Source organism: Bidens hawaiensis, unplaced genomic scaffold, assembly GCF_021521415.1.
Source record: "Bidens hawaiensis isolate Kalapana, Puna unplaced genomic scaffold, B.hawaiensis_p1.1 tig00000820_1, whole genome shotgun sequence".
NCBI classification, from domain to species: Eukaryota; Viridiplantae; Streptophyta; class Magnoliopsida; order Asterales; family Asteraceae; genus Bidens; species Bidens hawaiensis.
In genome coordinates this window covers 3197044-3267478 of record NW_027491048.1, presented here as the reverse complement: position 1 = coordinate 3267478, position 70435 = coordinate 3197044, and the positions used below count along the sequence as shown (strand labels likewise).

At 37.2% G+C, this 70435-nt stretch overlaps 9 protein-coding genes across 10 annotated transcripts; 5 read left to right on the top strand and 4 right to left on the bottom strand.

Annotated features, from left to right (window-relative positions):
- The first annotated feature begins 15401 nt into the window (after nt 1-15401).
- LOC143542674 (F-box protein SKIP14-like) lies at nt 15402-17970 on the top strand. Its single transcript, XM_077035216.1, has 2 exons — nt 15402-17050; nt 17138-17970. The coding sequence occupies exons 1-2, from the start codon at nt 16310-16312 to the stop codon at nt 17555-17557; spliced, it is 1161 nt and encodes a 386-aa protein (XP_076891331.1). The 5' UTR covers nt 15402-16309; the 3' UTR covers nt 17558-17970.
- A 1932-nt stretch (nt 17971-19902) lies between these two features.
- Nucleotides 19903-22888, top strand: LOC143542659 (trihelix transcription factor GT-4-like). Of its 2 annotated transcripts, none has more exons than XM_077035207.1 (5): nt 19903-20447; nt 21915-21953; nt 22064-22195; nt 22288-22512; nt 22706-22888. In XM_077035207.1, exons 1-5 carry the CDS (start codon nt 19931-19933, stop codon nt 22720-22722), a joined length of 930 nt encoding a protein of 309 aa, XP_076891322.1. In that variant the 5' UTR covers nt 19903-19930; the 3' UTR covers nt 22723-22888. The 2 variants fall into 2 exon arrangements, with proteins under 2 accessions (XP_076891322.1, XP_076891317.1); XM_077035202.1 differs by having other exon boundaries at nt 22597-22888.
- Nucleotides 22889-23174: 286 nt separating this feature from the next.
- LOC143540260 (mitotic spindle checkpoint protein MAD2-like) lies at nt 23175-24701 on the bottom strand. Its single transcript, XM_077033370.1, has 7 exons — nt 24605-24701; nt 24499-24514; nt 24297-24427; nt 23842-23962; nt 23657-23760; nt 23451-23572; nt 23175-23348 (listed from the first exon to the last, which is right to left on the bottom strand). Exons 1-7 carry the CDS (start codon nt 24675-24677, stop codon nt 23292-23294), a joined length of 624 nt encoding a protein of 207 aa, XP_076889485.1. The 5' UTR covers nt 24678-24701; the 3' UTR covers nt 23175-23291.
- Nucleotides 24702-28745: 4044 nt separating this feature from the next.
- On the top strand, nt 28746-33544 carry LOC143540253 (lysine histidine transporter 1-like). The gene is made up of 7 exons (XM_077033362.1): nt 28746-29098; nt 30416-30799; nt 31921-32314; nt 32401-32506; nt 33048-33139; nt 33222-33290; nt 33366-33544. The coding sequence occupies exons 1-7, from the start codon at nt 28917-28919 to the stop codon at nt 33462-33464; spliced, it is 1326 nt and encodes a 441-aa protein (XP_076889477.1). The 5' UTR covers nt 28746-28916; the 3' UTR covers nt 33465-33544.
- Nucleotides 33545-34425: 881 nt separating this feature from the next.
- Nucleotides 34426-39440, top strand: LOC143540243 (uncharacterized). Its single transcript, XM_077033356.1, has 16 exons — nt 34426-34563; nt 34644-34719; nt 36142-36264; nt 36404-36761; nt 36849-36944; nt 37054-37133; nt 37222-37297; nt 37380-37571; nt 37650-37754; nt 37835-37930; nt 38036-38128; nt 38237-38275; nt 38367-38408; nt 38591-38706; nt 38832-38958; nt 39067-39440. Exons 1-16 carry the CDS (start codon nt 34488-34490, stop codon nt 39211-39213), a joined length of 1842 nt encoding a protein of 613 aa, XP_076889471.1. The 5' UTR covers nt 34426-34487; the 3' UTR covers nt 39214-39440.
- A 3167-nt stretch (nt 39441-42607) lies between these two features.
- Nucleotides 42608-45292, top strand: LOC143540231 (uncharacterized). The gene is made up of 5 exons (XM_077033349.1): nt 42608-42735; nt 44540-44696; nt 44810-44860; nt 44945-45037; nt 45114-45292. The coding sequence occupies exons 1-5, from the start codon at nt 42608-42610 to the stop codon at nt 45189-45191; spliced, it is 507 nt and encodes a 168-aa protein (XP_076889464.1). The 3' UTR covers nt 45192-45292.
- A 131-nt stretch (nt 45293-45423) lies between these two features.
- Nucleotides 45424-46633, bottom strand: LOC143540221 (uncharacterized). The gene is made up of 3 exons (XM_077033343.1): nt 46214-46633; nt 45872-46133; nt 45424-45744 (listed from the first exon to the last, which is right to left on the bottom strand). The coding sequence occupies exons 1-3, from the start codon at nt 46274-46276 to the stop codon at nt 45593-45595; spliced, it is 477 nt and encodes a 158-aa protein (XP_076889458.1). The 5' UTR covers nt 46277-46633; the 3' UTR covers nt 45424-45592.
- A 7005-nt stretch (nt 46634-53638) lies between these two features.
- On the bottom strand, nt 53639-57217 carry LOC143540315 (adenylate kinase 4-like). Its single transcript, XM_077033416.1, has 6 exons — nt 57056-57217; nt 56212-56378; nt 56020-56139; nt 55776-55943; nt 55390-55479; nt 53639-53889 (listed from the first exon to the last, which is right to left on the bottom strand). The coding sequence occupies exons 1-6, from the start codon at nt 57138-57140 to the stop codon at nt 53788-53790; spliced, it is 732 nt and encodes a 243-aa protein (XP_076889531.1). The 5' UTR covers nt 57141-57217; the 3' UTR covers nt 53639-53787.
- Nucleotides 57218-61290: 4073 nt separating this feature from the next.
- Nucleotides 61291-61596, bottom strand: LOC143541388 (uncharacterized). The gene has a single exon (XM_077034232.1). The coding sequence runs from the start codon at nt 61594-61596 to the stop codon at nt 61291-61293; it is 306 nt and encodes a 101-aa protein (XP_076890347.1).
- Nucleotides 61597-70435: the final 8839 nt, after the last annotated feature.

The window sequence follows — 70435 nt, the reverse complement described above, 5'->3', positions numbered from 1 at the left end:
GGCAGCTTGAGCTTTGGTATGGGCGCGTTCGGCTTCGCTCTTGTTAAGGTTGGCAAGTAAAACTTCCTTAGCGGCAGCCTCTTCGACGCCCTTAAGCTTCCGCTCGGTTTGGTCAAGCACCCCCCTCTGGTCCAGGATTTCCTGGAGTTTCTTGGCATCTTCCATTGCCAAGGCATCATGAGCGCGTTGGAGAGCCTCTAATTTGCCTTTCAGCTCCTCATTCTCCAAACGCAGAGGCTCAGCAACGGCTTCAGCCTGGGCAGCCCTCTCGGTTGCGTTTCGCGCAGTTTCCCTGGCCAGCCGAAGCTGTTCATTCACAGCTTGGGCAGCCTTGGAACGGGCCTCGAGTCGCGCCTGAACTTCAACCTCGAGGGCCTTGAAGGCCTTCTCCTTGGCGGCGGCAGCTGCCGCCAGCTGTTGGTTCTCCTCCCGGAGAGCACGCGCTTCAGATACGTCTTTGGCGCGAGCTGCTTTCAACTTGTCGTTTTCACGACAAAGCAGCTCGATGCGCGGCTGCATCCGGGCCTGGAGAACCCGAAGCTCATTGGTTAGCCTACTCTCCTGGTAGCTAGCCATGGCTTCCCCCAACGCACCATGAGGAGCAGCGTGGCGAGCCCAGTCCACGCACTCCATGTAACACCCCGACCAAAGGCGGATTATACATCGGGGCGCCACATATTGCTTCATTACTCGCGACACTATTGGTGTCAATATTTATTAATACACATTTTATCGCGCACGCGCAGCGGGGAAAATATAGAACATAAATCAAACATAAATCAATATATTTTAAATTATAACATTCAAACAACATTAACTTGTCTTGATACATTTTAATCTAGGTCCAAAAGTAAAAACGTCCTATGTGTCCACAAGCTCCAAAACAGCTACTGCAAACCTGAACATGTGTTAAAATAAACGTCAAACACTTGCGTGTTGGTGAGAAATCAAGTTTAATACAATACATAGATAATCATAAATCTGCGCGCAACATGTGTATGTCTGGTTTTCAACAAGGGTGTAATCTGATCGGGACCAACTCTAAGAGACAAGACTGCCAGTGCTCACAATTGAGCTCACAAACAAGACTAACTGTGCAAGTGTAACAAAAGAGAAAATCATAAACGATAGTTCTCCCGTGTTCATCTAATGGTACCATGAAAACTGCGGAATAGACCGTCCATACGGTTAATGATCCACACATACAGATAAACAGCCAAGTCTACGTCCTCAACACATGGGATACTGCGCGACTAAAGTTCATAAACAGTTCAAGACTCAAGTTTTGTATTAACACATGAACATCCCAAAACATTAAAAGCAAAAAGGGATTAGATACGAGATTACTCACTTGATAAACGATGCGGTGTAAGATAAAGCAAGAACCAACTTTAAACAAGCACAAGTTAACCTATAAATAAGATTATTGTTTTAATGATCTGTTTTAAGTCTTGATTATAAGTTAGCATAATTAATAAGTAAATTATTATATATAATATATATATATTACCGGAAAAGCAGGGAAGAACAAGGAGGAAGACGGAGGCAAGAGAGGAGACGGCAGGAGGACAACGGCAGAGAGCAAAAAGGGAGGAAGAGATAATAAGAGAGATTAAGTGTTTTGTGTGTGAAGTGTTAGGAAAATATTATTATTACTTATAGAGAAACCCTAGGAGACATAAACCCTAGAAAAAGGGGAAAAGATCTCAAAAAGTAAAAGAAAAGATATCAACGGTAAAAAGTTCTGAAAAGTAAAGATATCAAAAGATATGGCAGCTGCAGGGGGCAAGATAAAGCTGACAGGGAACAGTAAAAAGCATGGGCGGATCAGATAAAGGTACTGGTCAAGCATGGCAAAAGCAGATCTCAAAAGATTATGTCAGTCACTTTATCTGTCAACCAATGGGGTTGGTGCGCATGCTGCGCCGAAAGTAACTATTCAGACATTAGATGGGTTAGGTCAACGGCTCAAAAGATAAGACAACACAAAAGCAAACGGCTAGACTTAAACAGAAGATACAAGGGTTAAGCGCGGGAAGGCTGAGTGCGCGAGCGCGAAGGCTGGCACAACAATCCTTAGCGCACTGCGGGAAGAATCACATCCTTAGCGTGCTGCGTGAACTAGAATTCTAAGCGCATCGCGGGAAGAACATACATTCTTAGCGTATTGCGAGAAGAGTCCTCTTCACGCATCGCAGGAACAAGATGTCTTCACGCAGGCTTCCATGTAAGGAGTCTGGCGCGTGGAGCTGCAGACATCCTTAGGCGGGAAGAACCAAAGGACAAGCAAAGAGTTGAGGGAAACAAGGCTTAAGGGCGGGACGGCGACAAGAGGGAAAAGAAGGCGGAATGAGAGAAGGAAGAGGGAGGGGACGGCGGAAAGAAAGAGAGAGAAAGAGGCGGGAAGGAAAAGTATATTATTATTATTAGAAGTAAAATATAAGTATAAATAAATACTAAATCATAAAAGAAAGAGATCGGGTCAGAGAAACGGGTACCTGGGTCGGGTCGGATCAGGGCAGATGTCACAGTCTCCCCTACTTTAAGAAATTTCGTCCCGAAATTTATCTCGAAGTAGGTTGCGCAGAGAACAGGTGCGGGTACTTGATCTTCATTTGATCTTCCCTTTCCCATGTAAACTCGGCTCCGCGCTTGGACTCCCAACGAACTTTCACGATAGGGATACGACTGCGCTTGGTTTGCTTAACCTCGCGATCCATAATCTCAACAGGCTTCTCAACGAAATGCATAGATTCATCAACTTGAACTTCATCGAGTGAAATGTGAAGGTTCTCGTCAGCTAAACACTTCTTGAGATTGGATACATGGAACGTTGGATGCACATTACTGAGCGCGAGCGGCAGGTCAAGTCTGTAGGCAACTTTTCCCACACGCGCGAGAATCTTGAATGGACCAACATAACGAGGAGCAAGCTTACCCTTCTTCCCAAAGCGGACAACACCTTTCCAAGGCGACACTTTGAGGAGAACAAGATCACCAACTTGAAATTCGAGAGGCTTTCGCCTACGATCTGCGTAACTCTTCTGTCGGCTTCTGGCAGTCAGCAAATGATCACGGATCTTAGCGATTTTATCGGTTGTCTCTTGAACAAGTTCGGGTCCTGTGATTTGAGTTTCACCCACTTCGCTCCAACAAATCGGGGAGCGGCACTTACGACCGTAAAGTGCTTCAAATGGGGCCATACCGATACTGGAATGATAGCTGTTATTATAAGAGAACTCGATCAAAGGCAGGTGCGAATCCCAATTACCTCCAAAATCAAGAACACAAGATCGGAGCATATCCTCAAGAGTTTGAATAGTTCGCTCAGACTGACCGTCAGTCTGAGGATGATATGCCGTACTCATGTCCAAGCGAGTTCCTAGCGCAGATTGGAGAGATTTCCAAAAGCGGGATATAAAACGGCCATCGCGATCAGATATGATGCTCAAAGGAGTACCATGGCGGCAGACAATTTCCTTGACATAAAGCTGCGCGAGTTGCTCAACACGGTAGTTTTCACGAATGGGCAGGAAGTGAGCAGACTTAGTCAATCGATCCACTATTACCCAAATGCTATCATGCTTGCTTGCCGTCAAAGGTAACTTGGTAATAAAGTCCATTGCTACACATTCCCATTTCCACGTAGGAATTTCTGGTTGTTCGAGCAAACCAGATGGGCGTTGGTGTTCAGCTTTTACTTTAGAACAAGTCAGGCATTTAGCTACGAACACAGCAATATCCTTTTTCATACCGGGCCACCAATAAGTAATGCGCAAATCCTTGTACATCTTATCAGCGCCAGGATGAATAGAATACCGAGATTTGTGCGCTTCACTCAGGATATCAGCGCGAAGATTCTCATCACAAGGGATCCAGATGCGACTAAGATAGCAGAGAATTCCACTCAGATTAGGGACAAAGAGTGCTTCCGCGCCACACGCTAACTCGGCGCGAAGGTTACCATTACTGATGGATGCGCGCTGCGCGTCACGAATACGCGATTCAAGGTTGCTTTGAATCGGCGCAAAGTGAAGATGCGTGCGCGGCAAAATACAGTTAAGTTGGCAGGGTTTTCGGCTGAGCGCATCGGCTACCACATTAGCCTTACCAGGATGATACCGGATCTCACAATCGTAATCGCTGATGAGTTCGTTCCATCGGCGTTGCCTCATGTTAAGTTCCTTTTGATCAAAGATATGCTGAAGGCTTTTATGGTCAGTGTAAAGGATACACTTAGTACCATAAAGGTAGTGTCTCCAGATCTTCAAGGCAAAAACAACTGCACCAAGCTCGAGGTCGTGAGTTGTATAATTCTTTTCATGAACCTTGAGTTGCCTTGATGCGTAAGCGATAACCTTGCCTCGTTGCATAAGAACACAACCGAGACCTTGGTTGGATGCATCGCAATACACGACAAAATCATCATTACCCTCAGGTAGTGCAAGAACAGGAGCTTCACACAACAAACGCTTGAGCGTCAGAAAGGCTTCTTCTTGCTTCGAGCCCCAAATATATGGTTTACCTTTGTGCGTAAGAGCTGTTAAAGGCAAAGCGATCTTTGAGAAGTTCGAAATGAAACGCCGGTAATAACCAGCTAAGCCCAGAAAGGAACGGATCTCAGAAGGAGAGGATGGCGTAATCCAGTTCTTGATTGCTTCAATCTTGGATGGGTCGACATGAATACCCATCTTGTTTACAACATGACCAAGAAACTGTACTTCATCAGACCAAAATTCACACTTGGAAAGCTTAGCATAGAGCTGCTCGGTTCGAAGCTTCTGCAACACCAACCGAAGATGTTGCTCATGCTCGGCCTTGGTCTTAGAATACACCAGAACATCATCGATAAACACGATCACGAATTTATCCAAGAAAGGCCTACACACCCGATTCATTAGATCCATGAAAACGGCGGGTGCGTTGGTTAGACCGAAGGACATGACCAAGAATTCAAAATGGCCATAACGAGTTCGAAAAGCAGTCTTCGGAACATCATCATCGCGGATGCGCAACTGGTGATAGCCAGAGCGGAGATCAATCTTCGAGAAACAAGAGGCACCTTGGAGTTGATCAAAGAGGTCGTCAATACGCGGTAAGGGATACCGGTTTTTAATGGTGAGTTTGTTCAACTCGCGGTAATCAATACACATGCGAAACGATCCATCTTTCTTTTTAACGAACAACACCGGAGCACCCCAGGGCGAAGAGCTAGGGCGAATGAATCCTTTAGCAGTCAACTCTTGAAGTTGGCTGGCCAATTCTTGCATCTCAGCGGGTGCAAGACGATAAGGAGATTTAGCTACGGGGGAAGCACCAGGGACAAGATCAATACGGAACTCGACTTCACGAGCGGGAGGGATACCAGGAAGATCATCAGGAAAAACTTCAGGAAAATCACGCACAACAGGGATATCGCGAAGCTTCTTTCCTTCATCGGGTTTAACCACATGGGCTAGAAATGCAATACACTTCTTCCGCATGAGTCTTTGGGCTTCGGCGCAAGACATAAGTTTAAGACCACTGGAGGGTTTTTCGCCGTAAATGTAAAGATCACCATTTTCTCGAGGTAGGCGAATCAATTTCTTGGCGCAAATAACTTCGGCGCGATTATGCGAGAGCCAGTCCATACCAATAATAACATGAAAGCTTCCAAGAGGCATAGGGATGAGGTCGATCAGAAAATCGTTTTCGTTAAGATTAAGCGTGCAATCTTTAATTACCGAGTTTATTAAAACAGTTTCGCCATTAGCCAATTCAACTGAAAAATCTTCTTTTAAGTTATCGCGCGGTCGCGCAAGCTTCCGCTCAAAGGCGCGAGAGATAAAACTTCTATCGGCGCCAGTATCAAAAAGCATAGATGCATAAAATCCGTTAAGCAAAAATGTACCATTAACTACGTCGTTATTCGCTTGCGCTTGGTGCGCGGTTATGTTAAAAGCTCGTCCACGCGTCACTTGGTTCGAAATCTGGTTCACCGGATTCGCTTGTGTGATTTGCACTTGCAGTCTCGGGCACGCGTTCCGGAAATGACTGGGATCACCGCAGTTAAAGCACGTTCTGGGTCGTGGGTTTTGGTAGGTTGGTTGAGGGTTTCTGCGGGTAGACTGGTGGTGTTGGCGCAATTGGATTGGCGAGAAGGACTCTACAGTTCTCAGCAGTGTGACCAGTACGGCCACATCGGTTACAAAGTCGACACGGGGTTTGGGTTGGGTGGTGAAATCTACAGGTTGGGCAAAAGGGATGGTTTCCTGTGTAAGGTTTCTTAGTTGGCGGGGCAGGGAGTGCTGGATTGGTTAGGGCATAGTTGTGAACTACAGGGGGAGTTGGGTAAGCTGACAGAGGGTTAGGCGCGTAAACTGAGGGTTGGTAAGCGGGTTGCTGGACAATGGGCGGGTTGGTAAGCGCATAGGCCTTGCGCCTGCGCTTGAGGTTGTTACGGTTTGAGGGTTCTGGTTTGGTTTCTGCGGGTTCAGGGACAGTTTTGGTGGTTTTGGTCTTCTCAGTTCCCCGCAGGAACAGAGTTCCTGCTCTGACATGGTTGTCGCTGAGCACAGCGGCCAACTCAATAGCGTCAGGGAGGGTTACTGGGTTTCTGGCCCATACAGAATCTTGAATTTCCATGGGGAGACCCCCAAGGAATTTCTCTATGGCTCGGCGTGAAGGGGTAACAAGGTGAGGGACCAGTAAGCTTAGCTCGTGGAAGCGCGTCGCGTACTCGCGCGCTTCACCGCTGTATTGCTTCAAGTTCCAGAATTCTTCCTCCAGGCGCTTAACTTCGTTGGGAGGGCAGAATTCTCGCGTAAGAATTTCCTTGAATTCCTCCCATGTCATGCTAGAAGCAGCCTCTGCGCCACGCGCATGAGCTACTCCATTCCACCATGTAAGCGCTCTAGATTCCAGGACACTGGAAGCATACAGGGTTCGTCTGTCTGAGGGGCATTGGGTATGGAGGAAAGTGTTTTCTATCTTCTCGAGCCACTGGAGCATCACGGTGGCTCCTTCGAGACCTGTGAACTTTGGAGGGTTACCCGCATTAAATGTCTTAATGTTATAACTCGAGGTGTTGGTATTGTTTTGGCTCAAAGCTTGGGCTATTGCGGCGGCCATTTCCTGGGAACGTTGCTGTCTACGCATGCGCGAGGCTTCTCTTCTCTGAAATCGGCGAGATAGCGGAGGCATTCTATAAAAATTTTAATTTTAGTTAATATCTTGGTTTTAGCGCAAAGTTTTAATCTTATAAAGCTTGGTTTCGCAGGGTTAGATACTATCAAAAGTTAAAGTAGAATAAATGATCCTAAATGCAGACTTAATAAAGGTAACAAATTCGAATCAAGAATCGACAATTCATGTATCACCATGACTTTCCGAATTCCCAATTTAAAATATACGAGCAAACGAGTATTGGAGATTGACGATTCATGTATCACCATGACTTTTCAATCCTCAATATAAAACATACAAGAAAATGAGTATTGGAGGTTGACAATTCATGTATCACCATGACTTTTCAAGTCTCCAACCTCAGAACGTAATCGTAAATGGAAATTGAAAATCAACTATTCATGTATCACCATGACCTTTCGGATTTTCAATCCCAACAAACGAATATGTAAGTAAAATCAATAAAAATCGAAATTCAGCAAAAATCGAAATATCGCGAAATAGAACATAAAATCATATACTGCGCAAGTGCGAGCATATTCATAAATAACGAGTAATTAACAATAAGCGCGCAAACATGAGATTTCTCTCATGCGCGAGAAGGGACTCTTAGGTATTCTAGGCCGTTACGTCTAACCACCTATCCTAAAGTCAACCTGGCTCTGATACCAATCTGTAACACCCCGACCAAAGGCGGATTATACATCGGGGCGCCACATATTGCTTCATTACTCGCGACACTATTGGTGTCAATATTTATTAATACACATTTTATCGCGCACGCGCAGCGGGGAAAATATAGAACATAAATCAAACATAAATCAATATATTTTAAATTATAACATTCAAACAACATTAACTTGTCTTGATACATTTTAATCTAGGTCCAAAAGTAAAAACGTCCTATGTGTCCACAAGCTCCAAAACAGCTACTGCAAACCTGAACATGTGTTAAAATAAACGTCAAACACTTGCGTGTTGGTGAGAAATCAAGTTTAATACAATACATAGATAATCATAAATCTGCGCGCAACATGTGTATGTCTGGTTTTCAACAAGGGTGTAATCTGATCGGGACCAACTCTAAGAGACAAGACTGCCAGTGCTCACAATTGAGCTCACAAACAAGACTAACTGTGCAAGTGTAACAAAAGAGAAAATCATAAACGATAGTTCTCCCGTGTTCATCTAATGGTACCATGAAAACTGCGGAATAGACCGTCCATACGGTTAATGATCCACACATACAGATAAACAGCCAAGTCTACGTCCTCAACACATGGGATACTGCGCGACTAAAGTTCATAAACAGTTCAAGACTCAAGTTTTGTATGAACACATGAACATCCCAAAACATTAAAAGCAAAAAGGGATTAGATACGAGATTACTCACTTGATAAACGATGCGGTGTAAGATAAAGCAAGAACCAACTTTAAACAAGCACAAGTTAACCTATAAATAAGATTATTGTTTTAATGATCTGTTTTAAGTCTTGATTATAAGTTAGCATAATTAATAAGTAAATTATTATATAATATATATATATATTACCGGAAAAGCAGGGAAGAACAAGGAGGAAGACGGAGGCAAGAGAGGAGACGGCAGGAGGACAACGGCAGAGAGCAAAAAGGGAGGAAGAGATAATAAGAGAGATTAAGTGTTTTGTGTGTGAAGTGTTAGGAAAATATTATTATTACTTATAGAGAAACCCTAGGAGACATAAACCCTAGAAAAAGGGGAAAAGATCTCAAAAAGTAAAAGAAAAGATATCAACGGTAAAAAGTTCTGAAAAGTAAAGATATCAAAAGATATGGCAGCTGCAGGGGGCAAGATAAAGCTGACAGGGAACAGTAAAAAGCATGGGCGGATCAGATAAAGGTACTGGTCAAGCATGGCAAAAGCAGATCTCAAAAGATTATGTCAGTCACTTTATCTGTCAACCAATGGGGTTGGTGCGCATGCTGCGCCGAAAGTAACTATTCAGACATTAGATGGGTTAGGTCAACGGCTCAAAAGATAAGACAACACAAAAGCAAACGGCTAGACTTAAACAGAAGATACAAGGGTTAAGCGCGGGAAGGCTGAGTGCGCGAGCGCGAAGGCTGGCACAACAATCCTTAGCGCACTGCGGGAAGAATCACATCCTTAGCGTGCTGCGTGAACTAGAATTCTAAGCGCATCGCGGGAAGAACATACATTCTTAGCGTATTGCGAGAAGAGTCCTCTTCACGCATCGCAGGAACAAGATGTCTTCACGCAGGCTTCCATGTAAGGAGTCTGGCGCGTGGAGCTGCAGACATCCTTAGGCGGGAAGAACCAAAGGACAAGCAAAGAGTTGAGGGAAACAAGGCTTAAGGGCGGGACGGCGACAAGAGGGAAAAGAAGGCGGAATGAGAGAAGGAAGAGGGAGGGGACGGCGGAAAGAAAGAGAGAGAAAGAGGCGGGAAGGAAAAGTATATTATTATTATTAGAAGTAAAATATAAGTATAAATAAATACTAAATCATAAAAGAAAGAGATCGGGTCAGAGAAACGGGTACCTGGGTCGGGTCGGATCAGGGCAGATGTCACACTCCACAGGGGTACGAAGGGTTGTTCCTCGGCGTATGTTCCATCGTGGAACATACACTTCATTGGAATCCGACACTGCAAAAGAAACAAAGACAGTAAGGAAAAGATGATAAAAAAAAGGGGAAAAACAAAGGAACCCTACGCACCTGTAGGGTCAATGACAGGCCGATATCCGCCAAACCCATCACCTGAACCTAAAGGAAATCCATCCAACAGGTCAGGCAGATGGGAAGGTGGCAAAGATCGGCGGGAAGCCCTGCGCGTACCTGATGGTCCGGCTGTCGGTGCCGGTGGCGCGGGCATGGTGGCAGCCGCCGTGGTCGCCGTCGTGGTCTCCGCCGCGGTCGCCGCCTCCTCAAAAGCAGCAGTAACCGCCGGTTCCGTGAAGGATGCTGTAAAAATCGCACTCACGGCCGGCGGTGACGTCATCTCGGCCGGAACAGTTGGCTCGACGGAACGAGCAACTGGACCAGCGGATGCAGGCGCAGGCGACTGGGTCGACGCCTCAGGAAGGCTGACCGAGCCTACCGTCATTGGCGAGGAGGTACTCCCCTGCGTTTCACCCCGGATTGCGTCAACATCCACGCCTGCACAAAGAAAGTGTTAAAAGAAAATTATGAAGTGACAAATCTACAAAGGCATTATGATTATACTTACGGGTTTTCTTGACCCTGAACGTACGGACGGGCGGGGAGGAACCCGATGGAGCCGGCCTCTTGGTACCGGTCACCGTCGTCTTCGTTGGTTCTCCGGAGGTAACGGTCGTAGCCTCCGGAACAGTGGTCTTCTCACCAACGGGCTTCCCCGCCACCTCTTCACTATCTGACTCCGTGTCAGATAGAACCACTGGATCAGCTGTGGAGGCCTTCTCCTTCCCCTTCACGCCGGCAGCAGTCTTCTTCTTCCGCACAAGGGGAGGACCATCTGCGGATTCCTCAGAAGAAGATAGGATGTAAGGATTTCCAACAGCGGGTACAGCATTGAGGGGTTCGGGATAAAATATCTCCTTACCTGGCCGCCGGTGGCTCAGGATCTCTTGGCCCGGCGGATAGACCTCCACAAACCTATCCGCCGTTTGCTCCAGGATGGGCAACTCATTGTCGTCCAGAGCACGAGTGCCCACCCGCACGGGACTGTCAGTTTCCCGCGGGAACAGGAGCGACTCCAAATTATTCCCCTCTGAAAGAAAAGAAACAGTTAGAAAATAAACTAATATCAGCAAGAAAGACAAGACATACCATAAGGAATAGAGTTCAAACCGTATTCGAGAAGGATAGGAAACCGAGACGCATCCTTCCATACCCGGCTCATCCCCAGCAGCACCATCCCGGACTCCGCAAACCGGTAAACCGGAGATTGGACCCGGGATATCTTCGCGAACCATTCCGCCTCCTGGTAGCTGGAAGCGTGAAGGCTCGGAAGCGCTTGACCCTTCTTGAACTTCATAGCAATAGGGATGGCGCGGGCAGAGATGTAGAAGAACTCCCGCTTCCACGATCGGAGACTGCGCTCGGTCACGCAGATCTTTAAACCCTTAATACGGGTTGTCAGGGTGTACCACCCTTGGACGCACCTCCAAGTATAGAAGGTCATCAGGCGGTCCACGTAGGGCTCAATACCCAGAATCCGGCACACCCACTCGAAGTGCCGGACCTTGGCAATCGCCATCGGATGCACCTCGGTCAGGTGCACCCCGTGCCTCTCCAGGACACGGTACATAAACTTTGTCAATGGGAACCTAAGGTTTCCATACACAAAGAATGCAGCATATACCCCGATCTTGCCACTGGGGGCATCGTACACAGTCTGGTGAGATTCAGGAAACTCAGGCTCGAGGGACTCGAGCATGAACTTCCTGACGATGTACTGGTACTGATCGACAGGTAGAGCACACTGGCACTCGCCAGCAGTACTCCTATCGTCGGCTACAGCTTCAGCATCATGAGAAGACATTTTTGCAGAAAGAAGAGTGATTTCGGGAAAATGCTTGCCTGAAAAAGGGGAGTATTTGCCGGAAATCACTAAGAAGAAGAGAGGTGAAAGTGTGAATTGCAAATAACCCTCTCCCCCTTTATATAGTAATCGCAATTAATGCGGTGAATTTAATGCGGAGGAGAGAGAAATCGACAGTGCAATGAAACTATGACACGTGGCAAAAAGCAAGCTGGCAACAGCTGTTGAAAGGACGTGCCAGTAACTTCGCGGCCACGCGCCCGAAAAAACACGCCCACGCGCCTGAAAAAGCGACTGGAATGACCATGTTCTGTCACGTCACCATAACTTCCTGCACGTCCTGACACAGTCAGAAGAAACTGTCGCACGACGTTTCAGATGTTTGGATTGTTCTTATCCTTACCAACCTTTTGAATTTCAAAATTCAAAAAGATTCAAAAGTAAGCGGGAAAACACCCCTTACCTTGGCAACCAAGTAACCATAAGACGGACGCGGGTACAGTGTTAAGGCAAAACCCTTCACATACCTTGCACCCGCAGGGAATTGAAGCCAAGAATACCCCGGCAACAAAGTAACTACAAGACGGGTGCGGGTGCAGTGTTAAGGCAAAACCCTTCACATACCTAGCACCCGCAGGGAATTGATGCCAGGGGCACCTTGAAAGTAAAGTAACCGTAAGACGAGCGCGGGTACAGTGTTCAGGCAAAACCCTTCACGTACCTAGCGCTCCGCAGGGAATTGAAACCAAGAAGGATCTTCTGGGCAATGCTTGCGGAAACGGAAATAACATCCCCGCATAGCGGGAACGTCGAGAACTACATTGTTTGAGGCTCCAGGATGGAATTGGTGGTTTAAACATAATTGATCACTATGTTCAAAACCACTAAAACCTCAAGGAGAATCCACACAAGTGAGACTCAACGCTCCTGACTTGCGAGAAGGTTACATACCTACCCGCATCATACCCAAAGATCAAGCAAAAAAATCGGGAATTTTTGCAAGTGACATTAGGAAACCCGCGGGAAGAATCCCCACGGAGAACCTTAAAACTAAACCCTTTTCAAAACCCCTTGCTTAAAGTCCAAAAGTTCACCTCACTTTATTAAACATTCGTAAGAAGAACATTGGACTGGGGGGACTTGAAGAGGTGGGTCCCAGCAGAGACCAGTTGGTCCCGCAAGACTCACCTTGAACAGGGACGTCTGCGCAAAGGCCATCTGCTCCCGCAGGACCCACCATGCTCATAGAATCTTACGCGCAGTACGCAAGCTGTACACGCAGGGAAAGCCTCCCAATGGTGAAGTACCCCGCCTGTTCCCGCAGTTGCGGATACAAGCCATCAGGGAAGGCTACCCGCAGACAGCAGGGCTACACGCACAAGACACTAGCTACTTCAGCAGTCACGTGAAGGAATGAGCAAGGCGGGAACAATCCCGCCCAAATGAGCCAGTCTGATTCTGAAAGATCTTTTGTACCATACCTACCAAGGTATGGATAGGACAGACGATCTGACCAGAACAGCCCATGAGCCAATCACAGGGTGACAGCTCACCGACAACAGTGCGAGGAGGAGCACCCTCTAGTACTGTTTCACTATTAGCCGCTGCCTACTCACCAACCCTTACTGTGGAGCATGCGCAGCCTACAGTTGGTGGAATAGTGTTACTGTTGGCCGTAACCTATTCACCAACCAGCATGGCCTGCGTACAATCCACAGTCAGTGGGACGTGCATAGTCTACAGTTGGTGGAATAGTACAGCCGACTTTGTTACTGTTGGCCGTAACCTACCCACCAACCAGTATGGCCTGTGCGTAATCCACTGTTGGTTGAACAGGAATACTATTCAGCCGGCTGTACCTTCTAGAAAACCTACCTTCGGCTATAAATACTCCAACATCTTGGAATGGTAAGATCATCTGCTATCCAGTTATCTAGCAATCTCTTAATATACACTTATATTCAGAGCAACCTAGTCTGATTCTCACGCCGGAGGGTGGTCACAAGGAGGAACCCCCCCTTCTCAGTGACGAGCTTACGGTGTTTGTTTTGCAGGTCTCCTGAAGAACAGCCTTCTCAGCTAGACCTCATTCGTGGGAAACATTACTTAACCCCCAGATTATCTATAATCTGTACTGGGTCACTTAGTGTTTCTTCACAACGACAAGCATATACCATTGGATGGTGTTTCTTAATATTATTATTTTGTGAAATGGAATTTAATATACAGAACGATATCTAGATTCAATGCAGACACAACCTTATATTCGTCTTAAAGCGGGTTCTAAAGTTGGAACCTTTTTCATACAAAATTTTTTTTATATTTTTGTCTAGGAATATATTCACACGTATTTTTTTGTATATGACTTTTCATCGAAGACTCATGAAAGCCTATGGTGGGTTGTATCTTTGAAGATCTTCACCAAATCTCAATAAAACTAAAACGATTACAAAAGAAGACCGTTATATTGAATGTGAAAAAATCTTTTATCAACATAAGAGAAATATCAATCCGCTAGAAATGGTTTCCATCAAATATTCCTTTCTTTGTTCTGTAAATATCATCTTGTTGTGCATTTGCTTGCTCTTAGTATAATAAACGGTCACTCCTTTTTGTCATAATCATCTTGTTAAGTTTTACGAAACCTTCACTTAGGCTATTCACTATGGTAAGGCTTTAAAGACCCTCAACATCATCTCATCTCCACGTTATTATCACGTAAGACACGAGGCATCGAAGCCCCTCTCTACAACTCTCCGATGTGGTTTAAAGCCTCTTTAACGTCCTATTATTATACATGGAGCCAGGTTATAACAAGAAGTAGTTTTTTTCTAAAAAGTGCAGGAAGTGTGTTTTTACCACTAGATCTAATGAAACACACCACAACTAAAATAAAACACACCGCACAATAAACGCACTTTCTATATCCACCGTCAGATCATCATATCTAACGCACCAGATTACTTTTTAGACACACTTCACTTCTTATTTTAACACCACCATATACACACACACACATATACATAAATACGTATGTGTGTGTATGAGAGAGAGAGAGAGAGTGGGGGGGGGGTACTATGGTGCCGATTTTAGTGAACCCCCCCCCCCCCCCCCCCCCGCGCGGACGCCCCCTTTGAGAGTGCCTCTCAGCAGGCTTGAACCCCGCCCATAGTGACCTGTCTTATAGACTACCACACGCCAAATAAACGATCCAGTGACTTCATGTTTCAGACTCATTGATTTACGTGCTCATGATTTCACGACCAAGACGTGGATCGGAGTTGCTCGTCACACGAGAAAAACTACTTAACAACAACTTCAAAAGATTAAGAGTTAAACGAACTGTAACTGAGTATAAAATCAAACGTACTCAAATCTAATAAAAATATACATTTATTTATTTTTTCCCTACTAATTTGAAAAGGAAAGAATAATATCAATAGAATAATTTATAAAACCACATACAAAACATTATACCTATACTTATATTCTCTACAAAATTTCTTGGTGACGAAGCAAGTATTCATATTCAAAGAACAAGTAATTTGACTGTGACCCAACCAACCGGTAAAACCCACCACAAATAGTCCATAAACCTGGGCTACCCCAAATCACCAGATTCAATACAATACAATACAATACATTTGTTTGTTTTGTTTATCTAATCTATCCATCTATCCAAATACCCAAACACTCTTTCTTTCTCCTTTCTCTCTCTAAATATATAACAATAACAATATAACATATACATACATACATACATAATAATATTATTATTAATATTACCCCTTGTCTCTCTCTCTAAAACTCCATCTCTCATATACACAATCCACAGATTCATTCGTTCAATTCGATTCGACTCGATTCGATTATTATCATCGTTCTTTCATCTGGGTATCTGCTTGATTCATCGATTGCTCGTTCGTTTCATCGGATTCTACGATCTGGGTTTCTTTGTTTCCAGGTTTTGTGATTCTAATCGATTCTATTGTATCTGTGTTATTGGATTTGGGTATTCATTGGGTGTTAATTTTGAACCCTAGGGCTTATTATTTGATTCTTTATCTGTACATCTGTTTATCGTTTTTGAATCTTCGATTAATATTGTTTATACATATTCGTTTCGATTTATTATTAATTTAATCCCCTGTGAAATTTTTCGGTGCGTTGTTTTAGTTTGCCCCAAAAATTGAGGGTTTTATTGTCTTTTGAGTTTTGCCCTATTTTTGTTAGGTTTAGATTATCATCAAAAGAAAAAAAAAATCAAAAATTTGAAAAAAAAAAAGATTATAAATTTTCCTAACCCGTGTCTCGATTTGGTGATTCGTCATTCGTCCGAATCTAGGGTTGATATTTTTCGGTGCATTGTTTTAGTCTGACCCCAAAATTGAGGGTTTTCGTTTTCGGGTTTTGCCCTAATTGTTTTTAGGTTTAGGTTATTGTCGAAAGAAAGAAAAAAAAATATAAAAAAGCTTGAAAAAAGATAAAAAAATTTCCTTGCCCGTGTATTGATTTGGTGATTCGTTCGTTGGTTGTCCGAATCTAGGGTTTCGTTGGAAAAGATTTTTGGGTTTGTATTTTTGGGAATACATTTATTTCGGTTAGGCGTGTATAGAAAAAAATGGCGTTGAATTATTCTCAGCGTCCGATTTTTCCTGCTCATACGTCCGAAGATAATATGGTTTCGCCGCTGCGGATTGTGAGTGGGCGTAATAATGGAGAGATTTATGATGGTTTCGGTTATGGGAGAGAGAATGTCGATAGGGGTGGCCCGCCAGATCCGGTGTCGGTGGATATTATTGACTTATTGCCGTCGGATCCGTTTGGGATGGATATTGATATTGGTGCTACTTTTACAGCCATCACCGGATGGCTTGAAGATTTGGAAGCGGATTATGGAACGTATACGAATGATGAATATGAGTTGTTTGCGGGACTCAATTTGATCTGGAACCGTGCTATGAGGTTTCAGTCGTTTTCGAGCAACGAGGCACCTGATGATATAGGTGGTGATTTTATAGAAAGTGAGGATCTTGAAGATGATTTTGGACAATCTTGTAATGCAGATGGAAGTGATCCGCATCAGGCTTTTGTTTCTGCTCTCGGTTATTTAGGGACAAAGGATCTTCTGTCGGTAGAGCGCGTTTGTAGATCTTTGTGTACTACGGTTCATAAAGATCCTTTATTGTGGAGGGATATTTACATTGATCAGCCATTGAATGAAAGGATTACGGATGATGTTCTTGTGCAACTAACTAACCTTGCAGAAGGCTATCTTTCTTCTTTGACACTTGTGAAATGTCCAAGAATCACTGATGATGGTCTGAAGCGCGTATTGGAAACCAATCCAAAGTTAACCAAGGTGAGCACTGAGCCGTGTTTCAATCGTTTTAGTAACTTTATAGTTTTGCTTTATTTGATGCAATACTATGTATTGGTTTTCTTGCAGTTGTCGGTTCCTGGATGCACGCGACTCAGTATTGAAGGTATCTTGAATAATTTAAAGGCTTTCAAGTCAAATGAAGGTGCTTCATGTATCAAACAAATAAGAACCGGTGGTTTCTATGGTATAACAAATGATCATTATGAAGAGTTGAAGGTTTTATTAGGGAGTGATGATGACATGCATCAGAGCAGTTACAGTCCACATTATTATCATCGGGGAAACTTATATTTATCATCAGATGATAACCGCTACATAGATGTTGAAATATGCCCAAGATGTGAGAATGTGAGGCTTGTATACGACTGCTCTGCTGACAGCTGTCAAGTTAAAGACAAGTCTGCTGAAGTACGCAGGGCTTGTATAATATGCATACCGAGGTGTGCTCAGTGTGGTCGGTGTGTACACAACAGTGAATATGAATAAACGTTTTCCCTGGAGTATCTTTGCTCGGGTTGTATGAATGAGTTGGCAAGTTGCCAGGTGGCACAACCGATGGAGGTTGATGTGGCAGGTGGGACCGTGTGTCTTCATGGCTAGGTGGTTTATGAAGTTTCGTTATGAAAAAAATTGTGACAAACTATAACGAAAGGGTGACTGTCGAGTGTTGAATGGGTCTGTTGGTGTTGATGTAGCTTTGGATATTGAGGTAAGCACCGAGATGGGGTTGACTATCGACTTTTTGTTGACTTGCTGTCGAGGACGCCTCCAATTTGGAAGAGGGGGTTGACAAAGATTTCACAATTTATGTTTTTTAAGGATATTCGTCGGTTGTTTGATTATATGCTTGTTTGTGAGTTTGAATTGTTGGCTGTGGCATATGTGGTTTATTGTGCCATGGTGTCGAATTTCGGATTCTTTATGGTCTTGTATTATTTTTTATGTTAAACCTAAAACCTAATGTTTTCTTGTGTATAACACAAGTTTTAATGGTTAAGATGTCATGTTTGTGGGAATATATTCATACTTGTCCAGGTGGTAATGGTTGTTACTTGTTAGGACAGTTGTACAGGTGGAGTTGATGGGGTTAGGTGACTAGTTGTAGTCAAAGTCAACCATTGTGTGGTTGTAGATCCAGTTAGGTTGGAAACGGTCTGAAATGGTTGTGCTAAAAGCCTAAAACTTGTGTTTTCTTCTTGGGGTGATATTATAATCAAAATATGTATATGTATCACAAACTGAAAAGGAGTTTTGTAAAACAACAAAAGGTTACAAACACCACACTAGATGTTAAGATCTAAATGCAAAAACCTATATTCTAGTATGAGCAGCAGGACCTCAATCAAAACACTAAATATCTTAACTACATGTAAGAGAATTTCTAGAGTTTAATCAGAGAGAAGGTGTGACGTTAAACAAACGAAAAATAAAAATGATAGATCCATCATTTGTCAGATAAAGGCCACGTGTCATGCACATGCTAAAAAGGTTACGTTTTTTTCCAATCGTCAAACTTTCTAATAATATGCATGTTTGAACCGGTTAGACAGAACCGCTGTTGCCTGATGGGAACAATCATGTTTTGTTACGTATATGCAAAATCGTTTTGAAGAGATTTCTGTATGAGAACTTGAACTATAGTTATTCACTTATTCTAGACTCGACATTTATGTTTATTAAGCTTTCATTTATGAATTTTTTTTAAAAAATTATAAGCTAGATTACTATAATCACTCTATGATTAATAATATGGCAAACTAATCCCAATCATTAGATTTTACAGTAAAATATACAAATTAGAATTTTAGTGACTAATATACAATAAATTCTATATATAGATTAAAATTGATCGCTTGATGCCTCTAATCTCTTATTGGTCCATATAACACCAGGTGATTGTGTCATGTAATTATCATTTTTCTTTTTTTGGTTTCAATTTAACTTTTTGTGAGCCTACTAATCTATGACAAATTTGTGTTGATACCGTTGAGATTATATCGATTCCATTGCGTTGGAACGTGGTTGTGCCAAATCAATGTTGTTTTTTATTATAAATTATGTTATGTTTTTGGAGCTTACTAATTTATGTCCATGATTTAGTGCTGATACCGCCAATACAAACCGAATTCATGTCGGTTTGTCATTGCAACACGCGGGTTTTGCCTTTGTTTTTTTTTTCAAATGTATCAGTTTGTTGTATTTTTGGACGTTACGAATTTATTTTTTGATTTAGTTTTGGTGCAGTGATCTAATACCAAACGAATTCTCGCCAGTTAGCCCTAGAAAAACATGTGTTTCTTTTAGACATGTTAAGTTGTTGTATTTGGGCCATAACAATGTTTTTTTATTTGGTTTAGTCCAGTTAGAGGTGTACAAAAAACCAGTTTCACCCAAACCGACCCAACCCCGCTAGTTCCAGGACCGGTTCCTCTTAAGATATTCCAAATTGGTTTGGGTAAAAAACGGTTCTAAATCGAATCGAACCGCACTGGACCAGGTCGACCACTCTTGCTCGAAAACCAGTTTGGGTCAAACCTGTTTTGACCAAACCGGTTCGGATTGGGGAAAAACCGGTTTTCTACATGTTGAATTCAAGCTGAACCACAACTGCACGACGCAAGCTTTACCTACAGACTACAAGCCCTTTAAAATACATTTCCTTGTATCATAAACCATTCAAGTGCCGATAACAATACCATCCCATACGTTTACATTTTAACCCATCTTATACTGTTTTAAATCTAACCGGTACCGATCAAATTCGCATATCATCAAAATGATATATATCATTATTCCATCACACCCAAATCCCTATTGATCACACACCTCTCACTAACCACCATCACTCCCAATTCCCAAATGTTTTCACCTGCGAAACCCCAACACCAACAACAACCCATCAATTTCTACCCTCAACACCCACCACCACCACAAACCATGATGATGGACTCCCAGCTCGTCGTCACCGACACCACCACCACCAGCAGCGAAGAAAACACCACCACCACCACCACCACCACCAAACCAGCTCCGGTCAAGAAACGGGCGGAGACATGGGTCAAGGAAGAAACCCGGACCCTAATTCTCCTCCGGCACGAGATCGACTCACTCTTCAACACCTCGAAGTCTAACAAACATTTGTGGGAACGGATTTCGTTGAAGATGAGAGAAAAAGGGTTTGATCGATCGCCCACTATGTGTACCGACAAGTGGAGGAATTTGCTTAAGGAGTTTAAGAAGGTTAAGGAGAGTAACGGGTTTTCGGGTAATTGTAGTAATAATAAGATGCAGTTTTATAAAGAGGTGGAAGAGGTTATTAGGGATAGGAATAAGAACAACTCTAAGGTGGATTCTTTTATGCAGTTTTCCGATAAAGGTATGATTTTTATAATAATTTGGTTATAAAGTTTCAATTTTTATTATCAGTTTTTATGTTTCCAATAGTTTTGGAACTTGTTTTAGACTTTAGAGACACGATGTTTGGCTTTGTGTATGCATATATGTTAATATTAACACTTTATAGGATTTAGAAGTGAATGATTTTGAAAAAATTGTGGAGATGTGTTTGTTTTGTATTGATAAAATGCAGTCTTTGTTACGTATGTTTGTTCTTTTATGTGTATTGTTGATAAACAAAGCTCTATTTATGTGTGTGTGATGAATATACTGTGTTTTTTTCACGTTAGTTAGTAGCTGGAGCTAACTCTTCAGGTCTGTTGTTAGAGGTTTGTGGATGATGATTTATGTTGCTTCCCTATTGAGGTACACAGCCTGGCAATCACACGCCGAAGTGGCAACCGAGGAGATGTTGGTGATGACAGATTGTATTGCTGAGCGAGAGAACATGGCGAATTGAGTAATAAAACAGAGAAATTTGGGGGAGAGAAAGAGAGTGCAATTTCTGCTATCTCACTCAAATTGCCGTCTCTCTACTCAACTCATATTTCTTTGTTGGATTATTGAAATTTTTGTATTCTCTCAATCAAGAATGCCATCTGCCATCGCCGTCGTCTCATTATTTGCCACGCCAGCGTGTGATTCGACGGTCGTGTACTTCGATAGGGAAGCAAAGTACATCATTTGTCACATTAAGATGGCGGCGGATTTGGAGAGCAAACTCCAACTGTTTATTGACGTGAAGAGTGACACAAACTATATTCATCGTGCATACACTTATATTAATGTTGTTGTATTGATTTTACTAAGAAGTTGAAGAGATTATTAGGGATAGAAATAAAAATTCCAAGTTCGATTCCTTTATGCACTCTTCTGATAACGATACAATATTTCCTTGCCTTAGATTAAATTGGTGGATAATCATGTAGTTACATTTCCATCTTTATATATCATTTATTCTGATTGGGTCAAATATTGCAATTTCTGTCATCTATTTTCATGTTTTTAACAGTTTAAACTTTGGTTTAGCCTAAGGGTTGGTGACATCAATGTTCTTCGGGCATTTGTAATGGGGCTGCCCCGACACCCAAAACACCAAAAACGTCCCCACACCACTACGGAGGGGCGCTTTCACCAATTATTTTGTGTCTGCACGTTGTTGCCATGACGGTTTTTGGGGTTGGTCACCAATCAATTATAGCTCTTCCTTTTTTTTGTTTAATTAATTTAAATAATATATATAATAACTGTAAGGGGCTTCGACCACTACACATAAAAATTGGAAAAAGCCCCCGTGTCTACGTGGCATGAAAAAAAGATGTTTTTTGCCCTTCACTACCGATGCCCTTATGGTTTATCTATTTTGTGGTGTGGTTGACTTTAAATCATGATATATTTAGCTTTTGTGACGCTGGTTAAATTTGTGCACCCTTTTGCTTTTGTGCAGGTGTAGAGGACACCGGCATTGTGTTTGGACCAGTTGAAGGTACAACTTCTTAAATCATCTTATCCATAAATTTATATCATGGCTAAATAATATACTTTTTGTAATCATATTTTGCACACTAGTTAGTTACTAATAAAAGTATGCCACAGGTGATGCTAGAGGTGCACTTAATCTAGAAAGAGGCTTGGATCAAGAGGGACATCCACTTGCCATCACTGCCGCTGATACCATGGCGGCAAGTGGTGCTTCTCCATGGAATTGGAGGGAAACACCTGCAAATGGTTAGTCTTGTTACACCAAAGTTTTTAACTTTCTCAGTCCCATTTGGCCCTCTCTGACTGACGAGCATGTTATATTTATATTATATATGCAGGTGTTCAGAATAACAGTTACGGTGGTAGGGTTATTTCAGTCAAGTTGGGAGATTACACACGAAGAATTGGTATTGATGGTTCACCGGATGCCATAAAGGAAACCATCAAATCGGCTTTCAGGTTGAGGACTAACAGAAGCTTTTGGTTGGAAGATGTTGATAATATTGTGAGGACAATTGATAGGGATATGCCTCTTGGAAACTACACTCTTCATGTTGATGAAGGTACAATCAGTTATAATGTTTTAGGCGTAATATATTATATACATTAGTGTTGGATCAAAGTGTTGTCTCGCATTAAACTTTCAGGGCTAATGATCAAAGTGTGCTTGTTTGATGAGCCGGATCACGTGCCGGTTCATACTGAAGACAAGATCTTTTACACAGAAGATGATTTTCGTGACTTTTTGTCTCGCAGAGGCTGGATTTGCTTGAGAGAATATAATGGCTACCGGAATGTTGATGTTATGGATGAGCTTTGCCCTGGTGTTATTTATCGTGGCATTAGCTAAGATGTTAAAAATGCGAAGAAAAAAAAACGCATCTTTGAGACATTGTATGTATATATGATGTTTTTCACGTTAGTGGATGATTTTACTTGTGTAATTGTGCTCTCTGTGATAATAATGAATGAATGATTCAAGAAAAGTAGCAGTTGTCATGAAAGCAAATTCTTTTGCAATCTAAAGAATTCTTTTAAAGGTTTGTGCCATGAAAATTTGAAAATTAAAAGGCAAGTGGAAACAATTTTCCATATGCATATTTCTTTCTTCTTAGCTTGCACAAAAAGTGAGTCAAATTTATTATAATAATAATTCAAGAAATGGAACATGATAATAGTTCTTTTAAAGTATGTGCCATGAAAATTTAAAGCAATTTTCCATATTCATATTTCATTCTTCATAGCTTGCACAAAAAAAGGTGAATCAAAATGATTCACATCAATAAGCCTTAAAAGTATCAATAACAATAGTAACAGAAAATTAAAGTAAAAATCCAATCTTTTACTGCTCATCCCACTCATCATTCTTGTAAGACACCAAAGTGTCAACCTTGTGTATCTGCAGCATCATTAAAGCAAACAATTTCTTGTCAAAACATTTGCAGTCAAACCATTTCATACACAATCTATAAGTTCAAAGTTTAAGTTGACTTTATTATACCTTGGTATCAAAAGAATGCAACTTCACCATTTGGGGATTATCTATCAGTTTTGGATCACTCTCTGTCCATGTGAATGGTACTTCAACATCCGTATCAGTATACGCCAACACATCAAAGATACCTGAAATCATAATCGTACTAAATGAATCAGACATCATACTGAATGCTTTCAAAAACACCCCAAATAACAATAAAAACAACTTACATGGTTCATCAAGACATGGCAAGTACGTAATACTCGAAGCAATCTGTTTCATTATTGCTTGAATCTCCCTCATGATTTCTTTATCACTCTTTTCCCTCGAAACGCTGCAGACCGACAAACATTAAATCGATACAAAAAAACGCACGCCTCGATAAAAGACTCTTAACAATAATATCTTATCTTACCCTTTTTCAACAACTTCTTTATCCGTCTCTATACTAAAATTCCATCTTTCAAGTACTTCATTAGTATCCTTATTCATTATCACCAAAACAATCCTCTGTAATTTCCCAGCTTCAAGCCATTTATACAAAATCCCCAAATTCAAGTTAACCCTAATCCTATTTTATTACTCCAAACTATCACCTACCGACCGATAATAATACATATACTTACACTTTAACCAACAGGACAACAATCCGGTAGCATAATCATAACTCACTTTACATTTAATTTATACTCGATTTCACTAATTCGTTCCTCCATTTCATTCATAATCATTATTGTGCGAGAAACCAAGTGCAAATAAAGCATAAATCTATAATTATCATTGATCAAACTCATCAAAGTGTAAATATGGATTATTATCGGCCGGCCAATAGGTGATAGCTCAATTCTCGTTAATAAATCGGAAGGTAACCAGAGAGCTGCGTGTTCAAATTCGCAATAAACGTCTTAATGCCTTCATCTTGAGAAAGCAACAACGGAAGTCCATATTTCTTCACTCTTCCAAAGCTTTCCGCCGGATAAACACCACGATTGTACAGAATGCTACACATTATCGATTAAGCGATTATTCGTTTCAAATTTCGCATAATTGTTTTTTACAAAGTAAGTCTTACCTGTTTGCTGCATAACCTGAAAATTGGTTGCAAACATATAAACACGTTAGGGTTTGCAAACATAAAGGAAATGATGAGGAGGAAAAAAGAGGGATTATATATTTACCAAAGAACTCGCTGACGATGGCGGTGGATCCGCGGAGAGTGATGATGTCTTTGGTGGCGTTTTTAGAAGCCATTTGTGTAACAGAAAGCGATTGAAGTTGTTAAGAGTTTTATCGAACAGGTTTAGTAAATTGAATCGAATAATGGCTAGGGTTTTGATGAATTGAATTGAATCGAGTGTAACGGCTACTAAACGGTCGACTGCTTTAGAAAACAGTTTTAAACTTTAATAAAGGCTTAAAAAGTAAATTAAAATAAGTGTAGATTTAGTGGTAAAAAATACTCCCTCCGTCCCTTTGAATATGTCCTATTTTGAATTTTCAAAGTCTTTATTTATAAAATTTGACCTTAATTATATACTTTTTGTGTTATATAAAACTTAATAAAAATTATACCGAACATTTTTTAAAACATACTCAAATCATATAACTTTCATCAAGTATTATCTAACGCAAACAAAATTATTTAAGGTCAAAGTTTATAAATAAAGACTTTGAAAATTCAAAACATGACACTTTTAATGGGACGGAGGGAGTAATAAATAACTGAACACAAATGAGCGATATCAGTGTGTAGAAAAATTTGTACGTCTACGTATGATTTATGTTCTACTTTTACGATCCGAACGCATGCATGCTCATACTTGGTTTGGTTTGAAAGCGAACCGAACTGAGCGGATTGAATTTAAAGAAACGAGCGATATTTTTATGCTTGAACTTGGTTTGGTTTTGAAACCGAGCGGCTTGGTTCAGTTTGGTTTTGCTTGATTTCGTACAAAGTTTTCAATTTTAAATTTCTGAAACTTCAAAATATCATTAATTCAAGAATTCAAACTTTGAATTATCTAAACTTTCGCCTTTAAAATGTATAAAACTCAAAGTTAACAACAAAACATATATAAACGAGCGGTTACGGTTTAAAATTGACTTTGAATTCAACACAAAAGTGGGAAATTTTAAAAAGTTTTAAAAAAATAGTATACTTTTATATATACTAGTTTGAGCCCCGTGTATTACACGGGGAATTGATGAAAATTTTAAAATTTCAACATTATTCAAAATACAATCGGCAAAACAATTATCATATATTGTTAATAAAATTACAATTTATATTAAATTTAATGGAATTACTCAAGAAACATTACGCAAATATTTACTAATAAGAAAAAATTTCCTTGTACACTACGTTTGCGGTTGTGTTGGTCAATATACCGAGTTTATTAATAATCAAAATTTTTAGTCAATGCCTGCCTGTAAATCTTGGCAAAGCGACGTATAGATGTCCATGTGAAAACACGGGTTCTTTCAAGTACAAACCAATCATAAATAATAAAACAAGATTAGGTATTAAATCTTAATTCTTAAATATATATAAACGAAACCTCCTTAAATTCTCTTAAGCCACCAGATTGCTTTATTTGTAAATGAGTTTTCTCATGTATTTAAACCGAATTCACGGGTATGGATATCACCAAACTCAGGTAACCTCTTAAACGAGTTATAACATCTCATAATTTTAAAAATTAATCTCATCAAATATTTGATATGAAAATCGTATAAAATAAGGATATACTAAAAGTTAGCATTCGTTTTTTAGATATTATTTATAATTAAGAAACAATTTACAGTAAAAAAAAGTGGGTCATGGGTCTCACCAAACCCATATATCTTTTAAACCTGGCTATAACTTATAACATCTTATTTATTTATGAAACACTTTCATCATCAAATCCTAAGTATATTATTAACTTTCTTAATATAAAATAAAATTAAATTCCAAAAAATATATATTAAATATTGGAAACAAAAAATATAAAAAAACCCCGTATTACAAGGAATAAAAGCTAGTTATATATATGATAACTAAGAAAAGAACTTCCTGATTCTAGCTTTCCAAAATAAACCGAAAGAATAAATTTAAATGGTTAGTATGTCGATAAACAAATTATTAGAATGTACTTAATGTATATAATGAAAATTTTTAAGAAAGAAAGTATTTTATTTGACTTTTATTTTACATACCTGAAAATCCAAAAAAAAAAATAATTATAAAGCAATATTCCAACCACTTCAATCCCATTTGACATATTTTTTTTCTATAGCTAAATTGTTTCATTTTATCACTTAAGTATAAATATGACGTTAAAATATAAAGAAAAAATAAGAAATAAATAACCATTAGCACACTTTTTTATATATAAAAGAAAAAGACTATTTTGGGTTAATAACAAAATGGGTTTAGAAAATGTAAGGATGACTAAGAGAGTGACAAGTAACACAAAGTAGTATTCTTTTATTAGAGTAGTAGATAAATAAAGTTTATATACAAAACTAATAAATAAAAAATAATTTGAGCAAAACAAACCAAACCAAACCGAGCGAGGCTTTGCTAGTGCTTGGATTGTTTTTAAACCGAACCGAGCCGAACGGCTCACTTCTAAACCGAACCTAAATCAAACGAGCATTTTTCGAGCGAACGACAAATGAGCGGCAAGCGGCGAGTAGTTTGGACAGCCCTACATATGTGTAAATCTTGGAGTAAGATTAATTGATGTATTAGTAAATTATTAAAAAAGTAATACAAATAATTAGTTTCTTTATTAATAAACGAAGTATTGATGAATGGTTTATTAGACGTTTGGTTGTTTGCAAGACTACTGAGGGCTAAGGTAACATGCTTAAACAAAAAGTGACGGTCGTATAACTCAAATACATAATACGGTTACACAATCGTACAAGTACTCGGAACTCAACTTGAATTAATATGGGTTGGATTCGGGTTCAGGTTTCTTGAGTATGAGTGCATTCGGGTTTAGCATAATAGATATCTGGTTGGGTTTCGGGTTGTGGATAAAAATCACACAATTGAGTTACACGCTTTTTTGTCCAATAATTTTACCTTGTATATGAGATGTGTTCGCAATAAAATTCTTCTGATACGAGAAAATGTTAAGAAATCAATATCATTATGGATAATATATTTTTATAATTATACAAATCGCATCTATATAGCAAGAGATCAGCGTTTTCAAAAAATAATTACTCATTCCGTCCCATTAAAAGTGTCATGGTTTGAAAAACACAAATTCAAAGTAGATTGTATGATTACCTTTTTTGCTCATCAAATGACAATAATGCCCTTGGAAATTGGGTTCATAAATATTGTTTATTAATGTTAGTTGTGTGTTTAAGGGTAACCTTGGAAATTGGTTAATAAATTTTGAAAGTGGACATTAGTAATGAGACAAGTAAAAAAGAAATATAGACATTTTTAATAGGACGAATGGAGTATCTGTGTACCATGTACGTATGTCTAATAAGAGAGAGGTGATAAATTTAGGATTTCAGAGGTTGTCTTTTGATCTATTGATTTCAATAAGAGACTTCCATTATTACGAATGTGACCCGAAACCCGACCCAAGAAAACCTGTATCAGAAACCTGAACTAACCCGACCTGAAAAACACAAACCAAATAAAAGACTAACCCTAACCTGAACCGAGTAATTTGGGTTGGTTATTGAGTATAATTTAGGGGTTTCGGGTCAACCTGAAAAACCCGAATAAAGTTTTAATTTTAAAACCAAATATATTTTTAGATATAATAGGCTAAGCCATAGTCACTAAAATTATCGTAACATGGCCCTAATCGACCGTTGTCATTGCACCTATCATGGATCAACTATTTTGTTGTTACATTATGACTAATAGCAACCGTAATCGAACAAAAAAATCACACCTTATTCAAGTTGTGTTGGTTTATTATTTGGTTATTTACGTTATAAGCAAAAAAAATACCATGATGTTTTAATTTTAACATTGTAGTTTATTTATTTATTTTTGTTTCACTGGATATTCAAAACCCGATTAACCCAACCCGAAAAAACCTGAACCCGAAAAACCCGTAAAAGATTTGGGTTGGGTTTTGAGTCAAAATTTAAAACTTTCAAACACGAAGAATCCGACCGAAAAACCTGAAACCTGAAAAACAAACCCGAAAAAAAATAACATGTTACACATGATTGTAAAATACCAAAACTAAAAGGTAAGTTTTGTAACTGTTCAACTAACTTCACAGAAGTTAGCTACTCTACTCACTTAATTACCAAAAATAGACACTCAGTACTTAAACTCTCATAGTATCATCAAACAAACACTGAGTAGATTAAGGAAACTAGTTGTGAATCTTGAACCTTTCTTCCTCTCTAAAAACCCTTGGTTGATACTAAACCAAACAACCGGAATCATGGGTCTGTGTTTTCTATATATATACCTTACGTTGGTTCATTCTTACACACCAAAGGTATCATCATTCAATGGATCAAGCTGCTGTTGCTGCTGGTGATGCAAGAACTGCTGAGCAAAAAGCCATTGATGAATGGCTTCCAGTCACCTCATCAAGAAATGCAAAATGGTGGTACTCTACGTTTCATAATGTTACTGCTATGGTTGGTGCTGGTGTCCTCAGTCTTCCTTACGCCATATCACAGCTTGGATGGTATACTTATTTTTTGTTTGTTTATGCGCGTTTGATGAAGCGTATCCGTTTTAAGACTTTACAAGGCCTTGTTCATGGTCGTTTGTTATGCTTTTAGTGGGCACATGAATGGTCACGGTCATGAACACCTAACTGAACAAAATTTCGCGTTATGTCATTCATAGTTATCTTGCGTGGGGCCTAGGCGCAAAAAGCAAAAAAAAAAAAAAAAGCGAGGGCAGAAAAAAAAACACACTTGAATAAAAAAAATAGATTTGTATATGAAAAATAATACTATTCTTCAAATAAATTAAACAAAAGCTATTATATAACATTTAATATCATCTAATTACTACGAAAAGTTCTACAACGGTCAAGATTCATATGTAATTCCAAAACGTGAATAGCAAAATGTTCAATGTAATCCTTTTGACCTCTCCTAGATCTAAGTTCCAATAGCACTCTTTGCGTTTCTTTTGCTTGTTTTTTTATCTTCTCATGTTTATGTCCTAGACAATGCCAAAGCGCTCACCTAGGAGCTAAAAGGCATTTATTGATCCTCGCCCGAAAATGGGCCTAGGCGCAAGAAGCGAGGGCTTTTAATAACTATGATTTCATTAAGGAAATGAACTTGTTTGTGAACGGTTCACAAACATAAACGGACGAGCAAACGATGCTTTTTTATTTTATTTATTTGGCTAACCGAGAATAGCGTGCCAACGATTCGACCAGGCTACCAAATTTGTGTTGTTTCTTTTAAAACATTTATATTCATATTTTTAATTTTGCATATAAATTAATCACATAATGCTCATATACATTGCTGTTTTATAGTGTTATTAGTTCTGCTTAAATTTAAATGATAAGATAAGAGAAGTCAATTAAAATTTCAAAAACATTTAATGAACAAGTATAAACAAACAAACAAACAAACAAACATTAATGCACATAAATGGACGTAAACGAACGTAAATGAACACAATACCGAAAATTCATAGACAATAAAAACAAATGTGGCCACTGTTTGTGTTCGTTCATTTAGTTAATCAAATGAAATACATTGTTCAAGTTTGTTCATTTATTAAACAAACAAATATAAACGAATTTCCGCAGAACAATTTCCCGAGCGTTCAGTTCGTTTACAACCCTAAATGTGATTTAATATGACTATTGACATGGGGACTTTGGAAAGATTATTGTAGTTTCAATTCGTGTTTATTCATGCAAGACTTTTGTGGTTTCAAATTCATGTTTATATCCGCACGTAAAGCATTTGATAAAAAATCACTAAGAAGTAATTTCCTTTCTAAGACTTTTACGCCATGTGATATGATGCAGGGGCTTTGGCATCATGGTTCTGTTCATGTCTTGGGTGATTACACTGTACACATTGTGGCAAATGGTGCAGATGCATGAAATGGTTCCGGGCAAGAGGTTTGACCGGTACCACGAGCTCGGACAACATGCTTTTGGTGAAAAGCTTGGGCTTTTTATAGTTGTGCCTCAGCAGCTAGTAGTGGAAGTCGGTACGTGTATCGTCTACATGGTTACTGGAGGCAAATCTTTGCAGAAGTTCCAACAATCGGTTTGTCCCGATTGTAAACCTCTGAAGACAACTTACTTCATCTTGATATTCTCATCTGTTCACTTTGTGCTCGCGCACCTACCAAATTTTAATTCCATCTCGTGTGTCTCTTTTGCTGCTGCTGTCATGTCGTTGAGGTAAATTGTGATTTTTAGTATAATTATAGGGTCGGGGATGGGGGATATATTATTGATGCATAAACATTGAAATCGTTTTAACACAAAGTTGGATATATATTGAAATGGTTAAAATTTTCATACTCATATTGACAGGCTACCTATTTATTTTGGATGTTTGCATAAAACTGAAATAACCAACTTGTAATTGAAAAAACCAAAATAATAGGACCCAACCCAAAACCGAAAGTTAGATTTTATGTCTCTAAAAATCGAATTTCCAGTTCGGTTTTGCATAAACCGAACCGGCTTTTATAATCCAACCGGGCCCATAAAAACCGGGAAAAAACTTACTTTTCTTATTGAACTTATAGATTATAATTTCTATTTTTTTTTATTATATTTTAATATTAATCTATTTATAAAAAACTAATAAATGTTGTAGCCAAAAAATTTTAGAGCCTACTGTGTAATAATTAACTATTTATAAATTAACAAAAGAATAAAGATCAAGGCTTAAAGTTACATGCCCGAATTCATTATTTTGGGCCTTTTTTGCCCCAAAAATTTGAGCCTATATGACAAAACAGAAAAAACCGAAACCGAACTGAACCATTTGTGTATACCAAAAAAACCAAAACGACCAGATTTAAAAAAAACCCAAAAACCGAATTACTGGGTTTTGGTTCGATTTGCATCGGAAACCGACCAAACAACCCATGCGGAAACCGAAACTGAACGGTTTTAAAAACCCAAAATTGAATCTTCTATTTTTTGTTCCGTTTGAGCCCAAAACCGAACATCCTTTTTGAAAACTGAAACTGAACAGTTTTCAAAAACCCAAAAACTGAATTATCATTTTTCACATCGGTTTGAGCCCAAACCTGACCCAAACCGACCGATGTGAAAACCCATTGTGTAAACCGAAAACCAAGCAAACCAAAACCAAATGGTTTTCAAGAAAGAAAAAAAAACAAACCGAATTCTCAGTTTCCGGTTCAATCTCGGCAACCACCTCGTTTGTCAAAGCCACCCAAACTGACCATTCTACCACCTCTAGGGTCCATAATCTTAGAAGAGTGTCATGAACCTTGGGCTCTAAACCGCATATCACTAGCTAACAATTTACAATGCATTTGCAGTTATTCAGTAATTGCTTGGACAGCTTCTTTGCATAGAGGGTATCAGGAGGATGTTGACTATAGCTTTAGGTCAAAAATCCCTTCTGAACGAATGTTTGGCATGTTTACTGCTTTGGGAGATATAGCTTTTGCGTATGCGGGTCACAATGTAGTCCTAGAAATTCAAGCCACCATTCCTTCAACTCCTGAGAAACCATCAAAGGGCCCAATGTGGTTAGGCTGTGTTGTTGCATATATTATTGTTGCCATTTGTTACTTCCCGGTTGCCATTATCGGATACTATATATTTGGCAACTGTGTTGATGACAACATCCTCATCACTCTTGATCACCCAAGATGGCTCATTGCTAGTGCTAACATGTTTGTCATCATTCATGTCATTGGTGGATATCAGGTACGGTTAAAGATTATGCATATTATGCGGCTAGTGCTTTTTTCCTTATATCCGACATGTTTTGCCTTTCTTTTTTTTTTTTGTAGATATATTCGATGGCGGTGTATGATATGATTGAAACATACTTGGTGAAATCAATGAACTTCAAGCCAAGTTCTAGCCTTCGGTTCACTGTTCGTACATCATTTGTCGGTAAGACTTTGATGACATTTTTTATTCATTGTTTTGTATACTTTTTTACCTAGTTATCAAAAGCGGTAAGCGCACTCAAGGCGCATAGGCATCGCCTGGGCCTAGGTGCAAGACGCAAATATAATTAAAATTCAATACGATTAACTATTGAAAACATTTAACCAATACACAAAAAAATAAAACCTTTTTAAATAATGATAATAAAAAATATATATATAGCTTAACCAGAATATACAAAACATATTTAATACAAAATCAAGAATTATAGATGATTTTGGAGTAAATTACGTAAGTTGACCTATTTTAGGTGATTCTTATCAATCAGTTATTGATTTATAAAAAGAAATCAGAAAAAAGGTAAAAAAAAATTAGAAAAAAATCAAAAACTAATCAAAAAAATTGGAAGTTACTCCTATATATATGCGCCTTCAGCATTAAAAAGCGGGAAACCACCGCTTCGCCTAAAAATCGCGCCTAGGCATGCGCTTTGATCGCGTTTAATAACTATGCTTTTTTTATTCATTCATTTGGGTACTTGCAGCTGCCACTACTTTTATTGCAATCACATTTCCTTTCTTCGGTGGTCTTCTTGGATTCTTCGGTGGTTTTGCATTCGCGCCAACAACATTTTATGTAATTATTTTTATAAAATAAAATCATTTCATTTTACAACTAATGTGCAAGATATAATGATAATGTTTTGCATTGCTTGTAGCTTCCTTGCATAATATGGCTAGTAGTCAAGAAGCCTAAAAGAGGAAGCTTAACTTGGTGCATGAATTGGGTAAGTCTTTTTTGCATCTTTTATATAAATTTGTTTTTTCAATGAGTTGGCTAATTGGTGTTACTTATGTTACAGTTTTGCATAGTAGTTGGTGTTACAATTATGCTTCTAGCCCCCATTGGTGGGCTAAGGACAATCATTAAGTCAGCTGGGAGCTACCAATTTTACTCATGAAAGTTAAGAGATAATTAAGATGGATGTAATTGTTAGTGTGGTACATCCAATAGGTACATTTGTTGGGTGTGATGTAGGTGTTGTTTATTTTCTGATTTGCAATCATTGTAAATATAAATAAAATCTTGTAGGCATCTTGACTACTAGCCATAACAAAAAGCAAAATCGAGAAATGTTTTTATGATACCCAAACATGTTTATTTGCTTTCTGAAAAGCAAATTAGCAAAATAAACAACTTCTAATAGCTCGGTCGAACACCCCCTTAGTAGAGGTGCACAAAAAACCTGAACCTGAAAAAAACCCGGAACATGTTTTTTTTAAACCCGGGGTTTTAATACCCGAACATGTACCCAACCCGAACCTTAGGGTACAGATAGGGTATGCATTTCAGTATCAAAACCGTACCCGAACCAGACCCGATTTGTACCCGATAATATCCGAAAACCGAAACTGGTTCCATACCCGGATTCGGGTTTTTCCAACACCTGAAACCGGGTTTTTCAAATACTCGATCTATACCCGAAAAATACCTGAAAAACACCCTAAAAAGTGCAACCCCTTCAAAAATCCAATCTATACCCGAAAAATACCCGAAAAAAATACGTAAAACCCAAAAATAAGGTTTTTTCAATATATAAAAATAGGATATTCAAATACCCGGTTTTAGAATACCCGGTTCTATACCTGACCCGAACCCAATGCATAGGGTAGGGTTATAGAGGCAATACCCGGACTCGGAACCGAACCCGACCGGGCATTGCCAATACCCGATTTTTCAATACCCGGTCATATATGAACCCAATTCCATACCCGAAACCGGGTATTTGAATACGGGCTCTACCTTAGTTGTCCCAGGCCCAAATCGTACAAGTCTAGTCTAAACAGGCTCAAATATAATAAATAGAAGCCCAAAACCCACACCTATTAAAAACCGTAATCGGACCAGATATAATCTTTTTTCTATCTTCATTTTCCCTCCAATTACATTACAGTCAGACAGACATCAAGAACCCTAGATCGACATGGAAGACGAAATTAGAGCCGAATTCAGAAAGAACAACTTCGTTCTAGTCGAAGAAGAAGCAATCATTCAGAAATGTAATCATATCGGCACTTATTTATTTGTCACTAATTTTTTAAAATTAATTGATTGGTTTTAAAATTGTAATAATATTCAGGTGTTACGTTTTGTATAAATTACGATCTGAGTCCATCGGACCTTGTTTCCAGCTGGGATCTATACTCTATCAACAGGTAATTACTTCCTTATTATTATTTGCCACGTCACTGTTACTTATTCAAATTTTCACTTGTTATTCTGGTCTTTTGGAGTGGTATAATTTAATTGCAATTAGATACATTTTAACCTAGGTACCTTATACAGTGATTTTAGCTTATTTGATAGTTTGAGGAATATAAGTGAATAGAAGACTAACTTAATATTACAAAACTGTATTGCACAAGTAATATGATTATTTAAAGAGCAGCAATACAGTTGACCATAACTGTCATTGTCAATGGCGCACAGCGGGTGACAGCGCACGGGTCATCATTGGGCCTAGACGCAAGCAGTGGCTAGGGGGTCGGTCGACCTCTGTGAATTTTTTTTACTAGTATACCTGTGTTAAAATTCCGACCGACCCCTGTATAATTTTGACCCTGATCCCTGTGTGATTTTGAGAACGACACAGCGTCCCTGTTGGAATCTCGAGAATGACCAAAGCTAGATATATTGTACATTAATTATGCACTTATAATGAAGTTTCTCGTACTTTCTTTTTTTGTATTAGAGAATATTCTAGAATATATTATTAGAGTTTTAGTATTATAGTGTTACCATAGTTTAGAGATTGTATTTGATTATGTTTTCTTGTATTTATCTCATTGTACTCCTCTATATATAGTTGATCAATAATACATTACACCTTACGGAGGTTTTCATTATTCTACATTTTGTTATATAATCCTTTATTTGTTTGATTATTATTTTTTCTATATATATGACCGACGCAATTCGACCTGACCGAATGGTTGAACCGGACCAAAAAAAAATATTATATTGTGGTCAACTGTGTATGGACACAAAAAATTTCCGACCCTGGTGAGAAAATTTTCTGGGTCCGCCACCGGACGCAAGGCGCTTAATAAGCGAGGGCTTGAGATAAGCAAGGCACATAGCTTAAGCATACGGTTCTTTGGGGGGTTTTAGACATGCTTTAGGCTTCTTTAAGGATAGTTTAGGATGGTTCCATGCCATTTTTTGGATGTTTTAGACTAGTTTGCCTGACATTTGCAGAATTTTCTGCATTTGGCCAAAATCTCACTGCGGCTGGAATCTCGCTCAAAGGTCGTTGAATTGCCTGGATGGAAGCAAGGCACTTACCCTGTGCCTTGTTTAAATAAGCATATATAATCAACAAATTGTTGAAAAAAACACTCGTAACATCATTGTCATGTCATCAATAAGTGTATACTTGTACTGTTGTGTGTATTTTTGGAAGCAATTATGTCAATTTCCTAACAATCACTGGGAGTTGATTGTTAAAGTAAAAAAAGCACAATGAAATTAATAATGCAGTGGTTTCTATTTTTCTTGTTATATGTGTTTATTAAAGACTTGATGGTATAACACTCGGTTAAAGATGATTAAGGTTGTGTATGCATGTTTTTTGACAGACTGCTAGAACTAATAGTATCCGATGCTCATATGGATGCATTCAGACAGCAACTAGAAAGTGAACAAAAACAGGCTATTATTGATAAAGAGCAAGGGCTACATTCATACACAGATGTCACCATGTAAGCTTTTTATGCATCCTGAATCTTGTGCTTATATTATTGTTTCTCTTGATATTTAGCCTATTTTTCGTGGTTTGTTAAATATTATTGTGCCTTAGTTTTCATAATTAGTATCAACAACCTCAGAGTTTTACCACAGGGTTATTAATGATGAACATGAGGATGCTAAAGAGGTGGTCCCTACTTCTCCAATTGTTCAAAAAGCTGTTAGTTTGGAGTCATTTGATATAACACCTGTCACAAATGGGAAAATGCATTCTTTGGGGAAACCTTTAGAACTTGTGACACCATTTGGGCAGCGAAAGGACAAATTTGTGGTACACTCTACACTCAATAATCTGCCCACAGTTCATGAAGTTAAAAAGGAACACGATGAAGAGAATTCTGATGATGATGTCATCAAAAGGGTACAACCAATCAAAAGGTGTTCACTTGAAGTTCTTAGTTCCAAACCTGAATCAGGATGTAGGTACATGCATGACAGGATAGAAGACAAGGTAAAGTTGTAAAATTTAATTTGTTATATTGCTTTTGATCACACTTTTATGAATTTTGAGGGCTAATTATGTTGATTTGGTGATTAGTTTAATTATCTTGAAGATAGAATCATGAAATATTCAGAAGCGCTAGTTGCGTCTCAGCTTTTTGATGAACTAGTGGATCCTTCTGTTGCTTCACAAGTAATTTTTTTCCCTCTTTTTTTTTCTCATATATACTTTTTGTTTCTTCAATTCAATAGTTTTTACTTCAGCTATAACGCATTTCTTGTATATGTTATAATCTTTCCAGAAAGCTATATTCTCTGTTGGCATGATTTGCTGTGAAGAAGAAGGGCGTTTAAAGGAAAAACCAATCATGCTTCAAAGCAGGTAAAAATTTACCTTTTGGAATACATCATTGCAGTGTATTTTTATGTCCTCACATGACATCTAATTTGGTTTTTAACTATTAAAACAGTGTTGAGCATTCTGGAGGACAACGTGTGCGCCTTGAATTGCAGAAATTGGCGCAGCTTTCTATTTTTCCAGGCCAGGTATTTTATGGTATTAGATAAGCGAAATAACCTTAAACTGAATCATACAGTTAAAATAAGTTTAAATGGTTACATTTGACAGGTGGTGGGTGTTGAAGGTCATAATCCCAGTGGACATTGTCTGATTGCAACAAAAATTGTTGACTATGTACCATTTTCAGTTCCTGATGATGATAATAATCGTTTAACAAAGAGACAGGCTGTAGATCAGGATAATAAGCCTGCTGATCCATCTGATATATTATCTGATGATATAACATCAGATCTATCGTTGGTGAGTAAGCTTGTTATTCAGGAGACTAAATGCAATGTTTACTCGTTTGATATTTTGACCCATTATTGCTTTGACCAGATTATTGCTTCGGGTCCTTTTACCACGACTGATAATTTATTCTTTGAGCCTCTATCTGATCTTCTGGCATATGCACAAAGAAAGCAGCCTCAGCTGCTTGTACTGGTGAGAATTAGCAACTTTTTAATCCTGTAATTTTTCAAATTGTTTTCGAGAGATTAATTTGTTATTTAATTCTTTAACAGCTAGGGCCGTTTATAGATTCTGAACACCCTGAGATCAAGAAAGGAACTTTAAACAAGACCTATGATGAATTATTCCGCCTTGAAGTTCTTAAAAGGGTAAAATTGTCTTAAGTGTTTATCTGTTTTCCAATCGAGAATTTTTGTTGCTCGTTTTCCTTTGGATTTATATGATATGATACTAAATTAATAATATGTCTCTAGCTTCAAGATTACGTGGAATACATGGGTACCGCTGCACGTGTAATTCTTGTGCCATCTGTTCGTGATGCACATCATGATCATGTTTTTCCCCAGGTGATATATATTTTGTAGCTAATGAAATATTTATACAGTATTTTTATCACTTAAAAAGTTGTCACTAATATTACTTTTTTGGTATTGTTTTCGGTTCTGGTTCTACAGCCTGCCTTTAATATCAACCTAGCTGATATACATAATCAGGTATGTATTTCTTCCTTCCAATTCTGCCCTTAACTTACTTTGGGTGCTTGTACCAAGTTGCTGAATTTCATGTTCGTTATTCTTCATCCAGATTACTTGCATTACAAATCCAGGAATCATTTCAGCAAATAAGGTACATTCATCACGGTCAACATTGACTTTTTCTCTCAACCCAACTTTTAGTCTAGATGCATTAACCTGTTAACCAAATTAAAGATCAAAATATCACAGGAATTGCGAACTTAAAATAACTTATTGTAATGCAAGTGCTCTCACAGTTTTTATTAAAGTTTTTAACTTTTCTTAATATAAAAGGTGAAAGTAGGCTGCTGCAGCGTGGATGTACTTAAACACCTTAGTACGGATTTGGTGTCACGGGGGATCAAGAATCGCATGAATACACTAACAAACCACCTTTTGAGCCAACGCAGGCATGCTTCTTGTTATGACAACTAATATATCTTTTTTCTCATAATATCTCAACTGGAGGCTGCAATTTCGACAATTAAGATATATTTTTCTCATAATATCTAACTTTTATACTCGTGACAAACAGTTTCTACCCGCTATATCCACCCGCAGAAGACACTCCTGTGGATTTATCACTAGCACCAGAAGCTTTTCAAATGTCGGTTATTCCAGATATCCTCATCGTCCCTTCAGATTTGACACAGTTTGTGAAGGTATTTCACCAAATCATAATCACAATCTGAAAATCTAAATAGTTTTTAATGTTTCTTGCGATTTGTTTATTTATGGTTGTTGATGTATACAAACAAATGTATGTCTAGGTTTTGAGCCTTGAGGGAACGAGTGAAGTGAAATGCATATGTGTGAACCCTGGAAGATTAGCCAAAGGTGAAGGAGGTGGTCATTTTGTAGAACTTAATTTCCATGGCAGCCCTGATTCATCTTCTGCTTCGGTCATTCGAATATAGAAGAAGCCTTTAGCAAATGTCGGTTACAGCTTCAGTAGCAAGAAGAGCAATTAGTTTAAGAATATTCAATTTCTTGCTTATTTTTAGTGTTTCCAGGACAACTCTTTTGTGTGTAACAAGTTAGTATCAAGTTGTAATTAATATTGCATGATGTTTGGTTTAAATTATTTCTGCTTTTAGTTCCAGTGTAGTATGCTACTAAATAGAGTAAGTGTTGTGGTAAGGCCATATTTGCCTTTAGTCTAATGTGTTGGAAACTACAGATATGGTTCAAATGTTCATGTTGAGTATTAAATTTTATTCATGATTTCAGTTCATACACAGGAGTGAGCAATTCGCGGTTCCAAACCGCAAGAACCGAGAAACCGGAACTGAACCGATAGATCCGATCCGTATTATTGTATTTCGGGTCCGGTTCTGGTTCTTAAATTTGGGTGAAAACGCTCTCGGTTCGGTTCCGGTTAGAGCCGAGGGTTTCAGTTATAGAACCGCTAGAACCGGATTAGATTTAAACTTTGAAGATTATATTTAAAATCCTATATATTTAGTTGGCTTTCATACGTTCATATACTAGTTACTATCCACGTTCTCACTTTTCCGGTTACATTTAATCGCTTACAATATCATAAATGATAATTATCTTCCAGTACCCTAATATGCTATAAAATATAATTGTTTTCTGAAATATTTTGAGTCATTCTAATCTATTCTCAATCCCTACATTAAAATATAATATATTGATATGATAATGTTTTATTTGTGGACTGTCGCTTGTTTCTTGCACCTTCTAATATTTCATATATAGAATTTTAATTGAAAACCGTTTCCAGCTTGAACTGTTTACACAAGAACCGTTTAGCTCGGCTCCGAACCGAACCAGAACTGTTAAATTACGGTCCGGTTCCGGTTTTTATATTTAGCATTTAACGGTTCCGATTCGGTTCCATCTTGATCCGGTTTGGTTTGGTTCGGTTCGGTTCGGTTCTGAACCGTTACGTATCCCTAATGGCAATCGTAATACTTTAAACGTATTCAGGCCCAACCCAGAGGGATGGGCTGGGAGGGCGAAGGCCTAATGGTGTTTGAGGCCCATAAAAGTTAACTTGATTATTTGTACATAGATAACTAATTTAGCTTAATTGGCAAACACTTCCCCATATAATCTGGTTTGCTCAAATTCATTCAAATCTTGCATCATTTATAATCTAGCTAATCCTACCGTGTTACGGGGTTATTTTATTATTATCGTAGTTTTGTTTAATTTGACACATATTTATTAGTTTGATATATTATTTTTTAGCGTTTGAGTTTTTTCAATTGAGATGTCGAACAAACATAAACGAACACGGGTATGTTGATTTTTTTAAATAAACAAACATGAACACATATTTGTCTAATGAAAAAAGGGACGTTGATGTAGTTGACGATGGTGGGTAGTATCGAAAGTTAACCGGCAATGGAGATGATAGACCAACAACGGAGAACATGTTAAGAAGATAAATAAATTAAGGTTTGATGATGAAAGTTTTTAACAATATATGAGATCTAACCCATTTGAGGGCTATTAGGGTTTGGTAAGACCCATAACCCAGTGAAAATTATTCTTTGATGAATAAGGGGTTATTTCACAAATAAATGATTTGTTATAACATGTTTAAGGGTTAACTAGGTTTGGTGAGACTCATGACCCATGAAAATTATTATTTGATTATGAAAGAGTTTCACAAATAAATGAGATGGTATAGTTCATTTAAAGACTATCCGGGTTTGGTGAGACTTATACCCATGAATTCAGGTTTAATGCATGAGAAGCCTTCATTTAAAAATCAAGCAATCTGATGGCTCTAGAGAATAGAGAAACAATCTGAGAGATAGCAACACGTAGTATTTCATGGTAGGCAATTATATAAATAGTTAGATTTGTATCATTTCCATTTGCTTTTCATTTTTATTTATACTCTATTTTTTTGGTTTCCATTTTTTTTTCATTTTTGTTGAAGTGGAATAAGTTTTTTTTTCAATTGGATTATTAATATACGTTGCATATAATCTTACAATACTAATAAAAGAAATTGTTGAAGCTTAGGTGTCAACCTTACATTTCTTCTATTTTCTAATCTCCCATCACATTCATTCTAGATATTCATGGGTCATGGGTCAAAATCATTTTGTTAATTGAGTTATAACATAGTGTGAATTTTATTCACCATTGAGTTAAGTGCATTTTCATACCCGGTGTTTGACCAACTATGCAACTTTAGTACTTTTTTTTTAAATTTCATGCAAATAAACACCCGACGTTTCCGAAATCATGATAATTTAGTACTTTTTGTTAACCTTTTTGTTTTTTCCATTAGGGATAAAATAGTTTTTGTTTATCTCATTTACTTAACCATTTGGTCAAAAACAAATGAGCCAAACTACTTTAATAAAAACACAAACCGAATCACTTTTTTTTAATAAAAAGAAACGAACCGAACCACTTTTAACAAAAAAATAAACTTACTGAGCTACTTTTTTTAACAAAAATAAACGAATTGAACTACTTGAAAATGCAAACAAACCGAACAACTTTTTTTTGACAACAATAAATGAACCAAACCACTTTTTTAGCAAAAATAAACGAACCAATTCACTTTTGTTAACAAAAAAAAATAAATAAATAAACAAACAATGAAACTTAACTCTTCACTGTTTAATGATTTGTAAATCTCACATTTAGAATCACCTTTAAAAACAATTGATGCTAAATATAATCAATTATTGTGTTGGTGGTTGTTTTTCAGCACTATAGAAAATATATATTTAGGTCTGCATTTATATTCTTTAATGACATTATGATCTAGATTATTGTCTATACACTTTAATTATTATCTTTTAAATATTGTTACACGAGAAATTACATTAACTTCAAATTTTCGATCATATGTAGTACACAGGATGAAATATGGAAAAGATACATTTCATAAATCATGAACTGAAAAAAATTATAATTCATAATTTACTTCGTACATCATATTAATTCATAAACATTTTGAGAATCACAATTGAAATAACGATCTTATTATTTTTATCACTTGACAAACCCCGTGTAATACACGGGTTCAAAAGCTAATTTAGTTATGAAAAAAAGTAATTTTGTTTACGATTGTTAAAAGATTTAAATAAAAAATATTTATTCATTCTGACTCCCCTAATCAGCCTAGGTGGAAATGAAACTGAATTCTTTATTCTTCCCTTGTGAAACAATCATCATAAATAATTTGTGTTACATTTCGCATATTCATTTCAATCTCCCGAATTTCTTCGATTGAAATCCAATCCAATCCAATCCAGACACACGCATTTGATCTTTCCATTTCCAAAAGAGAAAGAAATTAAGCTAGAAAGAAAGATGAGATCGTTGTCGGGAGGATCCACCTCCGGGCATTCGTCAGCGTCAAAGGTTCATATGAATTACTCTCTTCTTTCTGCGCTTCTCGCCTTCGCCATCGCCCAGTCCATTAAGGTCTTCACCACCTGGTATGTTTTCCTTTCCTTTTATGTTTTTCTAATTCATAATATCATAATTTATTTCTATATGATTTCGGTATTACGCAATTAGATTGAAGAATGTGAATGTTTATCATCAATCTCACGTTAGATCTTTTGAATCTAAATAAGATCATGACATTCGTGTGTGTGTGTGTGTTTCTGCATGCATGCATGCATATATGAAGATGTTATGCCATAATTAGTATTAGCCTCCTGCCAGTGGCGGACCTAGGATTTTTTGTCACCGGGGTCCCAATTTTTTCGGTTTACAAAATTTTCGGGTTGTTCGTTATTCGGGTCGGGTCGAGGCGAGGAACATAATAAAACACGAAAATATGGTGTCATCGGAAACGAGTAAGTAGAAAGGATCTAGATTTGACTTTTAACTTATTTTTATTCATACTCGAAAAACATAAAAGAAAGCTATATATATAGTCTTACATACATGACCAAAACCTGAAAAAATAACTTTAACACAAATAAATGATTAATTATAATATACATACACAAGATAAATAATAAAATAATATGCAAAACTCATGTTGCCATTATATATGTTGTAGGGTGATAATGACTATATGGGAGAAACTAAAGAAAAACACAAATATCCTAACTAAATAACTAATATTGACTAGGATATATAAAAAAAAGAACAAAAACATAGTATGGTGAGGCTTGAACTTGCAACCTCTCAAAGAAAAAGTAAGGGATTTTCCACTAGACCAGCTCAATTTTAATAGTATGGGTTCCAAGTATTAATTTTTATGGGGTCCATACAAAATTTAATATACCGTCTCTAAGTAATTTTCAAAAAACATTGGTGTCTCGGGACCCCGATCAGATGTACGTGGGTCCGCCCCTGCCTCCTGCAAGCTAGCTACTTGAGATCGGATCGATAAAAAGCTTGTTCACTTATCGAACCCGAGCTCGAGCCTTGTGCATTTTTAAGTTTTATCTCTTTTGGACATTTTCTATGAACGCGGCACTCTTTTAAAGTTTTTCTTAAATATGTAAAAATAATATTATGTTAGAACGACGACTTTCTTGTGTGTTAGCCTGTTAGGCCACTGCACTCTCCAATTTGGAGAGCTTCATTGCCCCACTCTGGCCAGACTATGTTGTCTTAACTGAGCCCACACTGGCTTCAGAGTTTGGCTTGGGCGTTTACCGAGAAACCATACCGCCGACTGCCACTTGACAGTCGTCGTGCCACCAGAGCAGAACTCTCTGGTGTAACACACGGTGGGACGAAAACCCGGGTGGGCTCGGAATTCGAACTGACAACCACGCAAGGCCTAGCTCAAATCTTTCATTGCTAACATCAACCCAAAGTGTCACAAGTGGGAATTGAATTTCGATCTCCATTGGACAACCCAAGTCTCCTACTACTAGGCCACAAGTGGGAGATATGTAAAAATAATTAAACGCATAAATAAATATATTAATGATTTATAATGGTTTATAATAAAAACAAACATCGAAACAGAGGCAAACGAGCAAAAAGCTACATCACTACCCCTTTTTAATTAATTAATAATAAATGTGCCCGAGCTTGAAAAAAGATTCAGGGGCCGAGATCGAGCTGTAGAAAAAGATCTTGAAACGAGCCGATCTTGAGCTCTCATAAGTAAAAACAAGCTGACCTCGTGCTTGGCTCGCTTACACAGTTACACCCATAATTAGTGTTGCTATTTTGAAAGCATATTTGACCTAGATTGAATTTAGCTTCTGGTTGCAACAATTTATTTATATTATAACCTCCTAAGAATATTATAACTGTCTAGACATGCAGGTATAAGGAAAAACGATGGGATCTAAAGCAACTTCTGGGATCAGGTGGAATGCCATCGTCCCATTCTGCGACGGTGTCTGCTCTTGCTGTTTCTGTTGCTTTTCAAGATGGTATTGGTGGTACTACGTTTGCAATCGCACTCATCTTAGCCTGTGTTGTATGATCTCTCACCCTCTTACCTTCTTTCTACATCTGCTATTGTTTAGAATCTATAAGTATGATGTTAAGAGTCAAGACATGTATTCTATTATGTAACGGATCATGTGACAGGTAATGTATGATGCAACTGGTGTACGCTTGCAAGCAGGACGCCAAGCAGAGGTTTGAAATGTGTTGATTATGATTACAAGAACAATATTAACATTAATGCAGCAATTTGAATCCTTTATGCATTAAATTTTTCAGCTTCTGAATCAAATGGTATATGAACTTCCTCCCGAGCATCCATTGGCTGATAGCAGACCACTGCGTGAACTTCTCGGTCACACCCCTCCACAGGTCAGATAAAAACATTTAAAGTTATCAACTGTTAAATCTGATTACAAAATATGTGCTCTTGGTTTGTATATTGCAGGTTGCTGCTGGTAGTTTACTGGGATTTGTTACAGCTGTAATCATTCATTTAATCTCACATGCTGGATCTCTTGATTGACCTCTGCAGACTTATTGTTCTCTATGATGAACAATATATATTCTTTTTATATCCTAAATCCTTGATTCTTTACTTCAATTCTTATCATGTACATTCTTGATGAGTCAAAGGTCGAAAAATAATATTATATTGTTTTTAAGCATCAATATAAAGATGGTTTTTGGTCATCAATGTATGGTTAGTAATGTCATTATATTTAGTTTCAACAAAACATAAATTAACACATATCAAACAGTTGACAAAGCATTAATCCATACAACAGGCACTTGGCTTGTAATTATCCTAATAACCACCACTAAGTTAGGGCATGCTAATTACAGATTCGGAATAACAAAATTACCGTCCTAAGTCCTAACTTGGATTCAAGGCACAAAAGGTAACAATACAACTATGAACAAGCATCATGGCAATCTCTCATATGTAAACACTGTCGTTCTGCCCAGCACAAACAGAACCAGAGACAGCTCGATGGAGAAGATCGTGTTTATCAGACTTCGATCCACGGTCCAACCGTACAAAGTAATCCCTCCCGGGTTATTCTGCAGATACATCACTGCACAACAAAAGTTCAAAATGATATATATATATATATATATATATATATATATATATATATATATATATATATATATATATATCGTGGTGTTTGTTTTTAGGGTATAAAGTTTGTATTTGCTTACCAAATGCTTGTCTCCTATGATACGAAGCCAAATGTGCGTTGGTAGGAAGTGGGATATAGTTCATTGCCTCTAAATCACTTTCTGACGACACGTCACTTATGGGTATATTTGGAAACCTCATATGTGAAGTATCATCCGGACCACACGATGCTAACGCATGCCATCTGGTTGCTAATGCTGCAACGCCTTGAGCTCGGTGGGAGATCTTTGCAGCAGCATTTAAGCAAAGAATCAATCCCACAACTTGTGAAATAGACGACACCTGGCATACACCAGAAGGTATTCAAAATATGTGATATTGAATAACTAGGTATCAGATAGGGTTTAAGGGTTTAGACATACTGCAAAATCACCGCCATTTATGAAAGTTACTTTGTTACCAAACTCAGTGATTTGGAACAACATTGCAAATTGGCTGGATGTGACGACAGCAAACACGAGGAGAAGGTAAATTCTGAACCTATGACTAATCTTCGACAGATCATGGCGTAAACGTGCATGTTCTTCTATGAATACCAAAACATCGGCTTTTTTTCCAACAGTCTCCCATAATCATCAAAATGCATAATTTGCAAATAACAAACCAAATGGAACACGAGACATGATGATAAGTAGATAAAGTTTACATATGCCCATGAAAAAGTCAAAGCCACGAGAATGCCAAAAGACTTCCACCATGATCCTTGGTGCATGTACATAACACAAATGAATTCACGCGCAATCTTCAAGAACAGACACGGTAGAACCCAAAGTACAAACAAACGTATATAGATTCCTGCCACAAAGTATTAAGATCTTTAAATGATATGTACATCTTAATTTGATTGTTAAATATCACATAATCACTTTTTAAATGAACATTCATTCACCCCCAAATACTAAAATTATCATTTCCAACTTGTCAAATTCCAAGCGATTCAACATTATCCAAGTGCAAATTATATCTAGTTTCACTGCATTTTTCACAACTTTGTGCCCGAAAATCATCATAATATGCAGCGATTCGAGCTTGTTTGACCATTCGAGGAATTAGGGGCGTGCATGAAACCGAAAAAAACAAACCGAAACAAAAACCGACGGTTTGGTTTTATTTTTTAAAAACCAAACCGAGCTTATATATTTTTATTTTAATATTTTATACTCCGTAATAGTTTAATATATAGTTTAACCTAGCTATTTTAGTCTAATTGTATAATAATCAATTAAATATTAAATAACAAAAAATCTATGCCTAATTTATGAGTTTTGGCCAACTTATAATTTTCGGACTAAAATTTTCAAACCGTCATCGGTGAGAAAATAACCGAATTAGGTAACAAATGACTGAATTAACCGACATAACCGAACGTAACAACTAACAAATGGTTCACTTAACGCATAACATATACCGGACCGCCCCGTGCACACCCCTAAATATGCAAATTAATGGTAAATAAAACATAAATGTTTGCTTATATTGTGAAAATCGCTTACAGATATCTTCTGAATATACTCATTTGAAAATCTTTCAGCATGACCATTATACTGATCAACAAACAGAAACCTTTTAATCCCATATTTCCACAAACTATGCGAAAGGCAAAGCAGAGCAACAGCAGCCAAACAAGCATGAGAAGCAACAATAACAAGCTCAAACCCTTTGATTTGGTACAGTCACATGTCGAACAGTTGGTGGGCATCAAAATGACAACCACAGGAATCAGAACACCAATCACCCAAAAACTTACCCAAGAAAGCCCAAATCTTAAGACAGATGATTGATCAAAACCCAGAGAAATGAAGTAAAAATGTAAGCTTTGAAGGGTTTTATCAAGATGGGTTGTTTCTTGTTGTTGAAAATCTTGATTTTGGTTTAGAAGAAGAGGGGTTTTGATTTGGGAGTTGGATTCTTGTTGGGTTTGAGGTGTTGAATGGTTTGACATGATGATGGTTGGTGTTGGTGTTGGTGTTTGTGGTGTTGATTGATATTGAAGTCATCTGCAATGAGGTTTTAAAGAGGAGAAAGTCCATTGATTCAATTTTTTATGTTGAATCTTGTTTTCTGCACAGTTTTCTTAAGAAGAATATAGGGAATTTTGTTTATATACACACATTTGTTACCGGTACATTAAATCTCATTATTTTTAATAAATTTATAATTAGTAAAATAATAGTTACCATTATTAAAATTTATTCTTCAAAATTTATTAATTTAATACTTCTTTTATTTTTCAACATTTGATATTTATAATTATCTTTTACTTTAAAATTGTTTTGAAGACTATTTTACAACAACTATATTAATAGTATTTAACGAGTTTATTGTTTCTTGTATACTAATTATTTATTAAACATTGTATTTTCAAGAACTACTCGTGTAATACACAAGCCTCAAACTAGTATATATATATATAGTATTATTATTATTATTTACTGTTAAACTTTGATTTCCTTATATTGCCTCAAACATATGTATTATAGAGCTGAGTTTCTCTCTGGAAGCCACCTCTTTATCCCTTTGGATAGAGGTACGGTGTGCCTACATCCACCCTCCCCAGACCCTACTTATAGCTTTACTGTTGGTGGGACTTCACTAGGTATATTGATTGATTGATTGATATATATATATATAGGGTAAGGATCCTAAGAGAACCCTTTGCAAATTGAGAACTTTGAGAACCATTTTAGACCACTAAAAACATATTTAAAAACAATATTTAAAAAAATCATAAAACAAAAAATAATAAAAAATTTTAAAAAGTAAAAAAACCAAAAGTCTAATATTTCATTCCGGTTTCATTAAAAAAATAATAAATAAATAAAAAAAACGTCGTATTATACACATATGTATAATTTTATATAATCTTTATTTACGTAATATACACATATCATTTATCTTAAATTATACGCATGTGTACAAAAAAAACATGTAAATATACATATATGTATATATTATACATATGTGTATATAATTTAGCTAAAACGAGTTTTTTTATGAAACCAGGATGATAAAGTAAGAATTTTGGTTTTTTTACTTTTTTGATTTTTGTGTTTTTTTTATTTTATGATTTTTTTTTATTTTTGAGTTTTTTGTGGTCCAAAATGGTTCTCATAGTTCTCAATTTCAAAAAGGTTCTCTCATGATCATATATATATATATATATATTACACACAATATAATAATAATAAACACAAACCGGCGACAAATATTCATCGCCCCCTTATTGCCCCTATTATCGCATCAGGGGGGGGGGGGAGGTTGTTCCTCCCAAAAGTCGCCCACGTCGCCTATTTGCATAGCCCATTACGCTTAGTCTAAGTATTCATGTGTCTTCAAAATAAATTCTTTATGTTGAAATCTTAGTTATTCAGATTTTGATCAAAAACTTCCGACAGTATGTGAAGAGGTAGGTCCCAGCAGAACCCAGTTGGACCCGCAAGACTCACCTTGAAGAGGGACGTCTGCGCAAAGACCAACTGGATCCGCAGGACCCACCATTCTCAGAGAGATGAAGACCTTACGCATAGTACGTCAGCTGTTCCCGCAGGAAAAGCCTCCCAATAGTAAAGTACCCCGTCTGTTCCCGCAGCTGCGGATACAAGCCATGAGGGAAGGCTACCCGCACTAATAGTAAGGCTACACGCACAAGGCACTAACTCTTAATAATTCAGTAATGTCACCTGAAGAAGGAATAAGCAAGGCGGGAATACTCCCGCCCAAATGAGCCAGTCCGTACGCTTCTGGAAGATCTTTTGTACTATACCTGCCAAGGTATAGACAAAATAGACAAGATCTGACCAAAGAAGCCCATGAACCAATCACAGGGTGACAGCTCACCGACAACAGTACGAGGAGGAGCACGCTCTAGTACAAAATGTCACTATCAGCCGCTGCCTACCCACCAACTCCCATCGTGGCACGTACATAGCCCATGGTTGGTGAAAAATGAATATTATACAGCTGGCCATGTCACTATCAGCCGCTGCCTACTCACCAACTCCCATCGTGGCACGTGCGTAGCCTGTAGTTGGTGGAAAAGGAATATTATACAGTTGGCCGTACCTGCTTGGAAACCTACCTTCGGCTATAAATACTCCAACACCTTGGAACGGTATCATCATCTTACATTATCATATATCATCTGATATTATCTTATCTTCTCTAGCTATTTCTCTTAATATACACTTAGGGGGTGTTTGGTAGAGAGATTTGAGGGTGGAGAATTAGGTTTCTCTTGTTTGGGAGAATTAGGCGGAGAATTGGGCGGAGAATTGGTTTTCTCTGAGAATTGGGTGTAGGCAAAAAGGAGAGAAATCCAATTCTCTCCATTTGGAAGAGAAATGGAATTCTCTCTGCTTCTAAATCGCGTCTCTGCTCTACTCCGTTCGCGTATGATGATGATGATGCTCCGACCGGCGATGGTGATGATGATGCCGACGTCCGGCACGGCGGCCGACGCCGCAGCCACGTCCGTTCGCGTCTCTGAGCCAAAACGAAACCCTAAATCGCGAGGCGGTGTTGCGAGGCGGAACCCTAAATCGCGGTGTTGATGTTGCGCGGCGATGATGATGACGCTCTACTCCGTTCGCGGTGTTGCGACGCGTCTCTGAGCCACCATTTATCCACAAAGATGATGCCGAGGCGGAACCCTAATCACGTCTCTGCTCCCGTTTCTCCACCCATTTCTCTATTGTACCAAACAAAGGAAATGATTGTCAATTCTCCACCCATTTCTATTTCTCTCCAATTCCATTTCTCTCCCATTTCTATTTCCATTTCTTCCCATTCTTTTTCTCTGTACCAAACACCCCCTTATATTCAGAGCAACCTAGTCTGATTCTCACGCCGGAGGGTGGTCACAAGGAGGAACCCCCCCCCTTCTCAGTGACGAGCTCACGGTGTCTGTTTTGCAGGTCATCAGAAGAATAACCATCTTTGCCGGACCTAACCCTCGTGGGAAACATCTACTTAACCCTAAGATTATCCGTAATCTGCCGGGGTCACATAGTGTTTCTTCATTGGCGCCATCCGTGCATTAAGCTAGAACTTAATCTTCCTTTTTTCAGTTTTTTCAAAACCTCTGGAAAGATGGTTAACGTTACTCCGATGCCAAAGCCACCGGGTAACCAAGAAACTCAGGTAACCACAACCCCAGCCACTGGGAGGAACACCAGCGAGTATACGAATGTTACGAACACTACCCCGGTTACCTAAGCCGAGGCAAGTGCAGTAAACAATCTTCCCCTGAGATTCATCGATACCCAGGTGGAAAAACAGACGAGGCTCCCCCGCCAAACATTAGACCAAGTTAAAGCTTGGGCGGAGGCACGTCAAAGAGAATTCCAAGCCGAGTTGGATGAACGTTTACGTTCACTCCAACAGGCCAATGACGAGTTCGGAAACACTCAACAGCTCAACATGAGTAATGAGTGCGAGTATGATGAAGATTGGGAAGAATCTGACAATGACGCAAACCCGCGCCATAGGGCGAAAGGGAAGCGTAAACAAGCAGATTTCTACCAAAGAAATTTTGGAGATGCCTTTAAACCAAAAAACGCGGGTGGAAACCCACGTGACTTCTCTAAAACCTTCAGACCAACTGTTGCAAATGCGGGAACGTCCAAATTTGCAAGGAACATTGCGGAAGCAATTGCCCCGAAAAGTGTCAAACAGATGTCCAACATAGGCACATATGATGGTATATCTGACCCAGACGATCATTTGAACAGATTCATAGCGGGGGCAACCATCAGCAATTGGACGGAACCCACGTGGTGTTACATGTTCCAAATGACACTTGTTGGGGCAGCCAGAGCGTGGTTTGACCGTCTACCGGTCCACCACATCTACGATTGGGCAGACTTCCAGCAGAAGTTCAGCCAACACTTCAGTCAACAAAGAAAGTATACCGAAGAGCAATGGACGATCCTCAACTGCATCCGAGAGGAAGATGAGTCTTTACTAGACTTAATCACGCGCTTCAATTCAAAGAAGTTAAGTCTGGGCACTATTAGCGAAGATCTTGTTCGCGCTGCTTTCATCCAGGGCGCGGAAGACCTAGAGCTCATCCGCACCTTGACTGGTAAAGATGGCATGCCATCCACGTGGGATGCCATCATGACAGCAGCTAAACGCTTCGCGGAAACCGAAAAGCAACTGGGTAGAGATCTTCCCCAGAGCACAAACCTCTACACTCAGAAAACAAGAGAAAACAACGTCCTTACCGCCCGACAAAGCAAAAAGAGGAAGCTTGGTATTTGGCAGTCAAGGGTAAACTTTGACACCTCATCCAGCTCGCACCCTCGGTTAGGCGGAAGGGATAACATGCAGTCGTCGAACCGGAACTCCAGATGGACGCCACTCACCAAAAGCGTCACCGAGATATTTGCCGTAAGATTATCCGTAATCTGCCGGGGTCATATAGTGTTTCTACAGTATGTATTTTTTTTTCCTTCTAAACTCAAAAGGTTATATTCAAAGGATGGTGAAGTTTGTGGTGGTGTGGGACCAACTTAAAATAAGATAAAAAGGTTTTCTTTTGTTTTTCACCTTAGAAGGTAGAATTATAGAAATATATATAATTATCATATTTTATTTGTCACAGTTATATAAGAAAGATACTTGAAAGAAAGAATTTAATCTTTTAGATCAAGTAATACAATGAGATACAATAAAGTATATATAAGGGTAAGAAGTCTAACCGCTATGTAATTTGTAACAATAATTTAATTTATATGATAAGAATAAGATAAACAATTTTAATCCATGTATGACAAACATAACTTTAGAGAGTGTGTTCTTGAGGTTTTGATATCAATGTTTCAAATTATTAGTTTATTATAGACGTCTTTATATGTTAATCATGTATTTGCATAAACTATTCAAGATTTATGTTGTATAAACTTGCTCATTTAACTCAATTTTCTATATCATATGCAATAATGTCTAAGTTTTCATTCGTGAAACTTATTTTACATACATTTTATTTTATTATTTTTGAGGTAAGACTATATGTATGTGCACAACAATTTCAAAACGATTTTAATACACTAATAAATGTCACATGCCATGCCGAACACTTGCTTCATTTCCAAATCCATATTGTACTATGCTTATACACCGGGTGCAAGATCTCTATGGATGTTTATTGATGCACAAGAATTACATCTTCTAATTAAACTTTTTAAGCATCCACCTGCCATAACAAACTTTCAAGAGTTCCAGTTATAATCATAATGTATTCAAATCTGAATCTGTGTAATATAATCATAATTCTTAATTCCCAGCTGTCGTTTTTTCGAGTCATTGGTCTCTTGTTAAGGAATGAGTATTACTAATGATAAAGCTTATGCCCTTTTAAGGTTGTCCTCATTTCTTCACTCCTCTTCTACATTCTTACCAATCCACGGGTCGGTTATTTGAGTTCACTGTCCCATATCACTACTTTTCCACATTTACTCGACTTTATTAGCTTGGCCTCATCACGCTACTAGATACACCGTTAACAAAGCTAATGGTTTGTGTTATATGGTCATTCCAGGCATTCAAAACGCAAGATTCTCTATACTTAAGCTATATGTTGCGAAAGTAAACTGTGAAGAAAAAAGAGTGCCCCTCCCACATAGGAGCCAAATAGACTGGCAGTTTCACCTCTCACACCAACCAACATTTTTATACAGAGATGAAATGTGATAAGTTGGCTCTAAACATGACATTTCATCATATGGTATAACCAGAAAAGAATATTTGGACAAAACATGAAATGGGCTTTATTCTGTTACAGTCTTACGTTTCTGTGGCAACTCGCTCAATGCACAGTACATGGAAAATGAAAATTGTAGCAGAGGCTTCAATGTTGAAGCAGATCCAATGATGTATCGTTAGATAACGTTAAGATAATCAAAAAGAAAGGTAAACCAAAACAAAGCAGCAGACTTCAACTGGACAAAACTTTCTGAACCTCAACAGTCACCTCCTTTGGTGGTTTCTCTGCAGGTAACTTTGCGACCACACCCTTCTTGCTGTAGTACTCAATAACCTGCAGTTCAGACACATAGCATGCTCATTGAGAAAAATCAATAATATGTGTTTAACAGTTGAAGTTTGTCCAACTTTCCGCTAACCATCCAACCATTTTAAGTAATGTTTTGATCCCAAAGTTTAGTTTATAATAGCTTATTATATCAATTTTTTTCCCATTTTCTTTTTCCATATTAAACATGTGTTGGTACTTTTCTGAATATATATTATAGATTCTTAAATACTACTAAATATACATGATAAATATTTTATAATACAAACACCAATATACTATTACTAGAAAATTAAACATGCATGGACACGTCACACACACTTCTTACAGATCAAGTCATCAAACACACATTCAACAGACACAACTCTGTTTCCCGTTTCCATTTGTAAATGTCATCCTCCCTTGCACTGGCCATCCCATTCCCTGCGCTTCCTTACAAGTGTGTATGTGTGTTTGTGTGATAACCAAATTTTATTCGGTAATTGAAAACATTATCTAACAAACTTTAGAAATCTTATTATTAACTAAGAACTAATTTTAATATTTAGAGAAGTAAACCATTTATTTTTAAAACAATAGTAAATAGTTGTAATAATAACAATAATAAGTATAACAATACGCAAGAGCAAGAAGAGAGCAGCAGTGGGAGCCCAGGCAGCCAGGCAGGAGCATCAACAAAAAAGGTACAGTTGCAGTTGCAGTAATGGTATTATGTTCAACGAATAAACCAGAACTATAAAAAGTTAAAAAATGACCAACAAGACATTAACAAGTAAAAACAAGAGTAATTTCATTGCAAAAGAAAAGGTTGAAGGGTTGGAACATCACATCAACAAAAGTTTAAAGTAAAAGCATTACAAAAACATAAGTTACAAGGCTAAAACAAGAAATTAATGAAACTTTTGAGTTTAAAAAGTAAAACAATTCTCCTAGTTCAAACCTCAAACACCATATAAATACGATAGTGTTATTATGGATTTAATTCAGGTTATGCTTTTATCTGCAGCTAGCGAAATACAAATTATATAAGAGAACAAACGGAAGGGTCAAAAGTAGCCCAAAAGAGCTGTATTCAAACTTCAAATTATTACTGTAACAACGCACCTTTATACTTAATGTGTGTGTGTGTGTGGACAAATAGCTGGTTGTGGGTTACTACAATTCAAATAAAAAATATTTTTTTCCCTTAGACCCATCACCAAACCTTTTGGTGAGATATTTGAGGTTTTACGTTGGATTGGCCTACCAACTATCATCACTAGAAATAAACCGATACGTCTTAGCATTAAAATATACTCCACCAATTATTGTTTTGTCTTCGTTGAAAGATATTTTAGATATGCAAATGCTGTTCAAATATTTTATATATTTAACAAACAATTAAACACTTGACTTTAAAAACTGTAACAAGCCAAATGTTGAAAACTTGAAATTTTATCCCACAAAACCATATCAGGAACAATATTTCAAGAAAAGGATAATATAAAGAAAGTAATAAACACTTACAGGCTCTGTTTGGCGGTGAAAAGCCTCCAACCTTGACATGAGAACTGCTGCAGTATCATCTTTCCTTTGCATTAAAGGCTCTCCAGTAGCCTACCAAAAAAAATTAACAATTTGACTCTTGCATTGGATTGGGTCTAATCATTAAGTCACAAAATACAAAAGGTGACAATTTTGACCCATTTTCAGAAGTTTCGACTATTCGTCAAACGACAAGAAGAGCTTTGTAAGCCTAAATCAACACCCTTAATGTTTTCAAAAGGTTGGCAATCAACAAATAGGTACCTAACTGGCTAACTACATAACTACCTATAACTTAGAAACTAATGAAATTCCAGAACCAAGATTGCAACTTTCATGAGAGGGGTAAGTGATATCATATAGCTTACATCATCAACACCGGGCACCTTGGGAGGTGCAAACTTTGTGTGGTAGGTCCTACCACTTGAAGCATGGATCCAACGACCCGTAATTCTCTCTTCCAAGATAGAGTCATCAATTGCAAAATCAAGAACTTTGTCAATCTTGGTTCCTTGCTTCGCAAGCATCTCATCAAGCTGTACAAAAACAAATCAAGGGTTTTATTGTCTTATAATATGCGCACAATCACAAACTGTAATTTAATCAACAAACCTTCTCTGCTTGAGCAACGGTTCTAGGAAAACCATCAAGAATGAACCCTTTTTGACACGATGGCTTCTTCATTGCTTCATCAATGATCCCAACCACCAAATCATCCGACACTAGTTCTCCCTAATGAAAAGACAACCAATCAAAACCAACAACAGATGAATCATGAAATAACACAGAGTTAATTCAATGCACCTTCTCCATGGTTTCCTTGGCTTTGATCCCGAGTGGCGTTTTAGCTGCAACAGCTGCTCTCAACATATCACCTGTTGCCAAGTGGCATAGGCAGTATTCATCCCTAATGATGGGCGACTGGGTACCTTTTCCAGACCCCGGTGGACCTACAATTTCATTCACTTTGTGAGAGTCGTGATACACTTTCAGATCGAACTAATTCATTGATCTGTCCGAATATTCAATCCGATAAAACTCAGAAGAGACAAGAACTTTGTATGTGTTTGTGAGAATCCGAAAACCAGATACTTCAACCAAATTGACAATATATCGTAAACTACAGATTGGTGTCAAAGAATTCTCCTTTGGCTGTTTCATTTCAAAATCTAAATTGCATTAACATGCGCCATATTTAACCACAGATTTCACATATGAAATTCCGAAAATTCAAATTCTAATGAATTTTTAATACAATAATGATAGTCAACCCCAGGCAGAGGCTGTAACCCTCGAACCCTGCTACAAGGGACACTTGGGTGCTTCGCCCCTAAGATCATAATAAACTCAAACAAGCATGCATCCTTGCACCTCCTGACTTAAGTCAATCTAATTACACTAAAATATCTAACACGGTTTCTCAGAGACATTACATCGAACACATGAAGTGCATTACACCGATTTCAAATAATTGTTACACAGCCTAACATAACCATCAAATTTAATACAAAATTGACATGTTTGGGAGCTCAATCTAAGGAAACAGCAACAGATCTCAGAAACAAAACCCTACATCGAAAACCCCTAAAAACAAAACCCTCGATTTCATACAAATTACAAAGAAATAAAGAAAATTAAGGAACAGATACCAATAAAGAAGAGCATTTGAAACGGCGAAGGAGTTCAGTCATCATGTCCAACGAAGGTACATCTTCCAAAGAGGTGTTGGCCATTGTTGACGATTTGATTGATGAGCCAACGGTTTGAATGAGGGCTTTATATGGAGTGTGGGTAGTAGTAGGTACAACAACTAATTATATTTAAAATAATAATAATTATTATTATTATCAACATGTGAAGAGAGAGAGAGAGAGATGTGGAGGAAGAAGAAGGCGGGGGTTTCAAAGCGTTGATCGAAGATGCAAAGAAACAAAAGAAGCCACTCCTTCTGCTTTTTTTTTTGCTTTTTTTCTTTATTTGCACTACAAAAAATTAGTAAACTTTTTTATGATAATAATCTTTCTTTTGGCAAGTATGTAGCCGGCTAATCTTTTGTCATCACTTTGTAATATCTCAAACACGAGGCCTTTTTGTAAGCTAGACGGGTCGATTGAGCGTGTTGGTATAAAGAGCTAACAATCACACAAAAGATTAAAACAACGAACACAATTGATCACAGGAAGTATTTTATAGAAAGGGAGTTTTTCTGATGATTACATGCAGCCAGATGAAGACTTATTTATAGCTGAAAAAGAACGGAAAAAACTGAACTACCCAAAGACTAGGTACAGCTAACAAACTAGCTGTTACAACTTATTCAAATAATAATCAAACGAAAATACTGAAAATACTGGACCACCCCTAACTGCATGCATGAGAATAGGACTTCCTGTGACACATGGGTTTGGATTACTTTTCTACACCCTTCCTTGATCCAAGACCCATAACTCCAAGTTGTTGTCGGTAGAATGTAAACTTTTCTTTTGTGAGACTCTTGGTTCGAACATCAGCTAGTTGATCATGAGTGCTGCAGAACTAAAGATCAATCTCCTTTTGTATTACCATTTCCCTAATAAAGTGATACCTCAGTTCAATGTGTTTGGACCTACTGTGCAACACCGGTTTTTAGACAAGTGAATTGCGGATTTGTTGTCACAATAAATTACAGTAGGCTCTTCTTGTTTGAAACCAAGATCATTTAAGATTCTTCTTAGCCAGATTGCCTCACATGCTGCTCCTGTGGCATCTATATTCTGCCTCCGTGCTGGACAGAGCCACAGTAGTTTGTTTCTTTGAACTCCAAGCTATTGCACCACCCCCTAAGTTGAAAACATAGGCAGACACACTTTTTCGGTCGTCAACACAACCTGCCCAGTCACTATCACTGAACCCAACCAGTTTAAGAGCTTGCGTTTTCCTGTACCATATACCATAGTCAACCGTATTAGCAACATACCTCAACACTCTACGAGCAGCTCCAAGATGGATCTTCGAAGGTTTCTGCATAAACCTTGAAATCATGCTTACAGCATGAGCTAAATCTGGCCTGGAGTGTGTTAGGTAGATGAGCCCACCAACCAAACTTCGATACATTTCTTCATTGACTTTGTCAGCCCCATCATCAGAAGCCAACTTTTCATTGGTATTCAACGGAGTTATCTCAAGCTTGCCTTTTGGCACCTCAAATTTTTCCAGCAAAGCTCTAGCATACTTTTCTTGTGATAGGAAAATCCCTTCCTTGGTCTGAATAACCTCAAGACCCAGGAAGTATAATAGTGACCCTATATCCGTCATCTCAAAAGTTGTCTTCATGCCTTGCTTGAACTCTGAGATAAGTTGGTCACAAGAGGATGTACAGATAATGTCATCCGCGTAGAGACAGACATAAATGATATTACATGAACCATCCCTTTTCACATATAGTGTAGGCTCATTGTAGCTTCTAACGTACCCATACTCCATGAAATACCCATCAATTTTTGCATACCAAGCTCTGGGAGCTTGTTTTAGACCATATAGGGCTTTACAAAGCTTGTATACTTTATCTTCTTTCCCTGGTATCACAAATCCTTGTGGCTGCTCTAGATAGATTTCTTCATTTAAGTCGCCATTTAGAAAGGCTGACTTGACATCCAGTTGGTGGATTGGCCAAGTCATGTGAGCAGCTATACCCAGAAGAAGTCGGATTGTTTCAAATCGAGCAATGGGGGAAAAAGTTTCCTGGTAATCAATCCCAGGTTGTTGAGAATAGCCTTTCGCCACAAGTCTGGCTTTGTGTTTTACTCCTTTCCCGTCGACAGATGATTTGAGCTTGAACAACCATTTTGCACCAACAAGATTCTTTCCAGGAGGGAGAGACACCAATTCCCAAGTATTGTTTCTTGTAATTACATCTAGTTCAGCTTGCATGGCATTTTGCCACTCTTGAGATTTAATTGCTTCATGGAAGGTGGTAGGACTTAGAGTACTTAAAGCAAATTGACAAGCATTTAAGTCTCCATCATCATCAGATGATAGACCTTCCCCTGAAACATAGTCTTCTAGCCATGTGGGTTTCTTGGGTTGTCTTCTAGTGGGGTCGACACTTTGAGAAGTTGTGGAAAAAATTGATGGTTGAGGTATGGGTGAGTAGGAATTAGGATCATGTGATATAGGTGTAGTAGGTGGTACTATTTGAGGTGAGTTATGACATGTGGGTGAAGAAAAAGAAGATATATTATCAATTGTTTGGGTAATGGGAGTACAAGCAGACACTTGTTGGGGGACATTACTTTCTTGACTTTCTTGAGTAGTCATATCACCAAGAAAAGGATCCTCATGTATAATTTTTTCATTTTCACCCCATACCCACTTGGAATCTTCAAGGAACACAACATCCCTTTTTATAGAGAACTTTTTTGTTTTGGGATTGTACAGTCGGTAGCCTTTGGTCAGATTGGAATATCCTATAAAGATACACCTTTCTGATTTGTCATCAAGCTTTCTTCTTAATTGGCCAGGTACCAACCCATAAGCGACACACCCAAACACTTTCATATGAGAGACAACTGGTTTCTTCTCGGACCAAGCTTCAAGTGGGGTTTGGTTTACTAGTGCCTTTGTAGGAGATCGATTGAGCGTATACACAGCAGTTGAGACTGCTTCAGCCCACAAAAAACTTGGTAACCCACGTTCATGCAGCATGCTACGAGCCAGGTTCATAACGGTTCTATTCTTTCTTTCAACCACCCCATTGTGATGAGGTGTATAAGCTACAGTGAGCTCACGTTTGATTCCTTCTTGATCATAGAACCTGTTAAATTCGTTTGAACAAAATTCCCCACCACGATCCGATCTTAAAATTTTGATCGAATTGTCACTTTCTCGTTCAACCATAGCTTTAAACAGTTTAAACTTTGAAAAAACTTCATTTTTGTTAGTGACAAAGTATACCCAGCACATTCGTGTTAGATCATCAATAAAGAGGATGTAATATAAACTGTTGCCTAAGCTCGGTGTTTGCATGGGTCCACAGAGATCGGTGTGAATCAATTCCAGCCTCGACTTTGTGCGTGTATTTGTGCCTTTGAATGGAAGTCTTGCCTGCTTGCATGTGATACACGACTCACATATGAAGTTTTGATTGATTCTTGGAAGACCTTGCACCATGTTGTGGTCATATAGTTGCTTCATCCCTCCAAAATAAAGGTGGCCAAAACGATAGTGCCATTTATGTGCTTCAACATCATTACGAACAACAGGTGAGTTTTGTATGGTAAGCATGCAGGAGGTATCTACCATGAACATGTTGTTGTTGGCAACAAGAGCTCGAATTACCCTATTCCTGGTAGACTTGTTACGTACCGAACAAAACCCATCATCAAATAACACCGAGTACCCTTCTCTCATAAACTGACCAACACTAAGAAGGTTGTACTCAAGTGAAGGTACATAGTAAACATTCTCCGGTACTTTAAAGTCATCCCCTTCTATGAACATAATCACTGTGCCCTTACCTTCAACCTTCAAGGGTTTTTTATCTCCCAATTTCACAGTGCTTTTGAATGATTCATTCATTTCGATAAAGCTTTCAAGATTACTGGTCATGTGATTAGAGGCACCCGAGTCTATGAACCAGATCCGCTCCTTTTTATCATTTTGGGTTGTGCTTACCATCAACAAGTGGTGTTATTCTTCTTCATTGGTCTCTTCCTTTTGGTCAGTTTCTGCAACATTGACTTGAGGTTCATCATTGTACCAACAATCTTTTTTAAGGTGACCAAATTTTTTACATACAAAACACTGGGGAACCTTGCTTTTGTCAAAGTTATTCCTCCCTTGGCCACCATTTTTTCCACTTTGAGACCCACGTCCACGACCTCTCCAAGAATTTCTATTTTGTTCTTACACAACCGGCAGTGCTTGCTCATCAGACCTTTCAACCCCTTTGCTCGGTTTACCCAGCGATAGCCGGAAGTTAATTCTCTCCTCCTGAGATTGCAGCAACCCCATCAACTTCGCCGAAGTTACCTCAGCCAACTCGAACGTGACTTCAATAGAGGGAATCACATAATCAAATCTAGGAGAGAGACTCCTAAGAATCTTCTCCACAATTTTTTGATCAGTGAGTTCTTCTCCAAACGATCTTTGCTGCCCCACGTTGTTCATAACACGTGAAAAATAGTCACCAACAGCCTCATCTTCATTCATGCTCAGGTTTTCAAAGACCCAACGTAAGCCTTGGAGTTTGATGGACTGTACCTGGGAGTCCCCTTGGAACTCAACACGAAGGATCTCCCAGGTTTCTTTGGAGGTTTCAGCAGCAGCAATTCTTGAGAACAAGCTATCATGAATACCTTGCTAGATGATAGTCATAGCCTGAGCATCTCGTTTTTTTTGTTCTCTCAGATCGAATCCATCTGTAGCAGTCGTGACACCAAGATAAACGATGTCCCAAAGTTCCTTCGAACGAAGTATAGTCTTCATTCGAAGGCTCCAATGCTCGTAACCATCACCCTTAAAGACAGGGATGACGGCAGCACCAGTAGTACCAGCGGAAGAAGTGTAGTCGGCCATTTTTAAGGTTTGAGTAACGAGGAAGGCGATTTGAGTTGAGTGCAGTGAGAGAGCTGTGCTCTTATACCACAAATGTTGGTATAAAGAGCTAACAATCACACAAAAGATCACAAACAATGAACACAATTGATCACAGGAAGTATTTTATAGAAAGGGAGTTTTTCTGATGATTACATGCAGCCAGATGAAGGCTTATTTATAGTTGAAAAAGAACGGAAAAAACTGAACTACCCAAAGACTAGGTACAGCTAACAAACTAGCTGTTACAACTTATTCAAATAATAATCAAACGAAAATACTGAAAATACTGGACTACCCTTAACTGCATGCATGAGAATAGGACTTCCTGTGACACATGGGTTTGGATTACTTTTCTACAGAGCGGGCACCATTCGTGAGTGGTGGATTCGGGTGGTAGACATCGTTGTGAGGGGAGGAAAGAGAGAGATAGGGGTAGGTGGGAACACTGTCGCCGATGGAAATGGGTTCTGACGGGTAGTTGCAAAATTGCATGTGGGATTTGGGTAAAGGTGCACAAATCAGGTTATTCAAATACCTGATTCGGGTATGATCGGGTATTAGAAATCGGGTATTGGTAACAACCGGGTCGGGTTTGGGGTCGGGTATTGTCTCTAAAAACCATACCCTACTCATCGGGTTCGGGTCGAGTATAGAACCGGGTATTCTAAAACTGAGTAATTGAATACCATATTTCCAGGTATTAAAAAACGTTGTTTTCGGGTATAGATTGGATTTTTTAAAGGGGGGTTCGCTTTTTATGGGTATTTTCATGTATTTTTCTGGTATTTTTCGGGTAATTCCGGGTATATATCGGGTATTTGAAAACCCTAGTTTCGAGTATGGAACCAGTTCTGGTTTTCGGGTATTACCGGGTATAAATCGGATCCGGTTTCGGGTACGGGTTTTGGTGCTGAAATGCATACCCTATGAGTTCGGGTATTAAAACCCCGAGTATAAAAAAAGCCAGCTCCATGTATTTTTTTCAGGTCCGATTCCGAGTTCGGGTTTTTGTGCACCTCTAGATTCGGGTTGTGGTGTTCACACACACACATCTCAAATTCCCAATGGCCAATGTCTAAATGTTAACCTTGCATGGACTTAAACCTTAGGCCCAATGCCTAAATAATGTCAAAATGTTAAGTTTTAGCCCATAATGTTAAACCTTATTTTAAAAAGACAAAATGGCAAAAGACGTCTTTTATGTTTGAACGTTTTTTCACTTGACGTCCTTTAGCCAAACAAATAGCAGAAAGCAAACTTTATGTTTCAAATCCGTATCACGTTACGTCCTTTGACACTAACCCAGTTAACTTTTCACGTTAAATATAGTCATGTGCAATGCACATGAGGGTATTGTTGTAAATTCAAATATTTGGTTTGTTTATTAATTAAAACTAAAGAAATAAAATATATATATAATATTATAACACCTCTCTCTCTCTCTCTCTCTATCTTCTTCTTCTTCTCCTTCATCTTCGATCTCAATCCATCTGTAGCCCCTTTAACCCACACTGTAGCCCCTTTCTTCTCTCTCTCTCCACACCACAAAACCACCACACCTACCATCACCAACCAACACCAGATCTGAAAACTCCTTCACCCACACCAGAGCAACCGTCGTCACCGACCTCACCACCATTTACCCCGACATACACGCGAAACCGAATTAAATCCGCTGGAAACCACTAAACGGAAAATCGATTGTTGTTGGTGGAATGCTCAAGCCGGTACTTGGTCAGTAGGGAATGTGTGTGCAAGTCCAAATCTATCATTCATCTAAACTATCGGGTCTTGATTTTGTCGTTTCTCGCCGGAAAATGTTGACAGCATGTCGGAACTCTAGTTCTTGGCCGAAATTGCTGGATTTGTAGGTCTACGTCGCCCAACTGGTTGCCGGAGAAGACGAATACGCCGAAATAACGGGATTCCAGGTCTTCTTCTCCATCTGGTTGCCTCCACCACCACCAAAAAAATCACCCAAACTCTAGCCGGAACCATCTCATTGTTCTTATACCTCTGTCGTCGTTTAGCTCGGAAAAGAAAGACCACCGCTGGTAGATTTAGGGTTTTTGAGATGATGATGGTGGTGGCTGATAGTGATGGTGGGTTATGAATGTTTGGTATGAAGATGAAGGGTTAAGAAAAGAAAAATGTTTATTTATTTAAAGACCAAAAATTTATGTTAATTACACAAATAACCCCTGAGGGGGTAAAAAGACCAAATTGCCCTCACATGAGGTGCACATGACTGCATTTAACAAGAAAAACTAACTCTTGTTATTGAAAAGGACGAACCGTGAAAGGTTATTTGAACATAAAGGATGTTTTTCATCATTAAGTTTGCAAAAGGACAATCACTGAAAAAACGCGCAAACATAAAGGGCGACTTTTGCCATTTTGTCTTTTAAAAAAGATTGAAAGAAGTGGCAAATACAATGCTACAGAATACCGATCATCATCGGCGGACACTAGTCAGCCCGAATCCAGCCAAAGTTTCGACCGAAGACCACTGCTTAGGACATTAGGCATGGCATTTGTACTTTTTTGATTATATGAAATTTAGTTGGGTTCTCTTTTTTATAAGACCCGATCCGACCTGAACCCAACCAAAAAAAAAATATATAACGATAGACACGATCCCTACAACTTTCAGCTCCTCATAAAAAAAATTTCTTGGCCTGCCACTTATTTTAATGAAACAATTGAAAACTTGACCTTCTTTATTGTGAATGCACTTTCTCTATTCTCTTACGTTGGGATGTCAATATCCTACTATACTATTAAAACAAATTAGTTTGCCTCCACATGTCCCTTTTCTATTGGATGATTTTCTTTCTTTCCAAATATATCTTGCACTTCTCTATTTTTATTACCAATTAAATAAATCAAAAATAAAATCAATCTATTCAATGACTTTCTTGCCAACTCATCCTCTAACCTATATTTAAGCAATGACATTTCTTAATTTTTTACCCTAATCGTGTTTTTCTTTCTTTCTCTGATAGCCGGATCTTCTTTCATCCTCTCCCATATTCCGGCCAATCCAAATCTATATCATTATTAATTATTTTCCGGTAAGTTTCTATTATATATTAAATTCCGATTGTTGATATATGTATTTCCGGCAATATTATATTTCTTTCGGTTATTGTTTCCTCTAATCTTTTTATGTTTCTTTTAATTGTTAATTAATTTTATTAAAATCAGTTTAGGTTTTTAATAAAGAAAGGTGATGTCTACAATTTTTGGACGTGTTTACGTTTTTCCGGTAAGTATTGACGGTATTTTTTTCCGGTTATGTGTTATACTTATAACAATGATGATTGTTTTATATTTATTAGTATTTTTTTGATTTTTCGTGTTCTTTTGTTTGACATGCTTTTAATCTATGTTCTAGATCAAAATTATGTTCATCCATCGACGGTATCAAAATCGGAGATTCCATGGTTAGAAACCATATTTCTTATTTTCCGGTAAGACATTCAATTTTTCCGGTTACAAATTAAAAATCAAATATCCATAATATCAACATTAATATTCTACTTTCTAATTTCAGGTCAATGCCAAAACTAATAGATGTTCATTTCTCTGGAAATTCTACAAAAAAAATCCGACATACCATGGTCATTGTCACAATATCGTTTTTCCGGTTACATCTTTTAAATTTTCCGGTTAATAACTATAATTCAAAAAACCATAATATCAATATTAATTTTCGATTTTATTATTTCAGGTTATTTTCCGACTCATATAATATGATTTCACGATTGATCAAGACTTTATAAGATGTATTTTTATTATATTATCATGTATAGATTTTCTTTTTTGAATATTCATGTATTTCAATATTTCAATTTCATAAATTTTAGTTCAAGCTAAATATTAATCTATACCTTGATGTATATTTTGTTTTCTGGCGCCTTTCACAATTAACTATTCCATTAATTCAAATTATTTAGTTTGACTTTCCTAATTTATGGTCATAACAGGATTCCCATTTTATATGCATTGACTTTCTCAATTAACTATTCCCTAATTTTGTTGCTTAATACAATTTATTTCATTCACATTTTATACACAATTTATTTCCTTAATTTTTAAAGAAAACCGATTTTAAAAATTAACTTCATTTTTTTTTCACATTTACTATTTGGTCATATCAATGATAATTATAAAATAACATTTACACATACATAGAACTTTGTTACTACCTTTTATATAAAAATTTAAATCTTAACGAAATACAAATTAATTTGCAATCATTTCACACAACTCAAAGTTAATATGAGTTTACCGTAATTGTATATAGTTTTGGTGTATCATAAAAACTTAATTTTAAATTAATTATCAATAATTTACATAATAATAATTTATCTAACATTAAATGTCCATAATTTATAAATAATAATACATAACAACATGTTTACTAATTTACATAAATAAGTAAATCAAGATATCGAATTTATTTATGGAATCTCTCTACATTTTTGGTATATTATTTAAATTTGAATTTGAATTTCTAATTAATGTCCATACTAATTATTTAACTAACATTTACACGAAATATTAACATGTTTCTTATTTAATAGGTTTCCTCTAATTGTTTGACTAACATTTGAATTTCTAATTAATGTTTATTCGTTCCTTCATTTTGTATATATAACCGAATTAACATCAATATTGTAATTTATATACTTTAATACATTAATTATCCCATAATTTATATACTTTAGTTATACATAATTTACATAATAATAAGTTCCCATAAATTTGAATTTCTAATTAATGTTCATAATAATGGTTTGACCAACATTTACATGGAATATATACCAACATTCAGATTATGTTTAAGGTAACATATTAAAATTATACTTTACAAGTATGTTACTATTTTTATTTTTTTTAAAATATTACAAGTTACCCATTCATACAATTACAAATTCAAAATTCGTTCTATATGTTAAAACAACTCATAACTTCAATTCTTTATTTTTGTTTACCGTAATTGTTTATAGTTTTGGTATATCATAAAAAATTAATTTGAAATTAATTATCCATAATTTACATAATAATAAGTTCTCTAAAATTAATGGTCCAGAATCGGTAGATAATAATAAGTTACTATTTTACATAAATAATTAAATGAAGGTCTCGATTTTCTCTGTAGTATTTCTCTAAATTTTTGGTATATGATTTAAATTTGAATTCCTAGTTAATGTCCATAATAATTGTTTGTCAAACATAATTGTTTCTATATATGTTTTCCATTATTATATTGACTATAACCGTATCTTAATAATTACCAAAAATAATAATTCAGATTATGTTAAATTATTAAAATTATACTTTACAAGTATGTTATTACTTTTACTATTTTTTGTTCTAGATATTTCAAAAAGTATTACCTTAGAAAGTTACCATTCAGACTATTATTTTTATTTTTGTTATAAAATTACAAATTACCGTTCATACTACTACAAATTCAAATTTGTAATCAATGTTAAAACAACTCAGAACTTCAATTCTTTATTTTTGTTTACCCTAATTGTATATAGTTTTTAATTTTTTTCCATTTTTATAAACCCATTCCTTAATATGGTTTGACCAAAATAATACCATAATTATCTCATTATTACAATTTATATGGTTTGACTTTCTTTATTTGTTAAAAAACCCGAATGAAGAAGTTATAAACTAAATAAATTTTCGACCGATTTAAGTATTTGACCATTCACATTAAATCATTTTTGACCATTCATATTAAATCGTTTTAAATTTTAAATAACATTTACATAGTAAATATAACTTTCTTGAAATATATCAACATGATTTAAGTACTTTTAAATTTAAGATTTGCACTCACAAATTATGTCCATATAAAAATTAACATACATTTATTTTGACTATTGCAACATTTTTAATTAAATATTCTCTTAAAATCCATTATTATGTTATTAAGAGTTACTATTAATTGTATTAAGTTTGCTTTAAGCAAAAGAAAAAACAGTAGACACATTTTGGATTTTAAAAAATGCATATATATTATGTTGACATTTTGAAGTCAAAATATGACATTTTAAAATTAAAAGTTAGACATTTTAATTCAAACATAGTGTGTTAATTTTTTTTCAAGATAGTACGTTACTAACTATAATTTTTTCAAGATGATAATATTTAATTCAAACATGGTTTACAATAAATGTTTTAAATTGATGTGCAAATAAACACGGGCACTATCTTTAAGTAATAAATATTACATTTATTGATGTGTAGTAAATGTCCTAGATATAGTTATCTTTTTAAATCAACATTGAGATAAAAGTTTTGTTGAATCGACATTGTAGAATTGTTTTATTGATTTAGAGACTAATTTCATTTGTTTGCTTATTATTGTACTCATGATATAAGTTATAAAATATTTTAACTTTTCATTTATCTTTGTTAGTCTTTGTATATTTTTGTATTTGATTCAAATAAGTTATGATGTCTTATAATTCATGTAAAAGTATCATTTATTTATAAGTAAAACATTTGCATTTCATTAAATTTATATGATGTTACATATATATCATATTTTTAAATATGTTGCATCGTGTGTAACACGAGTACTATCCTAAATCAATATTGGAATCCAATGATATGTTTCTTTTAAGAGATTTGGATCACTTAAAGCTTGCTAATGTTAAAAAGAAATGACACATTTGAATTTGGAAAATGAAGTTAGTGATAAATGTTTTTGAGATGGTAATATTTAATTCAAACATGGTTTGTAATAAATGATTTAAGTCTCTGGCCCGAAGTCAACCGAAAATGTAAGACATTAAAAATAATAATGGAATATGTAACAGTTTGTCTAAATATAATATTTCATTCAATCTAAATATGTAAACTAAAAACATTTTTTTAAACTTCTTCGTAGGATATGTGTACGCCTTCGTCCAACCAGTTCACTCTGATTTCAATTTCTGAAGATGTTATTCCTGACCGTCTTTCATCGCTTGACGAAAAGGTTATTTCTTTACCTGTCGTTGATGCAAAACTCAAGCGCAAGTTGTATGACACTTATGATGTTCATGATGACATTTGTATGTCTGCAAACAAGACGAAGGTTGACGAAGAACCAATTGTTGATGCTAATGTTGGTGAGGGAGATACTGTTGGAATGCAAAAGATATAAGATGGACGGATTTGAAATTTTCGTAATAAATGCAACGTTTTGCATGCATGTTTACTTTATTTTTTTGGTTTGAGATTGGACGTTTTTGTGTTTATTGTCCTTTATTTGACATTATCAATTTGGTTTTATTTGTCGTGTTTGAATTTCATGTGGATAGCAATGAATTTGTGTTTTCCCAATGTTATGTGTTGTTTTATATTTGTATTCTCTATTCTCCTTGGTTTATAGTTCACACCAACTACTATGTTTATTCTTTCTAATGTTCGTTTAAAAATAACATACTTTTTTATAAAACTTTAAATTAGGGAAACTTCATCATCGTGATCTTACTAGCATTACTACTTACATTGGTACTACCAACATGCAATTTGAATAATGATACACCCATTTTGGACATCTACATGTATAATATTCATCATGACATATCTTTTCAATATAACTTATGTTGTACTATTTTCCTGAACTTAAATACCTAAACTTATTTTTTTATTACACTTTCACTCTTCAACACACAATTGTATCTTTTTAAATTTAATGTATATATTATAAGTTAACATTAATTATAATGTTATTAGCATAAATAATCGAATTTATTTAGCTTCATACCATTAAATACTACATTACACTTTATGGTGAAAGCCACTAATAATTATCTAACAACCACACATAACAAAACACATAATGTTACAAAATTTGATAAAAGTCATCTATACTATATAATAAATAAAAGTTTTCTCATGCCACATGTCATTCTCTTATGCATTTTTATTCATTTTTCCCGCTTCTCTCTCCTATTAATTATACATTAATTATAAATACTTTTTAAAGTTATTTTTATATTTTTTGTTTAATGATTTCTTTAACTGCTTTTACGAAACGTATTTTATATTTTTGAAAAACGTTAGGTTTATTTATAAAACATTTTTATAAACTGAACAGTTTCATTATTCAACGGGTTTATTGTTAAAAACACGTGGATCTTTAATTGAACCCGACCCGTCTTCTTTTCACCTTTAATCGTAATATCTTTTTTCCTAACCATATTTTGTCGATCAAAACCTTATTGATTTTTCTTTACTATACATTCTTCAACTAATTGAACGTTTTCTTCTATTGATGGTTGGTTCGTATGGTTTTGATTGTACCGTTTATGTTCTCATAATACTATTTTACTTGCTACCATATTTTTAGTGTATTATCTAATGTTGTATCGAAAGAAGTATTTAGAGATTTATGATTTAATTTTAAGTTTGTGAAAGTAGTTATAATTAAATT

Coding starts and splice junctions, on each gene's coding strand:
- LOC143542674 (XM_077035216.1), top strand. CDS start 16,310: ATGGCGTTGAATTATTCTCAGCGTCCGATTTTTCCTGCTCATACGTCC. Junction 17,051..17,137: donor CCAATCCAAAGTTAACCAAG/GTGAGCACTGAG, acceptor GTTTTCTTGCAG/TTGTCGGTTCCTGGATGCAC.
- LOC143542659 (XM_077035202.1), top strand. CDS start 19,931: ATGTTTTCACCTGCGAAACCCCAACACCAACAACAACCCATCAATTTC. Junction 22,196..22,287: donor GAGGGAAACACCTGCAAATG/GTTAGTCTTGTT, acceptor TTATATATGCAG/GTGTTCAGAATAACAGTTAC. Junction 22,513..22,596: donor CACTCTTCATGTTGATGAAG/GTACAATCAGTT, acceptor TTAAACTTTCAG/GGCTAATGATCAAAGTGTGC.
- LOC143540260 (XM_077033370.1), bottom strand. CDS start 24,677: ATGGCTTCTAAAAACGCCACCAAAGACATCATCACTCTCCGCGGATCC. Junction 23,761..23,841: donor AAAGAAGTTGTTGAAAAAGG/GTAAGATAAGAT, acceptor GTCGGTCTGCAG/CGTTTCGAGGGAAAAGAGTG. Junction 23,573..23,656: donor GCCATGTCTTGATGAACCAT/GTAAGTTGTTTT, acceptor TTATGATTTCAG/GTATCTTTGATGTGTTGGCG.
- LOC143540253 (XM_077033362.1), top strand. CDS start 28,917: ATGGATCAAGCTGCTGTTGCTGCTGGTGATGCAAGAACTGCTGAGCAA. Junction 29,099..30,415: donor GCCATATCACAGCTTGGATG/GTATACTTATTT, acceptor GATATGATGCAG/GGGCTTTGGCATCATGGTTC. Junction 33,291..33,365: donor TAACTTGGTGCATGAATTGG/GTAAGTCTTTTT, acceptor CTTATGTTACAG/TTTTGCATAGTAGTTGGTGT.
- LOC143540243 (XM_077033356.1), top strand. CDS start 34,488: ATGGAAGACGAAATTAGAGCCGAATTCAGAAAGAACAACTTCGTTCTA. Junction 36,265..36,403: donor TCATACACAGATGTCACCAT/GTAAGCTTTTTA, acceptor GTTTTACCACAG/GGTTATTAATGATGAACATG. Junction 36,945..37,053: donor ATCCTTCTGTTGCTTCACAA/GTAATTTTTTTC, acceptor TAATCTTTCCAG/AAAGCTATATTCTCTGTTGG.
- LOC143540231 (XM_077033349.1), top strand. CDS start 42,608: ATGAGATCGTTGTCGGGAGGATCCACCTCCGGGCATTCGTCAGCGTCA. Junction 42,736..44,539: donor ATTAAGGTCTTCACCACCTG/GTATGTTTTCCT, acceptor CTAGACATGCAG/GTATAAGGAAAAACGATGGG. Junction 44,697..44,809: donor CACTCATCTTAGCCTGTGTT/GTATGATCTCTC, acceptor ATCATGTGACAG/GTAATGTATGATGCAACTGG.
- LOC143540221 (XM_077033343.1), bottom strand. CDS start 46,276: ATGTTGTTCCAAATCACTGAGTTTGGTAACAAAGTAACTTTCATAAAT. Junction 46,134..46,213: donor TAAATGGCGGTGATTTTGCA/GTATGTCTAAAC, acceptor GGTGTATGCCAG/GTGTCGTCTATTTCACAAGT. Junction 45,745..45,871: donor TCATAGGAGACAAGCATTTG/GTAAGCAAATAC, acceptor TTTGTTGTGCAG/TGATGTATCTGCAGAATAAC.
- LOC143540315 (XM_077033416.1), bottom strand. CDS start 57,140: ATGGCCAACACCTCTTTGGAAGATGTACCTTCGTTGGACATGATGACT. Junction 56,379..57,055: donor CAAATGCTCTTCTTTATTGG/TATCTGTTCCTT, acceptor ATCACGACTCTC/ACAAAGTGAATGAAATTGTA. Junction 55,944..56,019: donor CCGTTGCTCAAGCAGAGAAG/GTTTGTTGATTA, acceptor GTTTTTGTACAG/CTTGATGAGATGCTTGCGAA.
- LOC143541388 (XM_077034232.1), bottom strand. CDS start 61,596: ATGAATGAAGATGAGGCTGTTGGTGACTATTTTTCACGTGTTATGAAC.